This window comes from Triticum aestivum, chromosome 5D (assembly GCF_018294505.1).
Source record: "Triticum aestivum cultivar Chinese Spring chromosome 5D, IWGSC CS RefSeq v2.1, whole genome shotgun sequence".
Classification (NCBI taxonomy): Eukaryota; Viridiplantae; Streptophyta; class Magnoliopsida; order Poales; family Poaceae; genus Triticum; species Triticum aestivum.
Window position 1 is genome coordinate 10,129,693 of NC_057808.1, and position 71,867 is coordinate 10,201,559.

Here is a 71,867-nt window from a genome sequence, read left to right on the forward strand (position 1 = left end):
GGATTTTTTGAAATTACTGCGTTCCCCAACATTAATTGTGGATCCGGACGAGGTGAAGATACCCCGAACAAACCCCTCAAAGGATTTTTTTTCCATAGTAGCAAGTGACAATAAATTTCAGCACACTATATAAATGTTTCCTTACCGAATTCCGCTTACCAAAGTTGCTTCACTCCCCGGCAACGGTGCCAGAAAATAGCCTTGATGACCCACAAGTATAGGGGATCAACTATAGCTCTTTTCGAGAAGTAAGAGTGTCGAACCCAACGAGGAGCAGAAGGAAATGACAAGTAGTTTTCAGTAAGGTAATGTCTGCAAGTGCTGAAATTGTGAGTAGCGTAGTAGTTTGATAGCAAGATAATTTGTAACGAGCAAGTAACGATATTAGTAACAAAAGTGCAGCAAGGTAGCCCAATCCTTTTGAGGCAAAGGACAGGCCAAAACGGTCTCTTATGATAAGAAAAGCGTTCTTGAGGGTGCATGGGAATTTCATCTAGTCACTTTCATCATGTTGGTTTGATTTGTGTTCGCTACTTTGATAATTTGATATGTGGGTGGACCGGTGCTTAGGTGCTGTTCTTACTTGAACAAACCTCCTACTTATGATTAACCCTCCCGCAAGCATCCGCAACTACGAGAAAATTATTAAGAATAAATTCTAACCATAGCATTAAAGTCTAGGATCCAATCGGTCCCTTACAGAATAGTGCATAAACTGGGGTTTAAGTTTCTGTCACTCTCGCAACCCACCATCTATTTACTACTCCACAATGCATTCCCTTAGGCCCAGATATGGTGAAGTGTCATGTAGTCGACGTTCACATGACACCACTAAGGGAATCACAACATACATACTATCAAAATATCGAACACATATCAAATTCACATGATTACTTGCAACATGATTTATCCCGTGACATCAAGAACAAAGGTAACTACTCACAAATAATAAACATGCTCATGATCAAAGGGGTATTAAATAGCATCATGGATTTGAACATATAATCTTCCACCAAATAAACCATATAGTAATCAACTGCAAGATGTAATCAACACTACTAGTCACCCCCTAGCAACAATCTATAGTTCCGGTAAAAAGATTGAATACAAGAGATGAACTAGGGTTTGAGATGAGATGGTGCTGGTGAAGATGTTAATGGAGATTGCCCTCCCCAAGATGGGAGAGTTGTTGGTGATGATGATGACGACGATTTCCCCCTCCGTGAGGGAAGTTCCCCCGGCAGAATCGCTCCGCCGGAGGGCAAAAGTGTTCCTACCCAAGTTCTGCCTCGAGACGGCGGCGCTCCGTCCCGAAAGTATTCCTCTTATTTTTTCTAGGTTAAAATGACTTATATACCAGAAGATGGCCACCGGAGGTGGGCCGAGGAGGCCATAACCCACCAGGGCGCGCCAGGGGGGCCTAGCGCGCCCAGGTGGGTTGTGCCCACATGGTGGCCCCCTCTGGTGTTTATTGGTTCAGTATTTCTTAAATAATCCACAAAAAATCTCCGTGAAGTTTCAGCTCATTTGGAGTTGTGCAGAATAGGTGGCCTGGCGTAGCTTTTTCAGGTCCAGATTTCCAGCTACGAGAATTCTCCCTCTTGGTGTGTACCTTGCAAATTATGAGAGAAAAGGCATTAGAATTACTCCAAAAAGCATTATTATGGATAAAAACATCATAAATAACAGCAAGAAAACATGATGTAAAATGGACGTATCAATCACTTCACCATCACCGTCACCACGCCGGCGTGCTGACGGAACTCTCCCTTGACACTTTGCTGGATCAAGAGTTCGAGGGACGTCATCAAGCTGAACGTGTGCAGAACTCGGAGGTGCCGTGCGTTCGGTGCTTGATCGGTCGGAACGTGAAGAAGTTCGACTACATCAACCGCGTTAACAAACGCTTCCGCTTTCGGTCTACGAGGGTACGTGGGCACACTCTTCCCTTCTCGTTGCTATGCATCTCCTAGACAGATCTTGCGTGAGCGTAGGAATTTTTTGAAATTGCATGCTACGTTCCCCAACATCGATGCACTAGGAGATATGAACTCCTTCATCCAGACTCCTTCATGTGCTGCTTCCGAAGCAGCTATGTACTCCGCTTCACACGTAGATCCCGCCACGACGCTCTGCTTGGAGCTGCACCAACTAATAGATCCACCATTCGATATAAATACGTATTCGGTTTGTGACTTAGAGTCATTCGGATCAGTGTCGAAGCTAGCATCGACATAACCATTTACGATGAGCTCTTCGTCACCTCCATAAACGAGAAACATATCCTTTGTCCTCTTTAGGTACTTCAGGACGTTCTTGACCGCTGTCCAGTGACCCACTCCTGGATTACTTTGGTACCTCCCTGCCAGACTTATGGCAAGGCACACATCAGGTCTGGTACACAACATAGCATACATGATAGAACCTATGGCTGAGGCATAGGGAATGACTTTCATTTTCTCTCTATCTTCTGTAGTGGTCGGGCTTTGAGTCTGACTCAACTTCACACCTTGTAACACAGGCAAGAACACTTTCTTTGACTGGTCCATTTTGAACTTCTTCAAAACTTTATCAAGGTATGTGCTTTGTGAATGTCCTATTAAGCGTCTCAATCTATCTCTATAGATCTTGTTGCCCAATATATAAGCAGCTTCACCAAGGTCTTTCATTGAAAAATTCTTATTCAAGTATCCTTTTATGCTATCCAAAAATTCTATATTATTTCCAACCAACAATATGTCATCCACATATAATATCAGAAATGCTACAGAGCTCCCACTCACTTTCTTGTAAATACAGGCTTCACTGTAAGTCTGTATAAAACCATATGCTTTGATCACCTCATCAAAGCGTATATTCCAACTCCGAGATGCTTGTGCTACCTCTTGAGCACTACGTTGGTTTTCCCTTGAAGAGGAAAGGGTGATGCAGCAAAGTAGCGTAAATATTTCCCTCAGTTTTGAGAACCAAGGTATCAATCCAGTAGGAGGCCACACCAAGTCCCTCGTACCTACACAAACAAATAAGAACCTTGCAACCAACGCGATAAAGGGGTTGTCAATCCCTTCACGGCCACTTGCAAAAGTGAGATTTGGTAGAGATAATAAGATAAATATTTTTGGTATTTTTGTTTTATAGATTGGAAAGTAAAGATTGCAAAATAAAATAGATCGGAAACTTATATGATGGAAAATAGACCCGGGGGCCATAGGTTTCACTAGTGGCTTCTCTCAATATAGCATAAGTATTACGGTGGGTGAACAAATTACTGTCGAGCAATTGATAGAAAAGTGCATAATTATGAGAATATCTAGGCATGATCATGTATATAGGCATCACGTCCGCGACAAGTAGACCGAAACGATTCTGCATCTACTACTATTACTCCACACATCGACTGCTATCCAGCATGCATCTAGAGTATTAAGTTCATAAGAACAGAGTAACGCATTAGGCAAGATGACATGATGTAGAGGGATAAATTCAAGCAATATGATATAAACCCCATCTTTTTATCCTCGATGGCAACAATACAGTACGTATCGGTTCCCCCTTCTCTCACTGGGATCGAACACCACAAGATTGAACCCAAAGCTAAGCACTTCTCCCATTGCAAGAAAGATCAATCTAGTATAGGCCAAACCAAACTGATAATTCGAAGAGACTTGCAAAGATAACAAATCATACATAAAAGAATCCAGAGGAGATTCAAATATTGTTCATAGATAATCTTGATCATAAACCCACAATTCATCGGATCTCGACAAACACACCGCAAAAAGAGTTACATCAAATAGATCTCCAAGAGAATCGAGGAGAACTTTGAATTGAGATCCAAAGAGAGAGAAGAAGCCATCTAGCTAATAACTATGGACCCGAAGGTCTGAGGTAAACTACTCACACATCATCAGAGAGGCTATGGTGTTGATGTAGAAGCCCTCCATGATCGATTCCCCCTCCGGCGGAGCGCCTGAAAAGGCCCCAAGATGGGATCTTACGGGTATAGAAGGTTGCGGCGGTGGAAATAGGGTTTCGTCGTGCTCTCGGATGTTTTCGGGGTACGTGGGTATATATAGGAGGAAGAAGTAGGTCGGTGGAGCTGCGAGGGGCCCACGAGGGTGGGGCGCGCTCCCAGGGGGGTTGGCGTGCCTCCCTGCCTCGTGGCCTCCTCGCTTCTTTCTTGACGTCCACTCGAAGTCCCCTGGATTGCGTTTGTTCCAAAATAACTCTCCCGGAGGTTTCATTTCCGTTTGGATTCCGTTAGATATTCCTTTTGTGCGAAACACTGAAATAGGCAAAAAACAGCAATTTGGGCTGGGCCTCCGGTTAGTAGGTTACTCCCAAAAAATAATATAAAAGTGTATAATAAAGCCCATTAAACATCCAAAACAGAATATAATAGCATGGAACAATAAAAAAATTATAGATACGTTGGAGACGTATCAAGCATCCCCAAGCTTAATTCATGCTCGTCCTCGAGTAGGTAAATGATAAAAACAGAATTTTTGATGTGGAATGCTACCTAGCATATTCTTCAATGCAATTTTCTTTATTGTGGCAAGAATATTCAGATCCAAAATATTCAAGATAAAAGTTTAATATTGACATAAAAAATAATAATACTTCAAGCATACTAACTAAGCAATTATGTCTTCTCAAAATAACATGGCCAAAGTAAGTTTATCCCTACAAAATCATATAGTTTGGCTATGTTCCATCTTCGTCACACAAAATATTCAAATCATGCACAACCCCGGTTTCAGCCAAGGAATTGTTTCATACTTAAGAATTTTCAAACTTTTTCAACTTTCACGCAATACATGAGCGTGAGCCATGGACATAGTACTATAGGTGGAATAGAATATGATGATGGGGGTTGTGTGGAGAAGACAAAAAAGGAGAAAGTCTCACATTGACGTGGCTAATCAACGGGCTATGGAGATGCCCATCAATTGATGTCAACGTAAGGAGTAGGGATTGCCATGCAACGGCTGCACTAGAGCTATAAATGTATGAAAGCTCAACAAAAGAAACTAAGTGGGTGTGCATCCAACTTGCTTGCTCACGAAGACCTAGGGCATTTGAGGAAGCCCATTGTTGGAATATACAAGCCAAGTTCTATAATGAAAAATTCCCACTAGTATATGAAAGTGACAAAACAAGAGACTCTCTATCATAAAGATCATGGTGCTACTTTGAAGCACAAGTGTGGAAAAAGAGATAGTAGCATTGTCCCTTTTTTATTTCTTTTCTTGGGCCTTCTTTTTTTATTTGGCCTTTCTCTCTTTTTTTATTTGGGACAATGCTCTATGAATGATGATCATCACACTTCTATTTATTTACAACTCAATGATTACAACTCGATACTAGAACAAAATATGACTCTAAATGAATGCCTCCGGCGGTGTACCGGGATGGGCAATGAATCAAGAGTGACATGTATGAAAGTTATGCATGGTGGCTTTGCCACAAATACGATGTCAACTACATGATCATGCATGGCAATATGACAATGATGAAGCGTGTCATAATAAACGGAATGGTGGAAAGTTGCATGGCAATATATCTCGGAATGGCTATGGAAATGCCATAATAGGTAGGTATGGTGGCTATTTTGAGGAAGATATAAGGAGGTTTGTGTGTGATAGAGCGTATCATATCACGGGGTTTGGATGCACCGACGAAGTTTGCACCAACTCTCAAGGTGAGAAAGGGCAATGCACGGTACCGAAGAGGCTAGCAATGATGGAAGGATGAGAGTGCGTATAATCCGTGGACTCAACATTAGTCATAAAGAACTCACATACTTATTGCAAAAATCTACAAGTCATCAAAACCAAGCACTACACGCATGCTCCTAGGGGAAGGGTTGGTAGGAGTTAACCATCGCACTATCCCGACCTCCACACAAAGGATGACACTCAAAGAACACCTCATGTTTCAAATTTGTTACACAACGGTTACCATACGTGCATGCTACGGGACTTGCAAACTTCCACACAAGTATTTCACAAATTCACAATTACTCAACTAGCACAACTTTAATACCACCATATCCATATCTCAAAACAATCATCAAGTATCAAACTTCTCATAGTATTGAATGCGCTTTATATGATAGTTTTTATTATACCTATCTTGGATGCCTATTATATTAGGACTAATTTCAACCAAAGCAAATTACCATGCTGTTCTAAAAGACTCTCAAAATAATATAAGTGAAGCATGAGAGATCAATAATTTCTATAAAATAAAACCACCACCGTGCTCTAAAAAGATATAAGTGAAGCACTAGAGCAAAATTATCTAGCTCAAAAGATATAAGTGAAGCACTAGAGCAAAATTATCTAGCTCAAAAGATATAAGTGAAGCACATAGAGTATTCTAATAAATTTCGATTCATGTGTGTCTCTCCCAAAAGGTGTGTACAGCAAGGATGATTGTGGTAAACTAAAAAGCAAAGACTCAAATCATACAAGACGCTCCAAGCAAAACACATATCATGTGGTGAATAAAAATATAGCCTCAAGTAAAGTTACCGATGGACGAAGACGAAAGAGGGGATGCCTTCCGGGGCATCCCCAAGCTTAGGCTTTTGGTTGTCCTTGAATTTTACCTTGGGGTGCCTTGGGCATTCCCAATCTTAGGCTCTTGACACTCCTTATTCCATAATCCATCAAATCTTTACCCAAAAACTTGAAAACTTCACAACACAAAACTCAACAGAAAATCTCATGAGCTCTGTTAGCGAAATAAAATAAACCACCACTTTAAGGTACTGTAATGAACTAATTCTTTATTTATATTGGTGTTAAACCTACTGTATTCCAACTTCTCTATGGTTCATAACCTCCTATACTAGCCATAGATTCATCAAAATAAGCAAACAACACACGAAAAACAGAATCTGTCAAAAACAGAACAGTCTGTAGCAATCTGTATCAAACGCAAACTTCTGGAACTTAAAAAATTCTACCAAATTAGGAAGTCCTATATAATTTGTTTATTAATCTTCTGCAAAAAGAATCAACTGAAAATCATGTTTTTGTGATTTATGAAAACTAATCTCGTGCGTGCAAAGTTTCTGTTTTTTACAGCAAGATCAAATAACTATCACCGTAGGTTATCCTAATGGTTTTACTTGGCACAAACACTAATTGAAACACAAAACTACATCTAACCAGAGGCTAGATCAAATATTTATTACTGAACTGGAACAAAAAGCAAGTAATAAAAATAAAATTGGGTTGCCTCCCAACATGCGCTATCGTTTAACGCTCCTAGCTAGGCTTAAAAACAAGGATAGATCTAAGTATCATCATCTTTGGTATGCAATTCTTCAATAGAACACTTATATCCCTTAGGAGTTTCCTTCTTTTTATTAATGATCAAACTCTTAGGCAAGAAATCAAGAAATTCATTTGTAGCAAAAGGTTCCTTAATGATAGCGAAAAAGTTGGGATGAACACTTATTGATTTGAGATCCGCATTTTCCTTAGAAGATTCACCCTTATTTTTAGGAACATACATTAACTTGGCAACTTTGGTAGGAGGAGTATTTGGAGTATTTTTCACGGATGAAAAGGCAGACCCTAAGTTGGTAATAATATCCTCAAGTTTACCAATTCTTGTGGAATCTTGATCTATTCTATCGTTAACTATAGGGTATTTTTCTTTAAAAAAATCAGAGTAACTCCTACCTTAGATCCATATTGGATAATTTGGTTGTGGATCTTTTTATCCAAATTTTCAATCAACTCTACAGTGGCAACTTTATTTTCAATAATTTCAAGCCTTTGCATCACATGTTCCAAAGTTAAAATAGTTCCATTAACCAAAAGAGGTGGTGGGCCAAACAAATCTATCATAACATTGTGAGAATCAAAAGTATGGCTACCCAAGAAATTCCCTCCGGTAATGGTATCAAGAATATATCCGTTCCAAGGAGTGATGCCTACATAAAAATTGCGAAGAAGAACGGAAGTAGATTGCTTCCTAGTAGATCTATTCTGAGCATTGCAAATTCTATGCCAAGCATCTTTTAGATTTTCTCCCTCCCTTTGTTTAAAATTAAGAACTTCATGATCGGGAGTACTAATAATGATAGAAGGACTAGCCATGACAACGAACGGCAACACAAGAGGCAAGCGAAAAGAGGCGAACAGAAAAGAGGGCGAATAAAATGGCAAGGGTGAAGTGGGGGAGAGGAAAACGAGAGGCAAATGGCAAATAACGTAATAAGAGGGATAAGAGTTGTGATGGGTACTTGGTATGTCTTGACTTATGCGTAGACTACCCGGCAACGGCGCTAGAAATCCTTCTTGCTACCTCTTGAGCACTGCGTTGGTTTTCCCTTGAAGAGTAAAGGGTGATGCAGCAAACTAGTGTAAGTATTTCCCTCAGTTTTGAGAACCAAGGTATCAATCCAGTAGGAGGCCACACGCAAGTCCCTCGTACCTACACAAACAAATAAGAACCTTGCAACCAACGCGATAAAGGGGTTGTCAATCCCTTCACGGCCACTTGCAAAAGTGAGATCCGATAGAGATAATAAGATAAATATTTTTGATATTTTTGTTTTATAGATTGGAAAGTAAAGATTGCAAAATAAAATAGATCGAAAACTTATATGATGGAAAATAGACCCGGGGGCCATAGGTTTCACTAGTGGCTTCTCTCAAGATAGCATAAGTATTACGGTGGGTGAACAAATTACTGTCGAGCAATTGATAGAAAAGTGCATAATTATGAGAATATCTAGGCATGATCATGTATATAGGCATCACGTCCGCGACAAGTAGACCGAAACGATTCTGCATCTACTACTATTACTCCACACATCGACCGCTATCCAGCATGCATCTAGAGTATTAAGTTCATAAGAACAGAGTAACCCATTAGGCAAGATGACATGATGTAGAGGGATAAACTCAAGCAATATGATATAAACCCCATCTTTTTATCCTCGATGGCAACAATACAATACGTATCGGTTTCCCTTTCTGTCACTGGGATCGAACACCACAAGATTGAACCCAAAGCTAAGCACTTCTCCCATTGCAAGAAAGATCAATCTAGTAGGCCAAACCAAACTGATAATTCGAAGAGACTTGCAAAGATAACAAATCATACATAAAAGAATTCAGAGGAGATTCAAATATTGTTCATAAATAATCTTGATCATAAACCCACAATTTATCGGATCTCTACAAACACACCGCAAAAAGAGTTACATCGAATAGATCTCCAAGAGAATCGAGGAGAACTTTTTATTGAGATACAAAGAGAGAGAAGAAGCCATCTAGCTAATAACTATGGACCCAAAGGTCTGAGGTAAACTACTCACACATCATCGGAGAGGCTATGGTGTTGATGTAGAAGCCCTCCGTGATTGATTCCCCCTCCGGCGGAGCGCCGGAAAAGGCCCCAAGATGGGATCTTATGGGTATAGAAGGTTGTGGCAGTGGAAATAGGGTTTCGTCGTGCTCTCGGATGTTTTCGGGGTACGTGGGTATATATATAGGAGGAAGAAGTAGGTCGGTGGAGTTGCGAGGGGCCCACGAGGGTGGGGGCGTGCCCAGGGAGGGCAGGCGCGCCTCCCTGCCTCGTGGCCTCCTCACTTATTTCTTGACGTCCACTCCAAGTCCCCTGGATTGCGTTTGTTCCAAAAATAACTCTCCCGAAGGTTTCATTCCGTTTGGATTCCGTTAGATATTCCTTTTGTGCGAAACACTGAAATAGGCAAAAAAACAGCAATTTGGGCTGGGCCTCCGGTTAGTAGGTTAGTCCCAAAAACTAATATAAAAGTGTACAATGAAGCTCATTAAACATCTAAAACAGATAATATAATAGCATGGAACAATAAAAATTATAGATACGTTGGAGACGTATCAGCTTGCACCAGTCGCTGGAGCTTGCACACTTTGATAACACCTTTAGGATCGACAAAACCTTCTGGTTGCATCATATACAACTCTTCTTCAAGAAATCCATTAAGGATTGCAGTTTTGATGTCCATTTGCCAGATTTCGTAATCATAAAATGTGACAATTGCTAACATGATTCGGACAGACTTAAGCATCGCTACGGGTGAGAAAGTCTCATCGTAGTCAACTCCTTGAACTTGTCAAAAACCTCTCGCGACAAGTCGATCTATGTAGACAGTAACACTACCATCAGCGTCAGTCTTCTTCTTGAAGATCCATTTATTTTCTATGGCTTGCCGATCATCGGGCAAATCCATCAAAGTCCACACTTTGTTCTCATACATGGATCCTATCTCAGATTTCATGGCCTCAAGCCATTTATCGGAATCTGGGCTCATCATGGCTTCTTCATAGTTTGTAGGTTCGCCTTGGTCTAATAACATGACTTCCAGAACATGATTACCGTACCACTCTGGTGTGGATCATGCTCTGGTTGACCTACGAAGTTCAGTAGTAACTTGATCCGAAGTTTCATAATTATCATCATTAGCTTCCTCTCTACTTGGTGTAGGCATCACGGGAACAGTCTTCTCTGATGTACTACTTTCCAATTCAAGAGAAGGTACATTTACCTCATCAAGATCTACTTTCCTCCCACTCACTTCTTTCGAGAGAAACTCCTTCTCTAGAAAGGTTCCATTCTTGGCAACCGAGATCTTGCCTTCGGATCTGTGATAGAAGGTGTACCCAATTGTTTCCTTAGGGTATCGTATGAAGACACACTTCTCTGATTTGAGTTCGAGCTTACCAGGCTGAAGCCTTTTGACATAAGTGCCGCAACCCCAAACTTTAAGAAACGACAACTTAGGTTTCTTGCCAAACCACATTTCATACGGTGTCATCTCAACGGATTTAGACGGTGCCTTACTTAACATGAATGCGGCTGTCTCTAATGCATAACCCCAAAACGATAATGGTAAATCGGTAAGAGACATCATAGAACGCACCGTATCTAATAAAGTACGGCTACGACATTCGGACACACCATTACACTGTGGTGTTCCAGGTGGCGTGAGTTGTGAAACAATTTCACATTGTTTTAAATGAAGGCCAAACTCGTAACTCAAATATTCGCCTCCGCGATCAGATCGTAGAAACTTTATTTTCTTATTACGATGATTCTCCACTTCACTCTGAAATTCTTTGAACTTCTTAAATGTTTCAGACTTGTGTTTCATCAAGTAGATATACCCATACCTACTCAAATCATCTGTGAAGGTCAGAAAATAACGATACCCGCCGCGTGCTTCAACACTCATCGGACCGCATACATTAGTATGTATTATTTCCAATAAGTCATTAGCTCGCTCCATTGTTCCGGAGAACGAAGTTTTAGTCATCTTACCCATTAGGCATGGTTCGCAAGTATCAAATGATTTTGATTCCAAAAGTCCATCTGCATGGAGTTTCTTACGTTCTCCGCTAGATAGGAACTATGGAGTGATTGTTCATCGCACGTTGATGGATGGTTATATGATCCAATTATATTAGCATTTTTGAGAGATTGCACTAGCAAAAGTACTGACCCTAGGCCTCATTTTCAAGTATTGCAATGTCGTTTGTGCTCACTTTTGTTACTTGCTACCTTGTTGTTTTTTATTGTTCTTATTACCAAAAATCAATATCTACTATCATTACTACGCTTTTATTACCATCTCCTCGTCCAACTACTGCACCTATACAAATTACCATTGTATTTGGTGTGTTGAGGACACAAAAGACTCTTTGTTATTTGGTTGCAGAGTTGTTTGAGAGAGACCATCTTCATCCTACGCCTCCCACGGATTGATAAACCTTAGGTCATCCACTTGAGGGAAAATTGCTACTGTCCTACAAAACTCTGCGCTTAGGCCCTGTTCGGAGGTACTCCGCTCCCCAGCTCCACTCCCGGAGCAGGTGGAGTCGTAGTTGAAATTTGTGGAGCGGCTGTTTACCAGCTCCGCAACTCTCAGGATTTCTAGGAGCTGGGGGGTTTCCAAACAACCCCTTAGAGGCCCAACACGAGTCTATACAAGAATAAAGTTGCGTAATAGACATCAATGTCGTCATCGTATCGCTGGTACGCTATCCAGACCAGCGTCATGAAGTTTTGTAACATGGTTCGTCAGCTGGAGGCAAGGTGGCCATTGCACGCGACAGAAGACAAGATCGTAAATTTTGCTTCCTCTTGCTCAACTTTGTTGATTGCCGTTGGAGATGCCTTACAAACTACTACTCCCTCTATAAAAAAATATAAGAGCACTTAGACCATTGAAATAATAATCTAAACACTCTTATATTTATTTACCGAGGCATTACTTCCTATGAAAACTAATGTTTAAATATTTTTAGTTTTGGAAAACATTTTTCCAAAACTTAGTTAGCCACAACAGAATCAGCAAATAGTGGCAAACCATCATGTGGTTGAACGGTTAGAAGGACGGTGATATTCTGGGCCTATGAGGGGTTCAAGTCCTAGATTTGACATTGGTGCTTATATTATTTCTGAGTTTAATTCAACCTTCCGGCGATTTTTGTTCGGTGGGAGGAGACGTTCTCGTCGACTGCAAGGCCTATGGTGATTTCATAAAATATCAAGATGTTATGCCGACTCAGTCTCTCGAAGATGTTCATAGGGGTAGGTTGTGCGTGCGTGCGTTGATAGAGGTGGTGTACGCTGGTGTGTGAGCTACTTCGATCGTACCGTGTTAAAAAAATTCAACAAATTGTTTTTTTTTAGAATAAAAAAGTTGTCAATTCCCTCCCCTGTTTCAGCTCCAAACGATTGGGCCGGGCAGTCCTCCCCTCTGTCCTCGGCCGAGCGCGCTAGGGTTCCTCATCCCGCCGCCCGCTCCTCTCCTCCTCCCTCCGACGAGCGAGGGCCTCCTCCGACCCCTGCGGCAGCCGACGAGCGCGGCCCCGACGCGCCCACCCCGCCGGCCCCTGCCGTCCTCCGCCCCCGGTCACCCCAGCAGCAGCCGGCGAACCAAGGACGGTGCCGTGACCCATTAGGCATGGTTCGCAAGTATCAAATGATTTTGATTCCAAAAGTCCATCTGCATGGAGTTTCTTACGTTCTCCGCTAGATAGGAACTATGGAGTGATTGTTCATCGCACGTTGATGGATGGTTATATGATCCAATTATATTAGCATTTTTGAGAGATTGCACTAGCAAAAGTACTGACCCTAGGCCTCATTTTCAAGTATTGCAATGTCGTTTGTGCTCACTTTTGTTACTTGCTACCTTGTTGTTTTTTATTGTTCTTATTACCAAAAATCAATATCTACTATCATTACTACGCTTTTATTACCATCTCCTCGTCCAACTACTGCACCTATACAAATTACCATTGTATTTGGTGTGTTGAGGACACAAAAGACTCTTTGTTATTTGGTTGCAGAGTTGTTTGAGAGAGACCATCTTCATCCTACGCCTCCCACGGATTGATAAACCTTAGGTCATCCACTTGAGGGAAAATTGCTACTGTCCTACAAAACTCTGCGCTTAGGCCCTGTTCGGAGGTACTCCGCTCCCCAGCTCCACTCCCGGAGCAGGTGGAGTCGTAGTTGAAATTTGTGGAGCGGCTGTTTACCAGCTCCGCAACTCTCAGGATTTCTAGGAGCTGGGGGGTTTCCAAACAACCCCTTAGAGGCCCAACACGAGTCTATACAAGAATAAAGTTGCGTAATAGACATCAATGTCGTCATCGTATCGCTGGTACGCTATCCAGACCAGCGTCATGAAGTTTTGTAACATGGTTCGTCAGCTGGAGGCAAGGTGGCCATTGCACGCGACAGAAGACAAGATCGTAAATTTTGCTTCCTCTTGCTCAACTTTGTTGATTGCCGTTGGAGATGCCTTACAAACTACTACTCCCTCTATAAAAAAATATAAGAGCACTTAGACCATTGAAATAATAATCTAAACACTCTTATATTTATTTACCGAGGCATTACTTCCTATGAAAACTAATGTTTAAATATTTTTAGTTTTGGAAAACATTTTTCCAAAACTTAGTTAGCCACAACAGAATCAGCAAATAGTGGCAAACCATCATGTGGTTGAACGGTTAGAAGGATGGTGATATTCTGGGCCTATGAGGGGTTCAAGTCCTAGATTTGACATTGGTGCTTATATTATTTCTGAGTTTAATTCAACCTTCCGGCGATTTTTGTTCGGTGGGAGGAGACGTTCTCGTCGACTGCAAGGCCTATGGTGATTTCATAAAATATCAAGATGTTATGCCGACTCAGTCTCTCGAAGATGTTCATAGGGGTAGGTTGTGCGTGCGTGCGTTGATAGAGGTGGTGTACGCTGGTGTGTGAGCTACTTCGATCGTACCGTGTTAAAAAATTCAACAAATTGTTTTTTTTTTAGAATAAAAAAGTTGTCAATTCCCTCCCCTGTTTCAGCTCCTTGGGCCGGGCAGTCCTCCCCTCTGTCCTCGGCCGAGCGCGCTAGGGTTCCTCATCCCGCCGCCCGCTCCTCTCCTCCTCCCTCCGACGAGCGAGGGCCTCCTCCGACCCCTGCGGCAGCCGACGAGCGCGGCCCCGACGCGCCCACCCCGCCGGCCCCTGCCGTCCTCCGCCCCCGGTCACCCCAGCAGCAGCCGGCGAACCAAGGACGCTGCCGTGACCCTCGTCGCCACCCCCCCCCCCCCCCCCCCCCCCCCCCCCGCCGTCTCTTCCTGCGCGTGGCCGACCGCTGCTCTCCTTCGACCGCGGCCTGGGGTGAGCCTCTCTCCCTTACCTCTATGTTTCTTGTTCGTCTCTCTGTCCCCTGTTCCTCTCTTGTTCATGTTGCTAGTTACATGGATCAATGGATCTTGGGTAGATGGATGTATGTTGATGTTAGGCACTAGATGGTTTACTTGATGGATGGTTGAATTGTGCTAGTTGCTTGCTAGATCGACGGATGAATGGTGCGAGTATGTAGACATCTTTTGCTACTGTGAAGGGTCAATGCTACTGTAAAGGGTAGTAGTAACTTGTTCTCTTTTTGCGGCCGCTTGGTGCTAATTTGCTACTGTCAAGGGTAGTAACTGGTTCCCTTTTGCTGCTGCTCGGTGCTAATTTGCTACTGAAAAATAGATGGATATATGTATGTACGTGCTAATGGAATGTCCTTGGGGGTGCTGCTCGCTGTCGGCGATAATACCCATTAGCTTCTAACTTGGAAGGATCGGAGTGCTGATTGACCATAATGTTGTAATATTACTTTGCATTCTGGAATAAATTAGATAGTCTTAGTCGATTTGATAAATTGGAAGCTCCACCATCCCACTGTGCTCTAGATAAAAGGCAATCCTTTGTATAATCAGGCATCGAAGAAATAAACAGAGAAAAAGGGGAGGTTAACCTCCAGAACAGATCTATCCCAAAACGTCATGGCGCCCAAGCCTAAGCCCTCGCCCTCTTACCACTCACAACTATCCCCTCCGTAACCTAGCTCGTGACATCTTAGTAGCAGAGCCAGGTTTTGATCCTGGAACCTATGGGGATAGTTTGCATTCAGAAGAAATTAGGTACCTATGGACGCGAGGATGGTTGGGCGGCATGGCTTATGGGATCGGGGACTGGAACTTAGGATGGTTGGGAGGACGAGGGGGGAGATAAAAGATTGATAAAAGACGTTGTGATTATTTGGCACAATTTTGTTTGAACTTCAAAAACATGGACCTTTATTTGCAGTTGTTGACTGGGATTCTCTAGTTGTTGTTTTATGCACTGCTCGATATCTGTATCGTCTTGTGTCATTCCTCAAAAAGAAAAGTTATCTTATGTCATTCCTCAAAAAGAGAAATTATCTTGTGTCAGACTGTCTTTTCTTTGGTACTTGATTCGGTCAAAACTGCTGGTGCAGCATTGCAGCAACACTCTAGAGGTCAGAGTGTTATATCGTACCTTCACCTCTTATCCCATTTTCTTTTTAAGCTGAATTGACCATCATTAAAAATAGTCATTACATTTCCACAGTTCTTTCCTTTATGGAGTAATTGGGGAAGGGAAATTTGTACTATGACATTTTAGGAGCTGATGCCAGTATTTGAAGTGTGTAGACATGCAGTTAGTCCTGATTTAATAGATTATGTAGTTATACATGATGAAGACAATAGAGTTTCCATCTGAAAAAACATTAGTTTCTAAATTTTGGTCAAACAAAATAGTTGGGCTCGCAAGTCAGTGAGCATTGTTAGTGGCATTTTAAACCTTGACTATAGGTCGAAATGTGTTTTCCCATGATTGTGATGCTATACTAGGGGGGGGGGGGGGGGAATTGGGTTGTTGCACTTTCCCCAGAATGATCTAGGTGCTCTAAGCTTGACAAATGAGTATGCATGGTTTCATGAGCTTTTGTCAGATTTCATTTCTTAGAATAATTGGTTGTTCAATTTTCAAATGAAATCGTTGGATGATTGGATCATGAATTCGGTTTTTGGTGGCCTTGCAAGATGGATGTTACTAGCAGATCTGATAGATTCTTTCATTACATTCGCCCAATCCTATATTTGGAATCTCATTGGGGTCAGTAATATCAGAGGTGGTGCTGGGGATGGAGCGGTAGCTCAGTAGAGGACGGGGCCTGTGGTAACAAGTGGTCGTGGTTGCTTGCTTGATATATAACACAGCTAGGCTTAAATACTCTGATTAGGGACTCTGGCTCACTGGACTGGGCTAGGACTCAGAAGACTATTGGATTAGGAGTTTAGGAGGCTGTTTGGATTGCAGCCTACAGCAGCCCAACCAAAAAATTGGTAGTTGACCAGGCGTGGGCGCATGTTTGGATCAGGGCCAATAATTTGGCTCGCCCTGTTCACACTAGCACCGGTAGTTCAGTTTCACGCCAATTTTTGGGAGAGTCACGGGCGAAAGAATCCCGCGCCAATATTTTGGCAGCCCACGGATTGGCAGGGCTAGCAGGGGCACCATCCAAACACACCCTAGGACTCATTCAGTCATCGGCCATTCCTTCACTTGTAAACCGACTCAACTTTTCCTCTGCTTAATCTGCCTTGGCAGCCACCGCCACCTCTCCTGGCACGTGTCTTTTATTCTTTCTGTGGTAGAGTCCTACTGGACTAGAATCTATGAAGCAACTGAACGGCAACATTCTGATTCTATCTATATTAACCAAACATATGAGGGTGGAATCTGAAGACATGAATCACTGTTACACAATGGCTGTAAACGTAGCTTCTGTACTTTCTTTCCTGGGAAGTACTTCAATACTAAATATGTGTCATTTAGCTTTGTGTTTGGATATAGTAGTGTGTTTCTGCCACATGACAGCAATCATTTGTGCTGTATCATTTTTTTTCGTCTTACCATGTTTTTTTTTACAAACATCCTGTGTCGAAATGCATGTACATAACCCCCCTTATATCATCGGCTCCAGGTTTTCTTGCAATGGTTTTCGGTGGCGGCTTCAAATTTTTAGTGGGAGTGGGATGTGGTGTCTATGTAGCTCAGAACTACAACGTTCCAAATGTCAAGAAGCTGTTCAACACGTATGTTTTCCTGGCAAAGCACGTTGAGGAAACTTACCGTAAGCCGCCGAAGAAAGACGACGACTGATTATCATACCCATGGCGAAAAGAAGTATATACTCTGACATTACAGAAACATGATCTGCGTGAATATTAAAGTTGTTATGATCTTTTCAAGAGCTGAGAACACCAGCTGTGAAGTTTGTCATGGCAAGGTTTGTGGATCTTTATGATAAAACCTTAGTGTTTTTTAACGTCCGATTCAAATATTATGGCACTGGTAGAAATTTCATAATAAGTGGGTGTCTGGCAACTTACCAAAAGTGCCCCGATTTGCTCTCTCTTTACTGGTTATTACGTACTCCCTCTGTCCCATAATATAAGTGTTTTTTATACAACACTAGTGTCAAAAACACTCTTATATTATATAGGACGAAGGGAGTAGTTTATTTCTTAGTTCATGGTTTCAGCAAAAATTCTTACCGGTTGCAGCTCTTTGCGGTCGCGAGGTGTCCGCCTCGCCTGTTTGGGTATTTATTCATTGAAGAGAGCCAAGCTTATTTACATATTTTCAGGCACTATAAAAAAAGAAGGAAATGTATATGAGCAGGTGCGGCGGGGGCCAGGCTCGAGGCGCACCGGCTTGTCCGGGTTGACGATGACGTCGGCGCTTTGAGGCCCGTATTACCTCCGTCTACATCATGTATGCAGAACTTAAAGAAAGTAATATGTATCTAGACAAATACTCCCTCGGTCCTAAGATTCTGGTTTTAGATTCGTTTAGATACAGATGTATCTAATACTAAAATGTGATTTGATACATCCGTATTTAGGAAAATCTAATACAACAATTTTGAGACGGAGGGAGTATGAAACAAGTTATTTGGGACATAGAAAGCCGATTGACGGCGCTTCGGCCCTTGGGGAAAGTTTCTGAAACTCGTGTTGCCGTCAAATCAAAAAAGTGGGTACATGACTGTTTTAGTACTTCTTACCAGTCTCTAAATATCTGGGGCGGTCTGGCGGACACGTACACGTACACGCGTGCGTCGCCACGTATGTGCGCTTCTCCGGAGGTCGGCTGAGAGCGAGACGACAGACAGAAACATCAAGCCAAGACAAGAGAGGCACCTGCCAACCTCTGAATGATTAAAGTTGTAGTATATGCCGACGTCCGGATATGTATCGCCCATCGCATGCAATCCTTGAACTTTCATACTCCTGGCTAGTGGAAGCGGTCGACCAGCCGCTGAGCCGCACGTACGTGCTACGTGTCCGCTCAATCTCATTCTTTCTCTCTGGAAACGTACGTGAGTCACGAAATCGAGATAAGTTGCTATCCACTTTATATTTTGTGTCGGGGTCGGCGATATATAGTGGATGGACTCGGGAGACAAATAGAACCTGGAATCCATTCGCTCGCGGACCCTTCCCTTCCCCCACGACCAGTCCAAAATCGTACTACTGCTCCGGCGAGGTTTCCGTCCCAATCTCCGGCGAGGTTTGGTTCCTCCCGACCCCTGGCCATTGTGTATTGCCGCGCTTCGTCCAGGTAAGGATTCCTCTGCTCCTCCATCTACTCCTCTTTCTTTGCTAGCTAGTTCATTGCTCCCGGAGACTGATTTCAGTCCATACCGAAACCAACATTCGGTGAAAACCACACAAAAACGATGCTTTAAAGTTTGAAAAAAATCTTACAAATATATAAGATGCTGGTAGGGTGATGTTCTATTGCCATGCAAATTTCAAATTCAAGCACGTGGTGTGAGCTATAAAAAAGACAAAATTAGCATTGAATAGTATCAAATAGAAAAATAACTATTTATTGCTGAATTTGTCTTTTCATAGCTCGCATCTCATAATATGCTTTAACTTGAAATTTCACATGACAATAGAACATCATCCTCTCAACACCCCATATTTTCTAGATTTTTTGGAAACTTCTAAATATGATTTCCCAAAGTTTTCTTTAAATGAAGGTTTCCGTTTCCGTTTCTGTGTGATATTCTCCACTTCCCGGCCACCCGCCAACTGTGGCCTGTGTTGTGTCGTTTCCGTATGATATTCTTAACTTCCCGGCCACCCGCCAATTGTGACCTGTGTTGATTCTAAGAAAAAAAACATAGAAAAACTGTGGCCTGTGTTGTGTGGGTCGGCGATGACGACGATGCTTTGAGCACGTCCATAATTTCTATTTCTCTGTTCCTAAATATTAGTTTTTTTAAAGATTCCGCCGATTCTAAAAAAACACAAAAAAACTGTGGCCTGTGTTGTGTGGGTCGGCGATGACGACGACGCTTTGAGCACGTCCATAATTTCTATTCCTCTGTTTCTAAATATTAGTTTTTTTAAAGATTCCACTACAAAGTACATACGGATGTATATAGACATATTTTAGTGTAGATTCACTCATTTTGCTTCGAATGTAGTTCATACTGAAATTTCTAAAAAGACTTATATTTAAAAACGGAAGGAGTATTTTTCGTACTCTCCTATGGGTGTCCAACTCGGCTTCTGCCCTTTTATTGGGGCAAAAGAAAGTGAATCTCGTGTTTCCGTCGACATCAACTTTTTGGTGTGCTGCTGTGGTGTGGCACACCAGCGCATGTCGACCGCGCCCGTCGACGTTGATGGGTGAACCGACGGTCCCTACACGCGTGCTTGTCTCCGGTTGTCGGCTCACACCAGGGCCAAAATCTGTCATGTGCTAGTGTGGATCCTGCATCACATGCATGAAAATCTGTCACGGACAAGTAAGGCCCTCTCACTCCTCTCCTGTCCATCAAAAGGTTTGGTTCCCGTTCCACTCCCCACCCCGGCGAGGTTGCCTCCTCCAACTAACCTCCCTCGCCATTGCCGCGCTTCGTTGGTTCCTCTTCCCTTCCCTCCCGGCGCGCTCGTGCTCACGGTAACTCTCGGCCGTGTTTATCCTTCCTCTGATTTTGTTGGTCGCTTCATGGTGTAGGCTTCAACGGTCGCTTAACTTGGAGCTATAACGTAAAGATTCCTCTGCTCCTCCTCTGTTTTTGCTAGTTTAGTTTTTTTTAGGGGATTTCTGCTAGTTTAGTGCCCCGGGAGATTGGTTGTAGTCTATTTATCACCGCATTGTGTTAGTTCGCGGTGCCTCTATCTTGATGATTATTTGCTGATTTTAGTGTGGGTTTTTTCCTAGCCACGACCCCGCTCGTTTTCGCCGTTCTTTTTTTTTTCATCAAAGAGGCTACACAACCCCCATTTTCATTAGTAAAATGGAGTCACGATACAAGCACGGCAAGTACCCATCAGATCATACATCCCTAGATATTTAACTACATCTAAGGGATGCCAGCGACTACATACTCCAGACTACCACATGAACCAACCAAACACAGCTATCATCTTCACACAACGGTACGCTATCAAAATCAATAGAGTCGTCGGACAGCAGAGCCACATCCATGCGAACGTTTGGAGACTTCTCCCGCCACAGGGCAGTCTTTTAGAAATCTCACTAAGCAAACCTTGTAGTCCTCTTTTCTGCAGCACGATCCATGATTACAGCAACGAACAAAGAATAAATATCACATTAGTAGGATCAGTACGCAATACACTTTGAAATCCTTGTTTTCCAAATAATCCAAAGGAAAGCGGCAGGACCACTAGAAACAACGGTACGGTCTTTGCCCATATAGGCCGGCAACAAAGACACCACTCCACAGAACTCAAAAGTTTTCGTCGTGCTTGGTGGGGTGGGAATTCTTGACACTGCTCCACTCGGAGTCGCGTAAATCCTCGACAGATTTTTGGCTACATGCAACTTAATCACATATATTTTAGGAAGTTCAACTAATTAAGTTATACATTTACCAACTTAATATAGCTTACAAGAAATGGAGCAATGCGGGTGACAATCTTCATGCAAGAGGTAGCCCGTCCTCGGGTAACCTTATTCGGCTGACGTTGCATACTTGCATTCATGCACTTGTTCATCTCTGTCTATCTATATGCGTGTGGCAATGCACTATTTAACTCACCTGCTCCGATCAGTAGTGAGATCATCCATGGGGAACAGATGTCTCATGGTGGTGACCAGCATCCTCGCTGTGATGACGATCGTGTTCGGAATAATCAGCGCGGTTCTCTTGGCGATGGTATGCACACATCACACGAGATATTATGTCTTCCTCATTGTAACCTGCTAGATGCTATCTCTTTCTCACCCTAACCTTCGGCCAAGATGTAACAAAAAAAACCTTCGGCCAAGCATAATCTAGTTGATAATATATTGTTGATTCTTCTTAACGTGTGCATTCATTCATGCAGAAACATCATCAAGATGACCATGGCGAGTTCTCTACATACCGGCGATCGCCGGCGATGCCATGCGGCGTGGTAGCAGCCGTTTTGGCGTCCATGACGCAGATTCTTGCCAGCGTGACCATCTGCTGCTTTGGGGCGTGGCGGCTAACTAAGGGGGCCAAGCGCATCGCCGCGATGGTCTTCTTCATCACCTCATGGTACATAAATAATTTTGTATTCGCAACTCGATATACCACCTGCTTTCTGTCGCTAAGCAAGGAAAATACCGTCATTAAAATTAATGCTATCCTATGTGGCATGGTGCCCTAAGTGGTGAAGCGGCCCGAGAATTTTATAATTCATTGTTCTTTTATCATTTCTCTTGGAATTTGAAAACTGAACTTTAATACAGAATCTACATTTACTTGGTGGCTTGTTCATTTAAGTTGTATAATTAATATGGCCTCTACCGCGTGTGTGTGTGTATACTTGCAGGGTCCTTGCGATCATAGCAGTGCTGCTATTTCTGGCAGGTGCCATGTTAGGATTTGAAGGCTCTGCAAAGAAAACAGTTGGGAATGCTAGGATTGTCGGAGGTGTCGCAATTTTTGTGATCGCGACGTTTTTGTTTCTTGTAGTCGCCGCCCTTGAGGTTGCCTCATACCGCCTAGTTCGGAAGAAGGACCACTACCAAGCATATGTTGGCAGTAATCCTCCTTTTGTGCCATCTAAAGACGCTCCCTACGGTTCTGCTCCTCCACCGCCAAATCAAGTCTAAGGTTAGCACTGCCTCCATGGCATGGTTGTCTTTCCCTTCCAAAGGAGGAACACGTTGTATGAACTGCGGTAGGTGAAAGGCGTAGGCTACGACCCATGCAACCATCTTGCGTGTTTTGTGTGTTTGTTATGGCTCCACTCAAGTCGTGAGAAAGAATTCAAAAGTTTATCTGCATTGCTTGAAACATATGTGCTTGTGAAGCTTTTTTATATGTTACGAAAGCCATTATACGTGGCTGCCATCTGGACTATCGAAATCATTGATGGGAATAAGTGTCGTCACTCATGTGCGTCTCTTATCGCCATCAGAGAGTTTAGTTGGGTTTGTTCTCACGGGAGAAGGATGGTTTGTGTGTTCGTGTTTTTTCTTAATGTATCCGATTATAAAATGGAATATCTATTGAACCGAGTGTCCAAATTATGGACCATTTACACCGTTGCATCCCTCTTGCTAAAATCTTCAAAACTAGATCCATCTTTATAGGTTTCAATGAACTTTTTCGAGTGTAACTTGTACCCCGTCGAGAACTAACTTGTACCCTCCGAAACAACATATGTGTACTTTACATGGTTGTTTGGTGTACCCATGTGCAGCACAAGATTGGCAGATTGACATCCATGTAAAAAAGGGACTTAGTTTATTTTAGAATTCCACAATGAAATACTCAATTTTCTAGCAATTATACTACTCTGATCCGAAATAAAAAGGAAACCTCCAACTAATTTTAGAAATGAAACTAAAAGTAAAGTCAAACTTTCTAGTGTATTATATTGTGGCTTGCTCTCCCAATGTGCCTTTTTCTGATGGCACCGCCTTTAAGTACTTGGTTCACCGCGTACACAGTTTTATTCCTTCGTGACGACTCGTTCACGATCGAGGGCTCTGGACACTTCAAGTGGTGCCTTAGGTTCCTACGTGTAGATTGCTTGGAGAGGTATGGGGTCATGTAGACCCTGCATGTATTGTGGTGTCAAGTTGTATGGGTTCAACTGGATGTTTGTTGGTGCTTTATCTATAAGCGGGTGCGTGCCTTTTGGTCATTTCCAATACTCTCTCATTCTTTGTTATAAATACTACTCTCTCAGTTTCTAAATATAAGTCCATTTAGAGAATTCAATATGAACTACATACGGATGTATATAGACATATTTTAAAGTTAGATTCACTCATTTGTTTCGTATGTACCTTAGAAAATGAAAATATATGCAGCAACAACGAGTGCATTGTCTACCAATTTGTGCAAAAACTCCAGACATATTCCCACTGGGGATACATTTCCTATATGCGACACGGAGGCAAAAACTACATATCACGCCCTAGTTAGATGCGATCATGCACACATACTGTGGGAGGTTATGCGGTCAGTTTGGGTATTGCCACAAAATACCCAACTACGTAATTAATACTAGCAAGGAGTGTGTAGACAATTAAGATGCAACTCTCAATATTCATTAGTACAAGGGGTAGCCGTATCCTCAACTATAAACAAGGAGAAAGGCTTGTGGTACAACAAATACACATATAAAATACATATACTCAACGCACCCCCATGGTCGAAGCGGCGCCATTGCTTACGCAAAGATTGGACCGAAACTCCTCGAAGGACGCCGTAAGCAAGCCCCTGGTCATGATATCTGCAAATTGTTGGGAGGTGGGTACGTGTAGAACACATATATGGCCAAGAGCCACCTGTTCCCGAACAAAATGAATATCAAGCTCGATGTGCTTGGTACGGCGATGATGGACCGGGTTGGCGGAGAGTTATACGGCACATACGTCATCGCAGTACACCATCGAGGCCTTGTCGACAGGGCACAAGAGCTCAAGAAGAAGCCGGCGAAGCTAGGACCACTCGATGACGACATTAGCCACTGCATGATACTCAGGCTCAGCACAGGAACGAGAGACCGTGGGCTGCCGCTTGGACGACCACGAAATAAGTGATGGACCAAGGAAGACACAATATCCAGAAGTGAAACGTTGTGTATCGGGGCAGCCGGCCCAGTCAGTGTCGGAGTAGGCAGTGATTTTAGTGGCGGTGGAGGCGCGTAACATGATGCTGAGATCCATGGTGCCACAGATATACTGAAGAATCCACTTCACCGAAGTCCAGTGAGTGTCGCGTGGAACATGCATATAAAGACACACCTGCTGAACAACATACTGCAGCGCCGGTTGTGTAATTAAGTGTAAGGTATTGAAGAGCACCAACAGTAGACCGATTCAATGAAGCATCCGTTGCAAGGGGCCCATCAATGGCAGAGAGCTTGGCCTTTGTATCGATAGGCGTGGTCGCAGGTTTGCAATTAAGCATCCCACCACGGTCAAGAAGCTCATGAACATGCTTCCACTAGTGAAGAAAGAAGCCATCCGAACGACACACCTGTTGGGGAACGTAGTAATTTCAAAAAATTTCGTACGAATACGCAAGATCATGATGATGCATAGTAACGAGAGGGGAGAGTGTGTCCACGTACCCTCGTAGACCGAAAGCGGAAGCGTTAGCACAACGCGGTTGATGTAGTCGTACGTCTTCATGATCCGACCGATGAAGTACCGAACGTACGGCACCTCCGAGTTTAGCACACGTTCAGCTGATGACGTCCCACGAACTCTGATCCAGCAGAGCTTCACGGGAGAGTTCCGTCAGCACGACGGCGTGATGACGGTGATGATGTTGCTACCGACGCAGGGCTTCGCCTAAGCACCGCTACGATATGACCGAGGTGGAATATGGTGGAGGGGGGCACCGCACACGGCTGGGAGAGATCAACAGATCAACTTGTGTGTCTAGAGGTGCCCCCTGCCCCCGTATATAAAGGAGCAAGGGGGAAGAGGCGGCCGGCCAAGGAGGGCGCACCAAGGGGGGAGTCCTACTCCCACCGGGAGTAGGACTCCTCCTTTCCTTGTTGGAGTAGGAGAAGGGAAGGAAGGGAGAGAGGAGGAGAAGGAAAAAGGGGGCGCCGCCTGATGAGGACATGTACCTAGGGTAGGGTCACAGGCCTGACCTAATTACTTTCCCCAAGGACATCACTCTAAAGCCAGAAGCATTCGAGGGGTACCATCACCCACTCGACCAGAAACATTTCCACTCAGAGGAATCAAGATCACTCGACCGTAACAAGAAGCACTCGACGGACAGAAGACCTAAAGTCACTCTACACAGCAACGGTCGAGCATTAACTCCTAGACTTAATAGCCATTTATAACACTTTATTACGGACGTTACCAGTAATGCCCCCCTCTTGATGTACCTTAAATCCCTTGTAACGTGGGCTGGTTGGGGTGCTGGCGCACTCTATATAAGCCACCCCCTCCACATGCACAAGGGTTCGCACCCCCTGTAACACACACGCATATAATCCAGTCGACCGCCTCCGGGCTCCGAGACGTAGTGCTATTACTTCCTCCGAGAAGGGCCTGAACTCGTAAAACTCGTGCGTACAGCTTCTCCATAGCTAGGATCTTGCCTCTACATCCCTACCCCCATTCTACTGTCACACTTTGAACCACAACAGTTGACGCCCACCGTGGGGCAGGTGTCTGAGCGACTTGTTGGAGAAGTTGCAATTTTTTCGATCCCCATCAGCATGGTTTTAGGCGGAGGATTGGCCGAGGGCCGCGAGATCCGTCTCGGCGCGCTCGTGTTCGTCGCCGACGACTCCGCTTGGCTCCAAGAAGCTCCACTCGACGTCGAGGCGCTCCCCATCCGCGGGGCAATGCACTTTCGCGCGTGCGTCCGCGACGTCCTCCTGCGGCAGCCGTCGACCCAGTATCGGTCGGCTCCGGTGGCGTCTTCACTCCCTGCTGCCCGCCGGCACAAGCGTTCCGGCCGGTCGAGGCTCCAGCGGTGGGTGAGGCACGCGGTGGCTCGCCAGTTAGCCACCCCCCAAGTCGCGGCAATCGAGCCTGACGAAACTCTCTACGACCTGTTCGACTGGCTCTGTTGAGACCGCATCCGAGTGCGACAGCAGTGACCCCGCGGCGGAAGCCCTGATGGTCAACGGACCGCGCAGTCCTCCTGGCTTCCCCCGCGACGACGGTGGTGATGGCGGAGGCGATCCGTCGCGTGTCCACGAGGAGTACCGCCCCGAGCCCCTCTCTTCGCAGCAGAGGGAATAGCTTCGCGGCCCTAACAGGGATGCACTTCACACTCCTATCGTTGGAGAAACCCCCGAGGCCCGGGCCTTGGAGGAGGTGCGCCTGGCCAACTTGGCTGAGCGCACTCGACTGGAGAATCTCCAGCACGCACTCGATGAGCGTGCTTAGCGAGTTCCTGAATCCAGTCGACGACAACTTTTTCCGCCTCCAACCCAGGTATATCGAACTCCGATCCAGAATCTCACAGCTACTGCCCGAATAGCAGAGTCGATTTAGCCTTCCCAGTCGGAGGCTGGTAGGGGTTTGATGCAGATCCGGGCTTTGCTCCGGACAGCGGGGAGCAGAACACAGCAGTGTCACAGTCTCGGAATAGGATTCATAGTAGATCTGTAATGGCAGACACAGTCTAGTCGGCTCACAGCCCAAGATCACCTCCAAGGCTTGAGGGACGTGGAGATCGACAGGATCAGTACAGAAACCGTGAGCAGTATGATCGTCGTCGAGTACCCATGCCTCCTCCAAGGAGTGGGTCATACGCGCCTCGGCAACACGATGACAGGCGCCCTCACAGTGGTGGGCGAAGGATTCCAGTCGACCCCCGGGAGCCGGGCTTTGACGCGAGATCCATTCTCGTTCAAGGTCTGGTTGACAGGAACAGAGCACACAGAGATGGCCACGATAGAGATTACCCGACCGACAGTAGGGTGCATGTTTCAGGTCCCGAGTGTTGCAGCAGAGCCATCAGAGCAGCAGTGATTACTCCCAACTTTAGGTTGGCGACTGGAGTCAGCAAGTTCACTGGTGAGTCCAAGCCTGACACTTGGCTTGAGGACTACCGAGTGGCTGTGCAGATTGGTGGTGGCAATGATGAAGTGGCCATGAAGCACCTTCCTCTGATGTTGGAGGGCTCGGCCAGAGCGTGGTTGAATCAGTTAGCACCTGGCAGTATTTATAGCTGGGAAGAGCTTGCCCGAGTGTTTGTCAGAACATTTGAAGGTACATGCAAACGGCCAGTAGGGCTAATAGAGCTACAGTCTTGTGTGCAGAAGTCGAATGAAACTTTGAGAGATTATATCCAGAGATGGATCACGTTGCACCACGTGGTGGAGAATGTGTCTGATCACCAAGCAGTTTGTGCCTTCAAGGAAGGCGTCAAGTATCGAGAATTGAATCTGAAGTTCGGTCAGACCGGAGATATGTCTCTGAGTCGAATGATGGAAATTTCCACCAAGTATGCTAATGGTGAAGAGGAGGATCGGCTCCGGAGTGGCAATCACAAAACAGTCGCCCACGAAACCGGGGGAGGGAACTCCAGTCGGAAGCAGAAGCGTAAACCCGAGCCAGCTGCTCCTGGAGAAGCCTTAGCCGTGACTCAAGGAAAGTTCAAGGGGAAGCCCAAAGGGCCATGGAACCCCAAGAAAGTAAAAGATCAAGATGGAAATGATGTGTTGGATTTACCATGCCACATTCACACCAAAAAGGATGAGGAGGGTAATCTCATTTATCCGAAACATACCACTCGACAATGTCGACTCCTAATCCAGCAGTTCCGAGAGAAACAACCCAAAGAAAAGGAGAAAGAATCGGACAAAGTTGAGGATAAGGAAGAGGACGATGATGGTTACCCCCACGTCAATTCCACTCTGATGATTTTTGCTGATGTTGAGAGCAAGAGTCGACTGAAAGTCATCAACAGAGAAGTGAACATGGTCGCTCCGGCGACGCCCAGTTATTTGAAGTGGTCCCAGACTGCCATTACATTCGACCAGTCTGATCACCCGACACACATAGCCACCCCTGGGAGGCAAGCGTTGGTGGTCGACCCAGTCGTCGAAGGCACTCGGTTGACTAAGGTTCTGATGGATGGTGGCAGTGGCCTGAATATACTGTATGCGGAGACCTTGAAAGGAATGGGCATTCCGATGTCCAGACTCAGTGAAAGCAATATGAGTTTCCATGGGGTTATTCCTGGCAAGAAGGCTGAGTCACTCGGCCAGATCGCCCTCGATGTGGTTTTCGGTGATTCCAAGAATTACCGCAAAGAAAAGTTGACGTTTGAAGTCGTCGATTTCCAGAGTGCTTATCATGCTATTCTGGGCAGGCCGGCTTATGCACGTTTCATGGCTCGACCATGTTACGTTTACCTCAAATTGAAGATGCCTGGTCCTAAAGGAGTGATCACTATCACTGGCAATCGGAAGAAGGCAGAAGAGTGCTTCCAGAAGGGCTCAAAGATCGCCGATGCGCAAATGGCAGTAGTGGAATTGCAGGAGTATCAAAAAAATGCAGATCCGAGTGATTTGTTGCGAGCTAAGAAGCCTGCCACGGATTCAGCATTTCAGTCGTCTGGTGAAACGAAGCCGATTCATATTCACCCGACCGATCCCAATGCTGCTCCGACTCACATTTCGACAACACTCGACTCCAAATAGGAAGAAGCGCTCATCCAGTTCCTCCGTGAGAACTGGGACATCTTTGCATGGAAACCTTCTGACATGCCGGGTGTTCCCAGGGGGCTGGCTGAGCACCGTTTGCGAGTCGACCCAAAAGTGAAACCAGTCAAAGAACATCTTCGACGGTCCGCCGTACAGAAGAGAAAAGCAATCGGTGAAGAAGTGGCTCGGCTCCTAGCAGCTGAGTTTATCCGAGAGATTTACCACTCCGAGTGGCTAGCCAATGTTGTCATGGTCCCCAAGAAGGACGACTCACTTCGCATGTGCATTGACTTCAAGCATATCAATCGGGCCTGCCCGAAAGATCACTTTCCTCTCCCCCGCATCGATCAAATAGTCGACTCGACTGCAGGGTGTGAGCGCTTGTCCTTTTTGGACGCTTATTCCGGGTATCATCAGATCCGACTGTATGGACCCGATGAGATAAAAATAGCTTTCATCACTCCATTTGGGTGCTTCTGTTATGTCACCATGCCATTCGGCCTGAAGAATGCTGGAGCCACATTCATGAGGATGATTCAGAAGTGTTTACTCACTCAAATCAGTCGGAATGTGGAAGCATACATGGATGACATTGTGGTCAAGTCACGTAAAGGTTCCGACCTGTTGGCTGACCTTGCTGAAACTTTTGCCAACCTCAGAAGGTATGATATCAAGCTTAATCCATCAAAGTGCACATTCGGAGTTCCGGGCAGAAAATTACTCGGCTTCCTCGTTTCCGAACGGGGGATCGACGCTAACCCAGAGAAAGTTGGTGCCATTCTCCGAATGAAACGCCCTGTGCGTGTGCACGATGTCCAGAAGCTTACAGGTTGTTTGGCCGCCTTAAGTCGATTCATTTCTCGCCTCGGTGAAAAGGCATTGCCTCTTTACCGACTGATGAAGAAGTCTGATAAGTTCGAGTGGACTCCTGAAGCTGATGCAGCATTTGCAGAGCTCAAAGCCCTGCTTTCCACCCAGCCGGTGCTTGCTGCCCCAATCAGCAAAGAGCCTTTACTGCTTTACATTGCAGCCACTGGACAAGTTGTCAGTACAGTACTTACGGTCGAGCGGGAAGAAGAAGGAAAAGCCTGTAAAGTTCAGCGCCCAGTATACTATGTTTCTGAAGTTTTGACTCCATCAAAGCAAAGATATCCACATTATCAAAAGCTTGTTTATGGGATTTATATGACCACGAAGAAGGTTGCACATTATTTCTCTGACCACTCCATTACTGTCGTCAGCGACGTTCCATTATCAGAGATTCTGAACAACAGAGATGCAACCGGTCGAGTGGCAAAGTGGGCGATTGAACTCCTTCCCTTGGATATTAAGTTTGAGGCAAAGAAAGCTATCAAGTCCCAAGCAATAGCAGATTTCCTCGCCGAGTGGATCGAACAGCAATTGCCGACTCAAGTCCACTCGGAACACTGGACCATGTTCTTTGATGGTTCCAAGATGCTGAATGGTTCCGGTGCTGGGGTGGTACTAGTATCCCCGAGGACACAAGCTCATATATGTTCTCCAGATTCACTTTGATTCCTCCAATAGCGAAGCGGAATATGAAGCACTCTTATATGGGTTACGTATGGCCATCTCGCTCGGCGTCCGTCGCCTCATGGTCTACGGTGACTCAGATTTGGTAGTCAAGCAAGTGATGAAGGAGTGGGATGTCAGAAGCCCAGCTATGACTGGTTACTGCAATGCGGTGAGGAAGTTGGAAAAGAAGTTTGAGGGGTTAGAGCTCCATCATATACCCCGACTGAAAAATCAAGCAGCCGATGATTTGGCAAAGATAGGCTCCAAGAGGGAAGCCATTCCCAGCAACGTGTTTTTGGAACACATTCATACACCTTCAGTTCAAGAAGATCCTTTCACTGAAGAGCCCCCGCAGCCTAAGAGTGCCACAGATCCGACTGAAGTCGAAGTCCCAGCCGTGGTCGACCTGATCACGGAGGTTTTGGTCATCACTCCCGACTGGACAGTGCCATACATTGCGTATATCCTTAGGAAGGAACTCCCAGAGGATGAAGAAGAGGCTCGACAGATCGTCCGTCGATCCAAAGCCTTTACTGTGATAAGAGGACAACTGTTCAGGGAAAGCGTAACCGGAGTCAGCCAGAAATGCATAACACCAGAAGAAGGTCGAGTGATCCTCAACGACATCCACTCGGGGACCTGTGGTCACCATGCGTCCTCTCGGACCATTGTGGCCAAAGCATACCGAGCTGGATTTTATTGGCCACGAGCAAATGAAATGGCGAAAGATATAGTCGACAAATGTGAAGGCTGCCAGTTTTACTCCAATATGTCCCACAAGCCTGCGTCAGCCCTGAAGACTATTCCACTCGTCTGGCCCTTTGCTGTTTGGGGATTGGATATGGTTGGACCCCTGAGGACTGGTAGGAGCAGCTTCACTCATGTGCTTGTAGCAGTCGACAAGTTTACCTAATGGATTGAAGCCAAGCCTATCAAGAATCTTGAAGCCAGTACTGCCGTCAGCTTCATCAGAGAATTGACATTCAGATATGGAGTTCCGCACAGCATCATCACTGACAATGGGTCAAACTTTGATTCTGATGAGTTCAGAGCCTTCTGTGCTTCCCAAGGCACACGAGTCGACTATGCTTCAGTCGCCCACCCCCAGTCGAATGGACAAGCAGAAAGAGAAAATGGCTTGATTCTCAAAGGACTGAAACCCCGACTGATGCGTGATCTCAAGCACGCAGCAGGCGCCTGGGTCGATGAACTTCCATCAGTTCTTTGGGGATTGAGGACAACTCCCAATCGGCCGACTGGCCGAACTCCATTCTTCTTGGTTTATGGAGCTGAAGCTGTTCTACCAAGTGACTTGCTTCACAATGCACCCCGAGTCGAGCTCTTCTCTGAAGATGAAGTAGAACAGGCCCGGCAGGACGCAGTCGATCTCCTAGAGGAGGAAAGAGAGATGGCCTTAATCCGGTCGACCATTTATCAGCAAGACTTGCGTCGATTCCACGCCAGAAACGTGAGGGGCCGAGCCTTTCAAGAGGGAGACTTGGTTCTTCGAGTGGATCAACAGAAACCACACAAGCTCGCCCCTGCTTGGGAAGGTCCCTTCATTGTCACCAGAGTTCTCCACAATGGAGCATACCATCTTTACAATGTCGAGCATCAGAAAGACGAGCCACGGTCTTGGAACGCGGAGCTGCTCCGCCCCTTTTATACTTAAGTACTCATTCGGATGAGATGTAATAAGAAATACCTTTGTAGTTTGTTTATCAAAGACAAGAGCTTTACAGTCTTCCTAAATGGTTGTTGTTGCTTTTGTTTGCGTCTGAAATCCCCCAGTGGGTGACTTTGCCGCGAATCCGTTTCGCCTAAAGTTTGAAAAATCCTACCGAGTGATGAGCAAGCCTCTCACTCGGGGGCTTAGCCGCGAATCCGTTTCGCCTAAGTTTGAAAAATCCTACCAAGTGATGAGCAAGCCTCTCACTCGGGGGCTTAGCTGCAGTCCAGTACTCGCCTAAGTTTGTAAAATCCTACCGAGTGGTGAGCAACCCTCCCACTCGGGGGCTTAGCTGCAGTCCAGTACTCGCCTAAGTTTGTAAAATCCTACCGAGTGGTGAGCAACCCTCCCACTCGGGGGCTTAGCTGCAGTCCAGTACTCGCCTAAGTTTGAAAAATCCTACCGAGTGGTGAGCAACCCTCCCACTCGGGGGCTTAGCTGCAGTCCAGTACTCGCCTAAGTTTGAAAAATCCTACCGAGTGGTGAGCAACCCTCCCACTCGGGGGCTTAGCTGCAGTCCAGTACTCGCCTAAGTTTGTAAAATCCTACCGAGTGGTGAGCAACCCTCCCACTCGGGGGCTTAGCTGCAGTCCAGTACTCGCCTAAGTTTGAAAAATCCTACCGAGTGGTGAGCAACCCTCCCACTCGGGGGCTTAGCTGCAGTCCAGTACTCGCCTAAGTTTGAAAAATCCTACCGAGTGGTGAGCAACCCTCCCACTCGGGGGCTTAGCTGCAGTCCAGTGCTCGCCTAAGTTTGAAAAATCCTATCGAGTGGTGAGCAACCCTCCCACTCGGGGGCTTAGCTGCAGTCTAGTACTCGCCTAAGTTCGAAGTCCATCCCCATCCGCAAGGACGACGAGGTGCAGGTCGACTGCAACTTTCTCCTTCGGAGCTGCGCCACAAGTACAACGTGCGCTCCACCCTTATCCGCAAGGACGACGAGGTGCGGGTCGACTGGAGCATCAACCTCAGAGCTGCATCTCAAGCACAAAGATTATTCCGTGTGAAGAACAAATTCCACTCGAAGACAAATACAAGCATATTCAGAGATAAATCAAGTTCAGATAAATCCTAAAGTTCAAGACCACGGATCAAAGTACTCGGGCATTCAGCCCGAAGGAGTTTAACGGTTACAAAATCACTCGGCATTCCGAGGCAAATTTAAGGCAGAGCATAAAAGTTTGTTCACTCCACAGGAGGAGGGCTTGCAGGCTCGACGAATTCGTCCAGGTCGATCCCATCAGCAATCCGAGTGGCGGCAGCAATGAAAGTCTCCATGAAGGACTGGAAGTCGTGCCTCTTGGTGTTAGCAATTTTAATCGCCGCCAGCTTCTCTTCCCGAGCTTCTCGACAGTGGACGCGAACCAGAGATAGAGCCACATCAGCGCCGCACCGGGCAGAAGACTTCTTCCATTCTTGAATTCGACTGGGAGCTTCATTGAGCCGAGCCATCATAGACTCGAGGTTATTCTGAAGTGTTGCCATGGGCCAGAGAGCTGTGTCAATCCGCGACATCGCGACTTTCAGTCGGGCGAGATAATCGACAACACCAGTGATGCGGGATTCCAGTCGGAGCACGTTCATGGCAGCTTCATCCTTCACTGGAGAGTTGATGGGGTCCAAGCTTGGTTCAATTCGCCCGGTCTCTTCCTCGAAGTCCCGGCAAAACTCTGCATACACAATTCAAGGGTAAGCCAATGATCATATGTCGAGTCGACAAGAACAAACCAGTCGGATCAAAGGAAACACCTTCAAGCATGACGAACAACTTCTTAGCAAGGCTTCCCAGATAATTCTCCAGATCGTTCCTCCTGCGGGCAATACCTTCCATCTTCTCGTTCAGATTTTCCTTGTCCTTCTTCAGGCGAGTCGCTTCCTTATTGGCTTCGTCAAGGGCAGTTTTCATCCTGGAGTTTTCTTCCTCCAATTTGCCGACTGAAGCCAACTTCTGTTCAGCGAGCGCAGTTTTCTCATCAGCTTTTTTCTGCGCGGCCGCCAGATCTTGATCCTTTTTCGCCAGAGCTTGGTTCAGTTTCTCTGAAAGAAATAATGTTGGATTCAGAAAAAGCGGAATGAAATCTGGTTCAGGGAAAACCCAGTCGACAGGTCTTCTTTACCAGCGGCGTGATCCTTGGCCTTCTGCAGTTCTGTCTTGGCCAGCTCCAGATCAAGGTTGAGCTGAATCTGCTGCTTCTCCAGGTCAGCAAAACGAGCTCCAAGATCACAAGATTCCTACAACCAAAGAATAGGTCAGTCGACTGGTGAAAAGATTGGTTATTTCGGAGAGGTAAAAGGATAAAGCCAACAAATTCTAAGACTACTGCCGAATCAAACATCCAACAGTAGTCTCGGGGACTACACCCAGTGGGTGCACTTAGCGTGCCCCCACTGGTTCAGTTTACACTCGACAAGGCCTGTCCAGCACGAGTGCAAAAAAAAACAGAGTCTTCAGACCATAGTCGACTGCCAGCAGTCGACCACGGTCTCGAGGACTACACCCAGTGGGTGCACTCAGCGTGCCCCCACTGGTTCAAAGTTCCACTCGACATGGCCCGACCAGACCGAGTGAAGAAATTCAAATTCTGATGCTCAGACCATAGTCGACTGCCCACAGTCAATTATGGTCTCGGGGACTACACCCAATGGGTGCACTCAGCGTGCCCCCACTGGTCAAAAGATTCAATCGACAACAACATTATCAGCTCAAAGTGCGAATCTGTTCAGTGACAAATCAAAACACCCAGTGGGTGTACAGATGCAAGGCGCAGACAGATGCAAAGATTCTTGGAAAGAAAGTTTTCAGGTACCATATCCTAACAGAACAAGCCAGAAGAGTCAGTCGACGATCTACTAACCTGGACGTTGCTCTGGAGAGCGGAGCTGGCATCATAAGCAGCTTGGCTGGCTTCCCGCACCATCTTCATCTTCTCCATCATAATGCCCGCCTGGCGTATAGCCTCTTTTGCAGCACCCACTTGGTCCTCTGGGACGTGATGTGTAGCAAAAAGTGAAGGTGGATCGGTGGGAGTCTGTGCAGCTGACGAGGAAGGCCGAGCACTCGACAGCGGTATGGCGAAGGAGACGGAAGTCCGATTGGCATCGCCGGCGTCCTGAATTACCGGTTCCGCCACCGGTATCGATTGAAGCGTCTTGCCAGCGGACGTTTTCCTGTTTCTTCTCCCCAAGGGCCTCTATGGCTCGTCCTCATCGTCGTCGGGGAGGTCAATGACGTTGAGGGCTGTAAAAAGATCAGTCGCCAAAGTTTCATCACCCGATTGGATATATTGCAGTTCAATCGACAAATCGAAGACAAAATCACGAGGATTGTACCCGGATTGGAGGTCACCGCATCTTCCATTTCCTCATCCTCGTTCTTATAAGCAGAGGTCCCAGAGGTAGCGGCACTGCCAGTTTCAAGATTCATTCAGTCAAACCAAGGGAAAAATAAACAGCACAGAACGTTGAGCGAAAGAAGAACAATCACGCAAAAGCAACAAGAGCGTCAATTTTGATTCTCGGCAGCGCCTTCCGAGTCTCCTGCACTACAACCTTGGACTACTTTGGAGCTTTTTCAGTTGGTGCCGGAGAGGACGTCCGAGGACGCTTTGACGACTGCCCGGTCTGAACGGTCGCCTTGTCACGGGCGCTCGCCGGGTCGTGAGTAAGTTTGGATCGCCTTTCCCTGCGGGGAGGAGAGTCGACCTCTTCTTCATCACTCGGGTCGTCGCTCTCCTCGTCCCCCTCTCCGTCGGAATGCCACTCGCCGCTTTCACCTCCGCTTGCCTCCCCCTCCGGGTCCTGCTCCTGCTCTCCGTTGGGCATCGAATACATTTCAGTAAGGGCCTAGAAGAAAACAAGCAAGACAAAGTCAGTCGGTGAAGCATAAACAGTTGCATGTTAAATCAAGATGACACTCGGTAATTCAGAATCGGACCTTGTCTGGTTCGTAGGATTGGTCAAGTGGAGGGATTCTCCTGGCTCCTCTGGGGTTATCCTTGTTGCCAGTGATACTCCTCAACCACTTCTCCACCGTATCCTCGTCGACTTCTTCAGGGTGCACCCGAGTGGAATCTTCAATGCCCGAATACATCCACATCGGATGGTCGCGGGCTTGAAGTGGCTGAATGCGTCGTCTGAGGAAGACTTCCAGCAGATCCATTCCAGTTACACCCTCACGGATGAGATAGACCACTCGCTCAACCAGCACTTTCACCTCCGCTTTCTCCCCTGAAGTCACTTTCAAGGCGGAGGGCTTCTCTACGCGAGCCATAGAAAAAGGAGGAAGTCCAGTCGACTGACCTGGAGTCGGCTGGTCTTTGCAGTAAAACCAGGTCGACTGCCACCCTCGTACTGACTCAGGAAGAATTATGGTTGGGAAAGAGCTCTTACCCCTCATCTGAATCCCAAGACCCCCACACATCTGGATCACTTGCGTCCTCTCGTCACTCGGGTTGGCCTTTTTGACCGACTGGGAGCGACACGTGAAAATGTGCTTGAAGGGACCCCAGTGTGGTCGATAACCCAAAAAGTTTTCGCACAGAGACACGAAAGCAGTGACATATATGATGGTGTTGGGGGAAAAGTGATGAAGTTGTGCCCCAAAGAAATTCAAGAAAGCCCGGAGAAAAGGATGCGGAGGCAGAGAAAATCCACGGTCGACGTGAGTGGCGAGGAGGACGCACTCACCCTCCCGCGGTTGAGGTTCGGTCTCATCCTCCGGGAGCCGCGCCGATCCGTGAGGAATCAGCCCCTCCTCCGCCAGATCGTCGAGGTCATCCTGACTGATCATCGACCGGATCCAGTCGCCCTGGATCCAGCCACGCGGCAAACCGGACCGCGATGAGGATCCGCCCCGGCTGGACTTTTTCCCCTTCGCCTTCACCGTCGCCTTCTTCGCGCGCTCCAGAGCCACCGTCTTTTCTTTCCCCATCGCCGCGGACGGAGCTTGAGCGGAGCGGCGGCGCTGGAGGAGGAGCAGGCGCAGTGGGGAAAACTGAGAAGAGAGAAGAAGAATGAGGACACACTGTTCAAAAACCCCGGTCCGGCGCCTTATATGGGGTTGCTTCCGAGTGACTGACCTGTAGGCCCGGGCAATCTTATCAAATCCCGCAACAGTCGCGCACGCGATACGTGGCAAAAAAGGCGATGCAGGAATCGAGGCGGCCTTGCCTTATCCAGCCCGATTACTGCGGCCTCCTCCGCCCCGCGCGCTTCCTGAAATTCGAATCCTGCGAGATCCGCGGACAGCAGAACAACTTGTCAGACGGAAGATCTCCACCACATTAGCACTCGGACCTCTTCCAGCAAAAGTTCACTCGACAAAACCAGGAATGGATCAAGGCGACTGAAAAAGAAGTTGGTGTCACCACCTCGGTTCGTTGATCCAAACAAAGATACACCCGAAGCGCGAAAAATGAGTCGGAAGTATTTTCAACTCCTTCTCCACTCAAACCCTGATCCATTCGGGGGCTAATGATGAGGACATGTGCCTAGGGTAGGGTCACAGGCCTGACCTAAATACTTTCCCCAAGGACATCACTCTAAAGCCAGAAGCATTCGAGGGGTACCATCACCCACTCGACCAGAAACATTTCCACTCGGAGGAATCAAGATCACTCGACCGTAACAAGAAACACTCGACGGACAGAAGACCTAAAGTCACTCTACACAGCAACGGTCGAGCATTAACTCCTAGACTTAATAGCCATTTATAACACTTTATTACAGACGTTACCAGTAACGCCCCCTCTTGATGTACCTTAAATCCCTTGTAACGTGGTCTGGCCGGGGTGCTGGCGCACTCTATATAAGCCACCCCCCTCCACATGCACAAGGGTTCGCACCCCCTGTAACACACACGCATATAATCCAGTCGACCGCCTCCGGGCTCCGAGATGTTGGCTGTTACTTCCTCCGAGAAGGGCCTGAACTCCTAAAACTCGTGCGTACAGCTTCTCCATAGCTAGGATCTTGCCTCTACATCCCTACCCCCCATTCTACTGTCAGACTTAGAACCACGACACCGCCCCCTCCTTGTCCAATTCGGACTAGAGGGGGAGGGGGCGCGCGGCTGCCCTGGCCGCCCCTCCTCTTCTCCCACTAAGGCCCATTAGGCCCAATATACTCCCCGGGGGGTTCCAGTAACCCCCCGGTACTCCGGTAAATGTCTGAAACCTCCCGAAACACTTCCGGTGTCCGAACATAGTCATCCAATATATCGATCTTTACGTCTCGACCATTTCGAGACTCCTCGTCATGTCCATGATCATATTCGGGACTCCGAACTACCTTCGGTACATCAAAACACAAAAACTCATAATACCGATCGTCACCAAACCTTAAGCGTGCGGACCCTACGGGTTCGAGAACTATGTAGACATGACCGAGACACGTCTCCGGTAAATAACCAATAGCGGAACCTGGATGCTCATATTGGCTCCCACATATTCTACGAAGATCTTTATCGGTCAAACCGCATAACAACATACGTTGTTCCCTTTGTCATCGGTATGTTACTTGCCCGAGATTCGATCGTCGGTATCTCAATACCTAGTTCAATCTCGTTACCGGCAAGTCTCTTTACTCGTTTTGTAATACATCATCCCGCAACTAACTCATTAGTTACAACGCTTGCAAGGCTTATAGTGATGTGTATTACCGAGAGGGCCCAGAGATACCTCTCCAACAATCGGAGTGACAAATCCTAATCTTGATATATGCCAACTCAACAAGTACCATCGGAGACACCTGTAGAGCACCTTTATAATCACCCAGTTACGTTGTGACGTTTGGTAGCACACAAAGTGTTCCCCCGGTATTCGGGAGTTGCATAATCTCATAGTCATAGGAACATGTATAAGTCATGAAGAAAGCAATAGCAATATACTAAGCGATCAAATTCTAAGCTAATGGAATGGGTCAAGTCAATCACATCATTCTCTAATGATGTGATCCCGTTAATCAAATGACAACTCATGTCTATGGCTAGGAAACTTAACCATCCTTGATTCAACGAGCTAGTCAAGTAGAGGCATACTAGTGACACTCTGTTTGTCTATGTATTCACACATGTACTAAGTTTCCGGTTAATACAATTCTAGCATGAATAATAAACATTTATCATCAAATATGTAAATAAATAATAACTTTATTATTGCCTCTAGGGCATATTTCCTTCAACACCACCTTGACCCCGAGGAAGTAGTGCAAATGACCCAAGTCCTTGATGGAAAATTCGGCCCAAAGATTATCAGTGAGCCGTCGAAGAAGACCAGATAAGCTGTGTCATGCCCTAGCGATAGACAAACAACAAAGCATCAGAGCTTGTAGAGCGGAAGCCGGGTCAGTGAAGAAAGTTGCGATGCGCTGGTACCAGGCGCGTGGAACCTTCTTGAGCCCATATAAGGAGCACGAAAGCAGGTACTACCGTATCAACGAACCTCGTGGGCTGCTGACAGAAATCCTGCTCCTCGAGATGACCATGAAGAAAGGCGTTGGAGACGTCCATCTGGTGCACTGGTCAGGCGTGAGACACCGCAAGCTGCAGAACAGTGCGGATCGTCCCTGGTTTGACAACCGAGGCAAAAGTGTTGGTGAAGTCGATGCTTGCACGCTGTCGGAAGCCATGAACCACCCAACACGCCTTATAGCGGTCAATTGTACCATCTAGTCGGAGCTTTACCCACTTTCCGGTAATGACGTTAGTGTGCCGGGGTCGTGGGACAAGCTGCCAAGTCCGATTTCTCTCCAATGCATCAAACTCCTCCTGCATTGCGGCGAACCAAAGAGGGTTGCAAAGTGCCGCCTGGGCAGAGGCCGGCAAGAGCAAAGGCACGGAAGTGGACGCCGTGCAGACATAATCATATGAAGCGTACAGCGAACTCGGACGAAAGACCCCCGCGCGTGCGCATGTGAGAGGACCCATGTAACCAGCCGCAGGTGGTGGTGACACCGAGTCAAGACCCGCGAGAGCAGCCGCAAGTAGCGGTAACGCCGTAGCAGGGGTGACGGACCCGGGAGGGGGGGGGGTCATCCGAAGAAGCAAATAGCGAGGCCTACCGGACTGACGGTGTCCTGGACTAGGAGGTCCCCACCAAGGTGATCCACAATCCTTGGGTCGAGCCTATGGCCCCACCTATCTCAGGGAGGACTCCAGAGGCCTCAAATCTAGTCGTGATCAAGAAGGACACTACCAAAGACTTGACGTAGACTTCAAGGATAGTTCCATATATCGGCATGTTTATTCCTAGGGGGCAACCGACCGTGTGTAACCCTAAATACCCCTAGAGCCTATATAAACTAGAGGGTTTAGTCCGTAGAAGACAAAATCACAATTACTAGCCTTAGGTTTAACACAACATACAATCTCGAGGTAGATCAACATGTACTTGATACTCCGTCATCTATATAATCAAGGAGAAAGTAGGGTTTTACCTCTTCGAGAGGAACCGAACCTGGGTAAACACTGTCTCCCTTGTCTTCTGTTCACCATTGTTCCCAGATCCACAGCTCGGGACCCCCTACCCGAGATCTGCTTGTTTTAGTACCAACGTTGGTGGCCCATACAGTTCTAGTTGTGTGGTAAAAAAGGATCGATGGCTCATCTCCAGATCAACATCAACATCGGTTGCGGTGACATCCTGGTCCCCGGTCAGTCTTTCGCGTTCAACAACATCGTGCTTCATGCCGACTGGACCGGCCATCTCGGCCGCATAAAAAGTTCGCCCCGAATCAAGTCATTACGTGGATCTTAGGATAGCAGTCTTGATGGGGGTACTATGGTGTCCTGGACTAGGGGGTCCCTAGCGAGGTGACCCACAATCCTTGGTAGACACCCCTAAGAAGGATGGGGAGGAGAAACCCGATCCTCCCAAGTGCGGACGTGGCCGGAAGCGGTCCAAGAGTGCTAGTAGAGGCAGGGCAAGCCGGAACAACAAGATAGATGCCACTGATAATAGCGCTACGCAAGAAGCCGCTGAGGACTAGGGTAATGTCGGTCACGCAACGCCCGATCATGTCAATGACCCCGCAGGGATATCCAATGAGGAGAATCTTGAAGACCTCGAGGATGAGGAGTATAACAATTACCTCCCCCAATCCGAGGACAATATCAGTCTCGGACCCGACGATTTCATCGTCCCCGAGGACCCATACGAGCAAGAATGATTTCAGTGGCGGCTTGCCACCGCTCGAAGTATGAAAATGAAACATCAATAGCTCCAAGCTGATTAGAATACGCTCAATGATAAGTGGGTCGAGGTCCTCGCAGCCGAGTAATACTTTGGGTTACGGCGCGAGGACAAAGTCAAAACCTACCCATGTCGGTGCTTACTTCCCGCGTTCAACGACAAAGTCGCCAACAACGTGCTATCAAAGCAAGCACGACTAGGTTGAAGAGCCTAATCGTCCTCCTCGCAGATGAGATAGTCCCATCAGAGGGAATCAAAATCCCCCCATAGATCGCTGTCCAGGGAAAGAACCAATACTACTAGCTGAGCCTGACGATTTATGAAGAAAGTTAAATGCAAATCCCGTCCCAACAAGGTCCATTTACGGATCAAGTGAACACGCTCCAGCTGGATGGGCTGGCTATGAAGCATGGCTTGATAGGAATGCAAGGGCTCGGGAAAAAACACGTGCTCAGACGGCATTCGACCTCCAACACGACATCACTCGTTTTCGAGGGCAACCCATCCGATATGTTTTACAAATAAGGTCATGGTGCATAAGTTCCCGGAGGGGTTTAAACCCGTTAATATTGAATCATACGAGGGAACCACTGACCCGGTTATCTGGATCGATGATTTCCTTCTCTACATCCACATGGCTCAAGTAAATACCTGCCGCTCAAGCTTAATGGGCGGGCAAGGCATTGACTTAACTGCCTGCACGAGAATTCTATTGGAAGCTGGGAGGAGCTAGAAGAGGCCTTCAGGGCAAACTTTCAGGGCACATACGTTCGTCCCCCGGATGCCGATGACCTCAGCCATAACATCCAACAGCCTGGCGAATCGGCCAAGAAGTTCTGGAATCGGTTCATAACTAAAAAGAACCAGATAGTCGACTGTCCGGATGCAGGAGCGATCCCGACTTTCCGTCACTGTATCCGCGACGAGTGGTTAGCGCGGCAGCTAGCGAGTGGATTTTATGCATACTTTGTAGAGTATATTCTAGTGCCAAAATTCCTCAGATTATACTCATCTAGCGCTTATTCATGTCTCTAATGAATAGTTTTCAGTATTTACTTGTTTTACCAAGTTCGTTGCACACTTTATTTTTATTTGTTTTTTATTAGTTTTGCTTTGATTTGTGGTCTTTTGTAGGTGCCTTGATGTGTTTATGGACTTGGACATCAAAAGAATCAAGCTAGGGGTCAAACCGGAGATGTTCCAGGCACCAAATCAAGGCAAATCCTATTTGGCGCATATGTGCCGGTTGGCCAACTGGCGCCTGCAGGCGCTTCAAATTGGGCCGACCCGTTTCCTTTTTGGGCCGACCCGTTCCGTTCTTTTTTCCTGGTTTCCAAAATCCTATTTGGCGCATATGCGCCGGTTGGCCAACTGACGCTTGCAGGCGCTTCAAATTGGGCTGACCCGTTTCGTTCTTTTTGGGCCGACCTGTTCCGTTCTTTTTTCTTGGTTTTCAAACGCAAAAAGTGTGAGGCGATGGGGAATCGAATCGGCGACCTCTTCGTCGCAAGCGCACGGCTGTAGCCACCAGGGCATTCGACCGGAATGCACTAGTTGGTTCTTTCTTTTCTTTTTAGTCGTTCTTCAGTTCGCTTTCTTTTTTTTATTCTTTTTCTTTTTTCTCATCTTTCTTTGTTTTCTTCAGTGCGCTGTTTTTTTAATTCGTGAACCTATTTTTCAAATTCGATGAACTTTTTTTAAATTCGATGATTTTTTTTTCAAATTTGTGAACAATTTTTCAAGTGTGTGAACCTTTTTTCAAATGCGATGAACTTTTTTTTAAAAATGGGATGAACTCTTCAAAATTGATGAACTTTTTCCAAATTCGATGAACTTTTTTCAATTCTGATGATTTTTTTTCAAATTTGTGAACATTTTTTCAAGTTTGTGAACTTTTTTTCAAATGCGATGAACTTAGAAAAAAGGGATGAACTCTTTTCAAAATTGATGAACTTTTTTCAAAATCTATGAACTCAAACGCATCAGGCTTTTCGCTAGTAATCCAACGAGCTCAAAAACATAAAAATCGGAGTTCGCATAAAGAAATTGCGACCAACCATACAATGTGCACCTCATGCAATCCTTGAACTTTCTACTGGCTAGTGGAAGCGGTCGACAGGCCGCACGTACGTGTCCGCTTCTGATTCTTTCGCTCCGAAAACGTACGTGAGTCACGAAATCGAGATAAGTTGCTATCCACTTATTTTTGTGTCGGCCGGGGATATATAGTGGATGGACTCCGAGGCAAATAAAACTTGGAATCCATTCGCCCGCGGACCCTGCTTCCCCCACAACCAATCCAAGACCGTACTGCTCCGGTGAGGTTTCTGTCCCAATCTCCGGCGAGTTTTGGTTCCTCCCGAGTAACCGATCCCTTAGCCATTATATTGCTGCGCTTCGTCCAGGTAAGATTCCTCTGTTCATCCATCGACTCCTCTTTTTCTGCTAGTTTAGTTCTCCCGACGGGATTAGGAGCCACTTTCCGGCCGGGAAAATATCGTTCAGAAACCAACATTTAGTGAAAACAGATAAAAATCAGCATGCGAAAATGATGTTTTGAAGTTTTGGCAAAATCTAAAAAAAAGAGGTTAACATAGATGATGTTCTATCGCCGTGCAAAATTTTAAATTCAATCACATTACGTGATGTCATCTATGAAAAAGACAAAATTAACATTGAATAGTGCCAACAGTAATGACACTATTCACTATCCCAATTTGTCTTTTCCATGGCTTGCATCCCGTAATATGTTCTTACTTGAAACTTCACATGACAATAGAACATCATCCTCTTACCATCCCTTTTTTTTTTGAAAATTTCAAATGCGTTTTTATAGAAAATTTGCTTCGCATGTTGGTTTCCGTATGATGTTCTTCACTTCCCAGCTACCCTCGAACTGTGGTTTGTGTTGTGTGGATCAGCAAGAGCGACGACGCTTTGAGCACGTCCGTAATTTCTATTTTTCGTACTCTCCTATGAGTGTCCAACTCGGCTTCTGCCCTTTAATTTGGCGGAAAAATAAGTGAATCTCGTGTTTTCCAGTCGACATCAACTTTTGGTGTGTGTGGCCACATCAAGGCATGTCGACCGCGCGCGTCGACGTTGATGGTGAACCGGACGACGGTCCCTACACGCGTGCAGTGCATCATCACGTCTGTATGCACAAATGTGCTTGTCTCCGGTGGTCGGCTCAGAGTGCGAAGCCAGCCAAAATCTGTCATGTGGTACTTTGTACGCATCTTCATGTGGTAGTATGGACCCTGCATCACATACACTACTAGATGAAAATCTGTCACGGACAAGTAAGGCCCTCTCACTCCTCTCATATCCATCACCCCTCTCGCTCTGGCTCCCTGCACCCAAAACGTTTGGTTTCCGTTCAAATCCCCGGCGAGTTTGCTTCCTCCAACGCTTCATTGGTCGAGATGGGCTGTCCGCCTCTTCCCTTCTCTCCCCGTGCGCTCGTGCTTCCAGGCATTTAGGCCGTGTTTTCCCTCCCTCTTATTTTGCTGGACGCTTCATTGTGTAGGGTTCGGCGGTCACTTTCTTGATTTCGGCCGGTTCCCGTCGACTTGGAGCTATAACGTAAAGATTCCTCTGCTCCTCCTCTTGTTCAGCTAATCCTTCCATTCCGAGTTACTTACCACAGAAATAGATAGACTCACTCCGTCCTGAATTACTTGTCGCATAAATATATAGAATGTGACAACTAATTCGGAGCGGAGGGAGTAGCTTAGTACCCGGGGAGATTGGTTTCAGTCCTATTTATACCCAAAATGTGTTAGTTCGTGATGCCTCTATGTTGATCACTATTTGCTGATTTAAGTGTGGTTTTTTGCGAGCTGCAACCTCACTTGTCTCCGCCATGCTTTTTTCCTTTATCGAAGGGGCTACACAGCTCCATTTTCATTACGACAATGGAGTCACAATACAAGCACATCAAGTACCCATTGCGACCATACTTCCCTAGATACTTAACCACATCTACAGGATGGGATGTGAGTGACTACATAATCCAAACTACCACATGAAGCAACCAAACACAACAATCATCTTGACACAATGTTATCCTATCAAAATCAACAGAGTCGGACAGCAGGGCCACATCCATGCCAACGTTTGGAGACTTCTCCCACCACAGGGCAGAGTCTTTTAGAAATCTCACTAAGCAAGCCTTGTAGTCTTCTTTTCTGCAGCACGACCCATGATTACAGCAAACACAGAACAAACATCACATTAGGTTGGTCGTAATGGGAGTATTATAGGTAGTATCATCCATGTCAACTAAACAATTTTGATGAGGTGGTATAGAATTAAATGAAGAAAAAGAGCTTGAGTATCATATCATGATACCATATCATATTAAATGATGTATTACTTTGTGTCATGCATGACAATAAATATAGTCCTATATGATACCAACATATGATACTATGCATTACGGATGTAGTATCATACACTAGTATCATATGCATGATACTAATATATGATACTCCCCATTACAACCAGCCTTAGTAGGATCAGTAGGCAATACACTAATCCTTGTTTTCTGACCAATAAAAACAGAAGCACGGTCTTTGCCCATAAAGGCCGGCAACAAAGACACCACTACACAGAACTCAGAGTTTTCGCCATGCTTGGTGGGGTGGGAATTCTTGACACCGCTCCACTCGGAGTCGCGTGAATCCTCGACAGATTTTTGGCTACATGCAACTGAATCACATATATCTTAGGAAGTTTAATTAATTAAATTACACATTTACCGACTTTATACTTTTTTTTGTTTTTGCGAATACTTGCATTCATGCACTTGTTCATCTCTGTCTATCTATATGCGTGTGGCAATGCACTATTTAACTCATCTGCTCCGATTAGTAGTGAGATCATCGATGGGGAAGAAAGGTATCATGGTGGTGACCAGCATCCTCGCTGTGATGACGATCGTGTTTGGAGTCATCAGCGCGATTCTCTTGGCGCTGGTATACACACATCGCATGCTAGATATTATGTCTTTGTCATTGTAACCTGCCAGATGCTATCTCTTTCTCACTCTAACCTACGGCCAAGATTTCAAAATAAAAAACTTTGGCCAAGCATAATCTAGTTGATAATAATATTGTTGATCCTTCTTAACGGTGTGTTCATTCATGCAGAAACATCATCAAGATGACCGTGGTGAGTTCTCTACGTACCGGCGATCGCCGGCGATGACATGCGGCGTGGTAGCGGCCGTGTTGGCGTCGATGACGCAGATTCTTGCCAGCGTGGCCATCTGCTGCTGTGGGGCGTGGAGGAGAACTAAGGGGGCCAAGCGCATCGCCGCGGCGGTCTTCTTCATCATCTCATGGTATATAAATAATTTGGTTATTCACAACTCGATATCCGGCTGCTTTTTGTCGCTAATCAAGGAAAATATCGTCATTAAATTTAATGCTACAATTAATACTAGTCTAATGGCGTGGTGCGCTATGTGGTGGCGTGGCCCAAGAGCTTTAGAATTCATTGTTCTTTTATCATTTCTCTTGGAATTTGAAAAATGAACTTTAATACATAATCTATATCTACTTGGTTGGTTGTTCATTTAACTTGTATAATTAATATGGGCTCTACGCCATGCGTCTATACTTTCAGGGTCCTTGCGATCATAGCAGTGCTACTATTTCTGGCAGGCGCCATGTTAGGGTTTGAAGGCTCTGCAAAGAAAACTGTTGGGAATGCTAGGATTGTCGGAGGTGTCGGAATTTTCGTGATCGCGACGTTTTTGTTTCTTGTAGTTGCCGCCCTTGAGGTTGCCTCATACCGCCTAGTTCGGAAGAAGGACCACTACTAAGCATACGTTGGCAATAATCCTCCTCTGGTGCCAAGAACATCTAAAGACGGCCGCAACGCTATTGCTCCTGCACCGCCAAATCAAGTCTAAGGTTAGCTCTGCCACCATGGCATGGTTGTCTTTGCCTTCCAAAGGAGGAGCGCTCTGTATGGACCGTGGTAGGTGGAAGGCGTATGCTTTGACCCATGCTACCATTTTGCGTGTTTTGTGTGTTTGTTACGGTTTCATTCAAATCATGAGAAAGAATTTGAAAGTTTATCTGCATTGCTTGAAACATATGTGCTTGTGAAGCTTTTTTTGTATGTTACGAAAGCCATTATAGGTGGTTGCCATCTGGACTATCAAAATCATTAATGGGAATAAATGTCGCTACTCATGTGCGTCTCTTATCGCCATCAGAGTTTAGTTGGTTTCTTCTCACAGGAGGAGAAGTGTGGTTTGTGTGTTCTTCATGTACCCGATTTTAAAATGGAATATCTGCTGAACCGAGTGTGGACCATTTACACCATTACATGCCTCGCGTTAAAATCTTCAAAACTAGATCCATTTTTATAGGCTTCAGTGAACTTCTTCAAGCGCAACTAGTACTCCCGTCCAGAACTAACTTGTGCTCCTCGAAACAACATATGTGTACTTCACATGGTTGTTTAGTGTACTCCTGTGCAGCGCAAGAATGGCAGATTGACATGTACTTAAAAAGGGTCTTAGTTTATTTTAGAATTCCACAATGAAATACTCATTTTCTAGCAATTATACTACTCCGAACCAAAATAAAAAATAAACCTCAAATTATTTTTAGAAATAAAAGTAAGCATGCTATTCTAAATCAAAGTAAAATAAAATTTTCTATTGTAGTATATTATGGCTTGTCCTCCCAACGTGGCAATGTGCTCCACACATGAAGCACACTATGTTGCACATGTAACATATATCTGGCCATATATCGGGCCGGGCTGGGCCAACCCGATGTCTGTGGGACAGGCCCGAGTTTGGCCCGGCTCAACAAATTCTTTCTACGCCCAAGTCCAGGCCCGAGTTAAAGCCCGAAAGCCCGAAGCCTAGCCCGACGACCCGACGTAAGGAAAAACTGCATGAAAACAACAGGAAAATCTGTCCAGCAAAAAGCAGAAGGAAAAGAACAGCATTACGGCACAAGTTTTGACAGTAAACACTAGCAAACAGCGGTACTAAACTACAGCAAAACAGCAGCAGTTTTAACAGCAAAACATCACTAGTTTTGACAGTAAAACAGCAGGAAAACATCTCTAGTTTTGACAGCACAACAGCAGCAAAACATCACTAGTTTTGACAGCAAAACAGCATGAAAACATCACTAGTTTCAACAACACAACGGCAGCAAAACATCACTAGTTTTGACAGCAAAACAACACTAGTTTTGACAGCAGGACAACACAGTTTTATAGCAAAACAATAGCAGTCTAGCATCTAAATGTTCCAGTTTCGACAACATCATCTAAACGTTCCACTTTCCACAATAGCATCTAAAGTTCTAAACGTTTCAGTTTCGACAAACACAAGCGCATGAATATCATTACAGTCTGGAACCAAAATAAAGACTAGTAGATGGCTGGCTGCCATCTCGCCATGCGTTCTCTGAATCTTCTCTTCTCATTCTAGCACTCTAGCAAGGACTATACAAGATGCAATGAGCAGAAAGTTAGCGGTTGTATAAAGTACAACTTGACAATTGACATGAACAAAGAATAGAGATGTTACACTCTTCATCCGAAGATGAATCTTCATCATTATCTAGCGCAATCACTTCTTCTATCTTTCTCTTATTATCTACAACAATAGATTGGGTTAATAATCATTTGCAAGCAAAACATACAAATAAGAATGTGAAACAGACAAGGTTACAACACATACCTTCTTTTTCTGCATGCAACAATACCAATCTTGCAAACACATTAAGGCCTCAACCGTCTTTGGTTTAATTAAGTGAGCTTCGGTTCGGGGTTATAACCTTCTTACTCAAGCTGAAAGTAGATTTTGAAGCAACACCTGACACAAGAACTGCAAGGATATCACATGCCATTCTTGCTAGCTGCGGATAGCTAGCTGCAGGCTTACTCCAAAAATCCAAGATATTGACATTTTCATTCAACCTCTTCGCAGATTCAGCTAAATACAATTCCAATTCAGATTTCTCTTCATGTGAGATCATGCTTTCCACGTACCGATCATAGTCAGAAAAGGCACCAAGTCCACAAGTGCTTGATGATCCACTTGTTGCCAAGTTTTCATTGACATGTACACCACTACCATACTCATTAAATAAAGAAGTCGTCGGACGTGATGTATCTGCACACGAGCACATATGTGCTCTTAATCTGGGCCGCCGAGTAGAGCATCCGGATAGGTTGCATTTAATTCACGGGCCATGGACTGATGCGTCGGTAAATGGGAAAATACTGATATACGAACGCCGATGTGGACCAGGACCATGACGGATAAACGTCCGCCGTCGACGGATAAAACCAGAGCCGTGGCTCATGACGTCATGTCCCTTTCCGATCCGTGGATCAGGAACCATGCTTTCGGTTATTGCGGCAGATCCAGAGTAAATGCGGGGATGCCGGTCTGGGACTCTGGGTGGACTCGTCCCCTACCTCAGTCTGCTCGATTTTTTCATTAGCGATAGAGTTCATCTGGGAAGAGGCCCTCACAAGTCTGTCCGCCGTCGGTGAAGATGGAGGGAGTTCTTGATGCAGCTAATTGTGCGGTATGAATCTGAGGCACTTGTATCGGCTCTCATTTGATTTTTGTTTCTTCCCCGCTAGCAGATTGACCGTGTTGGAATAGGTTAATGCATTATACGGTGAGCAAACCACCATTTGTTGAGCAAACGTTGTCGCCGATGCAGGAGCTGAAGGCCGACGGGCAGATCTGTGAGGCGCAGGGGGTGGCGGCCGCGGATGGTGTGTGTGTGTGTCTGAGCAGTCGACTGGCGAGATGAATCCTAAAGACCATGGCTGGACCTGAAGGTACGACAGTATGTAGTTTTACAGATTTCTGAAATTTCATGATGGTAGCTGTACATGGAGGTAGCACACTTCTTAGTCAGAACTAGGTCTGCTACCCCGCAAAAAAGGAAAAGAAAAAAGAACTAGGTAGCTGCAAGAATAGATGATTCTGTCAGGAACTTTGATACTGAAAAGGGTTAAGCAACTTGGTTGTGATACTAGCATTTTCTGACCACGAACACTGCAGCCACTTTGTGACAGTACGAAGGACCAGAGCGCGAATTGGAATGCTTCTGTTACCTTGAAAACAAGTGCTACAACATAGTTAACAAAATATAATCAGAGTGTGAATTTCAATGCTTGTGTTACCTTGAAAAGAATTGGTACGGCATAGTTAAGAAAATGTAATCTGAGTGAGGATTAATCAACTTGCCTTTAGTTGATTATTAAACAAATGTACTGAAAAGGGTTAAGCAATCTGCCTTATGTGTTTGTATACTCAATTGATGCAGAGTGAGGATTGGTGCACCTGCACCAGGCTGGAGACCCTATCCTAATCGAGCAACTGCCCTAGGGGGGGACTAGTATAGGATCTGACCTTTAGGTGAGATCATAGGATCAATCCCAAAATTTCATATTTAGACAATTCAATTTTTTTTTCAACATACCTACGAGGAATGTCTACAACTCCAGAAAAAATCACGGCTCCCCTCAGGGGGTGGGTCGGCACGTTTGAGTCCGCAAGTGACAGTTGTGTGGGTCTGAGCGAATGCTTTGTGCTCCGACACCGACAACAGTGGCACTTATGGGTGTCGCTTCCCTCTTGGGGGCGTTGTTGTGGGTCCCAAGCGAAAGCCCTAGGGCTCCCGAGCGAAAGCCCTAGTCCGTCCTCTCGGACTCGATGACAGTGGCGTTTGGCGCCATTACCCTCTTGAGGGCGTCGTCGTGGAGCCTCGGTCCCTCTCGGTTGCAGATGGCCTACGACGTGATGGATAGGTCTGTGTACTAGGGTCGTTGTGGGGCTGCAGCACATGGTCCTTGTGGCAGTTAGGATAGAGTTCCTGACCATCAAGGACTGGCAGTTAGGATAGCATCTTAGAGTAGCATCTTAGCAGTATCTCAGCATATGCTTGGCTGGCTAGCAGCTTATAAGTATGTATCCCCAACCCCTCAGGTTGGCATGGCATTGTGTGAGAAATAAACCAACGAAAATTGTCCCAACTCTCCTAGTGTCATCCACAACTATCAATGCTCAGGTTCAAAGGTCTAACACGACGTAGGGTTTGCATTTCCCTGCCATGTCGCGTTCTCGACTCTGCTTTCTCCTATCCTATAGACGTGTTAATGTGGCCTCCGTTCTCGGTCCCTACTTTCTCTTGGCAGGAGCGGCACTCCATGGCCCGGAGCGAGGGGGTTGCCTCTACGGTGAGGCGGTCCTTTTCGGAGTTGGCTCGGTCTGTTTGGTACCCTGGTGACCGGTGGTTTCTTCAGGCGGCTCGGCTCCGGTCTTGTCCAGTAGTATTGGGTGTTATGTGTTAGGGATGGTGTCTCTTGGTTTAATGCTCGGTGTTGGTTTAGTGGTACCTGTGCCACTAGACCATTGCCGTTTTATTTTTCTTTGGACCTGCTTGTATGAGGGTTTCCTTACCACTTTGTATCAGTTCGGCCATTGGTGCCTTTATTTATAAAGGGGAGCGAAAGCCTGTTTCGAGAGAGAAACAACCATTTCCCAAGCATAATATTGGCGGGGGTATTGGTTTGCGATGAGAAAGTGGAGAGCTTTGAATGGGTGTTCGATGAATTTACCAGGATGATGGGGGCTATTGAACCAAAAGAAAAACTGACAGGTGAGTTCATATGAATTACATAAAAAAATAGTGGCTTCACTGTATTGCAATACTTGTTAGGACATAAGCAACATTAACCTTTTGATCTTGCTGTGCAGACCAAAATCGTGCAATGGAGGTTGCATCAAGAATGTCATGCCTAGTACCGCACACTGATGGTGCAAGGGCATGTCCTGAAGAAGGCAAAGGAATCGTTGGGATCCTTGTACACCAAGAAGAGCGAGTTCCAGGAAGAATTTTACAAAGTTGTTAGATCACATGCTAACAATAGATGAGTTTGAGGAAGCTTGGAAACTCCTGATGGAGAAGTACAACTTGCTGACTCACCCATACATGACACAGCTGTATGAGATCAGGCACAAGTGGACTAAGCATTATTTCAAGGGGGATTTCTGTGAAAAAATGACGAGCGCAAACCATATGCTTAAGAATATGTGCCACCAGGCTTCCCTATGCATCTGTTTGTGAGGAAGTACAGGAGGCTGCAATTCAACTGGGAGTCAAGATGAAAATTATGAGAAGAGGACCGTATTGATTGATTATGCACATAACAGGGTAGACCGCTTATGAGGGATAACTTGGCCATCAAAAGGCATGCCGGCAAGTTATACACATGGCAAGTGTTCAAACAGTTTGGTCATTTCTTTTAAGAATGCAGAGCATACCAGGTGAGGGAGATCGAGGAAGGGAAGATGTATGCCGCCATACACACAGAAGCAGAACAGAGAGAGAAGTGCTGCTCATAAAAGCATTGTCGCTTCCGTTTTCAGGTGTTGGACTTCATAGGGGTGAAGGGAATTCCGCAAAAGCACATAGTGAAATGATGAACTCGGGATGCACGGGAGATCCTCAACACCTTGTGCATTACCAAAAAAGACCATGCACACAAAAATCCATTTAGCTTCAGGCATTTCAATATGTATATTCATTCCATGGAACTGGTTCGTCTGGGTGTCACAAGTGTGGAAGCTTATGATCGTCTAATATCTCTTTTCAAAAGCTGTATGGTTGAAATGCAGCCATCTGCTAAAATAACGGATGACCTAGGATTGGAGGACGGGCTTGCTGAAAATGGTGATGTTAATAACCACCTGTGTCGGAGGGGGCTATTGTCATTGCAGATAAGAGAGGGCAGAGTGGGGGGCTATTGTCATTGCAGATAAGAGAGGGCAGAGTGACGGTGCTAATGGGCATAACAATTTAGCTAATCAGTCTAGGAATAAATTAGTAGGATTATTGCCACTGGCTAAGAGGAAGGAGATGGGCCGGCCTACAACTAGTAGAGAAAAGGTGTTGTAGGAAGGTTTGAGCAAGCAGACAAGATTCTTTACCATTTGTCGGCGGCAGGGATATAACATGACAACCTTCCCTGACAGAGATGTCCCGAAGCAGCCTCCACGACCATCTCGGTGCAAGAATTGTGGCGTAGAGGGACATTGACGGAGCAACTGCAACAAAGCTGCAGAGCTACCGCTACAAGGCGGTGGCTGCTGAAAAATTGTTGTTGCGATGGGATGAGTTAAACTCTTCATTTCAATGAATGTTCTAGGAAATTATGTCCTGTTATCCTGTAGTGAATTATTTGGGTTGGTCTTGTGCTCCTAAGAAAAAGTTGTCTGCTTGATTTCATTTACAGTTTTCTAGCCTATTGTACTGATAGCGGAAGCTGATGATGTGAAACTAAACATTGGGGTTTTCATAGTGACCATCAAAGTGTACTGCTTTATATGTGGATTGATGCCAAAATTGGTATGTACTCCAACATTAGTTTGGAGGTTGCACACGTTATGTGTTACACAAAATTATGAAAGTACTGATTCAATATTGCTTGTTGCATGGTACAAAGTTTAATGGTGCTGGCATCCGAATCTAGCATATATAGACAGGTGTAAGTAAATGTCTGCTTATGCGAGGATAGCAAATGAATGAATTCAAAATTTAAACTGGCTGGGTGGGAGACCACCACTATATATATATATAAGCAGGGGGTTGAGGGCCAGAGCTGAAGATTTATGAGCTGCACTGAAGGACTGTTCCGTCGAGCGAGAAAGCAAAGCCATCTCTGTAGTGGTGGGGGGAAATACAGTGGGGCACCGTCAGAGTTCTTAGAGCCGGCTCGGCAATCATGGATTCAGTTGCCTTCGCCACAAATAATGTGGGTTTAGCAGAGGTACGTTTGCTGCATTAGTTATGCATGTGTGTGTGTCAGTTTAGTATGTTCTTTCCCCTGAAGTATCAGGAAGCATGCAGGAGGCGGCAGATTCGGAATCATCTGTTAACCAAGCGATAGGATCAGACATGGCGATTAGTTTGGCTTCCGGCGTTTCTGTTGGGGCAAATTATGCGAGGCTCTGAGCTTGTGTATTTGTTGCTCCTCGTCCATGACAATCACGAGTTTACAACGATCGATAAAGGAAGCGTGTGCTGGCTTTGAATAGATAGGAAGGGGATGCCTCGTGAAGGGGAAGCTCGGTAGGTGTAACGGTAGGATAGAATAAATGGGCTCGGTGGACTCCGTTAGTCCAGACTCTCATGTATAACGGCCCATGTCGTTTATGCCCATCTGAGCCGGCGAACGAGTGCCTAACGACGTAAGTCAAGTCAGTAGTCAGATATGGGCCATCAGTCCTGCATAAAAGATTGAATACAGATAAAATACATGGGCTGACCCGTGCTGTGTTGGGAATCTCATAGCGCCTGGACGAAAGGGATAACCAGCGCAACTGCGCTCGAGCACAGAAGAGGACTTTCGGAAGTCATTGTACTTTTAACAAGATTAATTCACTGAAGGGCATCATCACCATCATATAGCTTGGAGTACGCATATCCTAAAAACTTGAACTTAATGCTAGGATCAAGAACGGCAGCACAAGACAGAAATACGCTATAGTCAGACCAATATTTCATGAATTTCTCCCTCATAACTCCCAACATTGGAGCCATGTAACTATTTATTCTAGCACTAGCCTCAATAATAGCAGAATGAACAAGATAAACATTCATGAAGTACAACTTGGCTGTTGGATACTTTGTTCCTGAGAAAGTTGTAGTTACCTTGAAGAACACACACACACACACACACACACACACAGACACACACACACACAAACACTATTCTGATCACGGGATCAAAATAATATTCTGATCACAACCTGAACTGCCTCAGTAACGCATCTGAACTTCCCTATGTACGAACCCGACCTTCGGGCTATCTTCGCAACCGTGTCTCCCCGCATGAATTATTCTGTTTATTTGTGTTCTATATGATGTTAGTGTAATCTAGAAGGGTTTTTTAGAAACTAAATACCCGTTTTTAATAGGAATCTCGCGCGTTGGCGGATTTTGCTCTCGGGTTGTGATAAAATTGCGTTTTTTGCAATTTTACTGCCTGAGTTGTTCGACCTGAACTTCTCCCAGTGCTAGGTTGAACTTCCGCCAACATTGCCCAAATGGGGATTGCGATATACCGTTGGAAAGCTATGGACACCAGCATCATGACCCAAGTTAAAATTTTGGCAAAATGTAAGCGGTTTAAGAGCAGTTTTGAAAACCGTTTTTTCTTCACAAAAAACGTGAATCGTATTTTCGATCGCATTTCTAAACCATTTATCAAAATGAGGCAAATAATATGGCATTGGAAAGCTGCTGCAAAACCGCTCCTTCCACATGTTGAAAGTTTTATCTAATTCCTTATGGAAAAAGAGTAATTTGGAAAATCGTAGAATTTTGCGGACCGAATAGCCGAGTTCGTATTTTCGATGACATTTCTGAACGGTTAATCCAATTGAGGAAAATGATATGGCGTTGGAAAGCTTATGAAAATGCGCTATTTTTCATGTTAAAAGTTTTTTTTCTAAATTTAAACGGTTTCAAAGTAATTTATGAAACAATACAAGTTCCACCGAGTTTGCATTTTCGAGTTAACTTTTTAACCATACGCCCGAATGCAGCAAATGGTATGGTGTTGGAAAGCTTGAGGAAATGCAAAACTTTTTGGTACATATTATTTCTTCCAATTCATTACTGTTTTATGTTAATTTGGAAAATGGCTAAAGACGTATTTTTGCCGTAATTTCTACAAATTTGATCGGAATGGGGCAAATAATATACCGTTGAAAAGCTATGGAAAATGCGAAACTTTTTCATGTTGATGGTTTTATCTGATTCCTAGCCGTTTTCAAGTAATTTCGAAAACGACAGGATCGTTCGTTCTGCCTTTATCGCAAAACAGATTCTTCAAAAATGCACCGCGTGAAGAACTTGAACTTCTCAGCATGTTTACTTGAACTTCACTCTGTTTTTTCACGTGCTTTTTTTACTCGTAGCTCTCCATCCACTCACCGGAACACTTACCGGAATTGAGCAAATGATATACCGGTGGAAAGCTGTTATAAACACGCAACTTTCCCGTGTTGATCGTTTTTTCATAATCGCGATGATTTTAAAAGTTTTTCATCTGAAATCCTGCTATTTTCACGTTGAACTTTGGTGACATATTTTCGTTTGTAATTTTCTCATCCACAAATGATATTCTTTTTGTACAAACCTCTGTTACAATATTTTTTTTAACTTTCTCCGACCGAGGACTTGAACTTACACAAATGATATTCTTGCCGTTTTGAAGTAAATTAGAAAATGACAATATCATGATTTCTGCGCTCATCGCGAATGGAAATGCACTGCGTGAAGTAGTTGAACTTCTCGGGCATGTCTGTTTGAACTTCACTCTATTTTTTGATGTGCTATTTTTTGCACTGCGTGATGTAGTTGGACTTCACTCTGTTTCACTTTATTATATTTTTCTTATATGAAATACACATCATGTAGTACGTGAACTTCCGGCTGTTATCACTTTAAACTTCTCTCTGGTTTGAGAGAATTATTTTAAAACACGGAAAACAACATATTTTTTTATGTATTTTGGACATCTAAATACATGGCGAACCTCTCTTACAAGAATTTTTTGAACTTTTCCTCGCCAAGCACATGAACTTCTAGCAACCATTTTTGTTTATGAGTTGTTTTTAAAAGTGCAAAAAATGGCGTTGTGTTTTTTATTTTTTGGACAGGTAAATCCTATGTTTTAATAAATGCCGAACTTCTTTGTTATTTCAATTGAACTTCACTTTTTATATTTTTGAGTAAAGAATTGTATTCGATTTTTATACGAAAAAATCAAACATGGAAATACAAGGTGAACCTCTCTCGCAACAATTTTTGAACTTCTCCGGACAGAGCACTTGAACTTCTGTCAACAAACCTTTTAAGATTTTATTTTCCTACACTTTAATTTCTCACCTGAAATGCATTCCTTGCAGTAGTTGAACTTCTCGTTGTTTTCACTATGAACTTCTGTCACATTTTTGTGTATACGTCGAATTACACGCAATTGAAGGTCGGATGTCATGTTTTGCCATTTTTAAAACATGTAATTGGAGGTCGGACGTCCCGCAATATAAATTCTGAAACGTGCACGGAGGTGCATGTGAACTTCTTGCAACAAATCTAATTTTTTATATACTTCGAATACCTCTGTTATTTTAATTTCAACTTCCTAGTCACATTCTTAGAAAGGAAATATGTTTTTAAATGAGCATCAAATATTTTTTTTGTAAGTTGAACTTCATAGTTTTATTTTTCTTAGAAACGGTAATAATTTGAGTTTCCCGTATACATCGAACTACTCCTCTATTTTAATTTGAACTTCATCATTTTTATTCTTTAGTAACAAGGAAAATCTGAGTTTTTTATAAATATCAAACTTCTCTATTTTATAATTTGGACTTCTTGGTTTATTTTTTTAGCATCAAAATAACCTAGTTTTGTCATAAATATTGGACCTCCTCCATATTTTATTTAAATTTAGATTTATTTGTAAAAACGTAGACACAAACGGGAGAGAGAATTATCTGAGCATAAAGTGGGTAGCAATTTCGAACTTTCCTCGTCGAGCACTTGAACTTCTAGCAAGAAATGTTTTTCATTTTATGAGTTGGTTTTAAAAATGCCAAAATGGCATTCGTTTTTGTTTTTGTTTTTCGAACATGTAAATCCTAAGTTTTCATAAACTCCAAACTTTTGTGTTATTTTAATTTGAACCTCATGTTGATTTTATTTTCTATTAGCGGTGAGAATCCGAGTGTTTAATAAATCTTCTTAAACCGCTCCATTACTTTAGTTTGAACTTCTAGGTTTCTTTTAGAAACTGGGAAATCCATTTACTAATTAAATTTTCTAAACTATTTTGTCATTTTTAATTTAAAATTCCGTTGTGGATATTTTGATGGGGTGTTCCTTTTTTTATTCGAACTTGTTGCAATGAACATTTTTAGGTTTCATTTTATTACTTTTTTGTCATCCGAACTTGTAGTGTTGGCACACACCCACACACAAAACAGATTTTTGACATGCGAATTTTGCATACAAACATTTCTTTTATAAGATATTTTGAACTTCTGTTTTTTGTATGTATGAACTTCCTATTTATTCAAGAAATAAAGGAAAAAACATACTCATAGCACGAGCACACCGAACACACGCACACATGACCACCAGACGCACGCATGGGTGCTGCCGTCAACGGTGGTTGGGCGCGGGGCGGCGGCGACGGTTAGGCGCGGTGATGCGACATTGTCGCAATTTGGCCGGGGGTGGCTAGTGTGGGAGGTGGGGTTCATCGAACTTCCTGGGTTTGCTCGGTTGAATTTACAAAAAAAAGAATTTTTAATCCAAAATCACTATTTTGTTTTACAAGTTGTCTACTTTTAAAGTTGGAAATATATCGAGCAAAGGTGAATATTTATGTTCAGAGGGAAGCAAATGTCCCTTAGTATTTATGCCAGAGGAAATAATTTTCTTTTTCTTTTGGGGCATAAACAGAAGCAGCTTTAGAGAGCATACTTTTTTGTTCTTACTAGATAAGATTTTTGAACTTCTGCTATTGGCGTATTTTAAAACCAAATGAGATTTCCCGCGCCCTGGATCTCACAGCATAGATCCACCGCACGAGTTGCTCGTCGTCGGCCGGTGAAGGAGATGAGGCCGGTGAGGTGTTAGTTTTCTGAACTCTCTAGTTTTTTGTTTCTGGATTTCCTGGGTAGTAATATATGAGCTTCTCGAGATGAGATTTTTTTTGTGAAATATCTAAGGCGTAAAACATACACAAAAAGGTGAAGAGGAGAATATGTAAAACGTGTGTGCAAAAACTATGGAAATTTGGGAATCATCTGAGCATAACGATCAGCAACAAAAACACGGTGCACACTTGACAACAAATATTCTAAAATGACCAAGCCACATCGGGCCCTTTTCTATATAAGAAAAAGCACTAACTAGTGGCCCACACATTTCTTCAGTATTTTCTCTCACCTTTATCCATTCGGTGTTGCTATGCGTTATCCCCTCTGTGCTTTTCTTCTTCTTCCGTCTACTCTCAAATGCATAGCAGAACATTTTGATTTCTGAGAAAACTACCGCAATGGACCACCTGACATTGGGCGCCCTGGAAAGCAACTTGCATGATCTTCAATGCTCGTTGTACCCTTTTTCTTCAGATCAAGTCTAATTTGTTCTTAGCTTCAGTGTGTTCTTCGACATATTTCTACCTGCAAAAGGGAATCAGTTTGTGCAACTTGCTGCTGTTTAGTTGGTCTGCTTGGGGGAAGACCACTGTCACGGTATTGACATGAAGGTTGGGAATTTTGGGAGCGCATGGTGCCTGCCCACTCGGTTCCCGGCAGCAAGCGCAGGACGACAGTGATGCGAGAGGCACTGCAGTTCAAGTTCAGACGCCCCAGCGGACCTGCGCTCGGCGTGGCTCGCGCAAGGTGGCGGAGTGTCAACGAGCTATGGACTGCGGCCGAGGGACTATGTGAACGGCAGCCAGCTGGTGTCGTGTGTGCGGCAGCAGAGAGATAAACTGCGGAAGTTCCATTAGAGACACAAGGGCAGGCCGCACGCGATGGATGGAGACCAGGCGTACCGCGCGACAAGGCGAAAGCTACGCCATGGGGCAAAGGTGCTTGTGGAGACAGGGGCACTGCAGGTGCAGATGCAGGCCGCTCGCCACGGCGGCACACTCGGATAGGCGGAGGCGCGTGCGTGAGGGTGCCGCTCCTTCTGCCGGCGGTGGCTCGCCGGCTACTTAGCTATCGAGGCGTGCCAGCGGGTTGGGGGTGTCGCCACGCCGGGCCGGAGAGATGCAGGGCGGTGGCGCGCCTTAGGGTGGAGGTGCGGGGGCGGCGAGATGCAGGAGGCGGTGGGAGGCGATCCGGGGATGGATGGAGGCGCGACGGCTGTTGGGTAACGTAGTAATTTCAAAAAATTTCCTACGCACACGCAAGATCATGGTGATGCATAGCAACGAGAGGGGAGAGTGTTGTCCACGTACCCTCGTAGACCGAAAGCGGAAGCGTTAGCACGACGCGGTTGATGTAGTCGTACGTCTTCACGATCCGACCGATCAAGTACCGAACGCACGGCACCTCCGAGTTCAGCACACGTGCAGCCCGATGACGTCCCTCGAACTCCGATCCAGCCGAGTGTTGAGGGAGAGTTTCGTCAGCACGACGGCGTGGTGACGATGATGATGTTCTACCGACGCAGGGCTTCGCCTAAGCACCGCTATAGTATTATCGAGGTGGACTATGGTGGAGGGGGGCACCGCACACGGCTAAAAGATTAAACGATCAATTGTTGTGCTCTAGGGTGCCCCCTGCCCCCGTATATAAAGGAGCAAGGGGGAGAGGTGCGGCCGGCCAGAAGGGGCGCGCCAGGAGAAGTCCTACTCCCACCGGGAGTAGGACTCCCTCCCTTTCCTTGTTGGACTAGGAGTGAAGGGGGAAAGAGGAGGGAGAGAGGAAGGAAAGGGGGGACGCCGCCCCCCTCTCCTTGTCCTATTCAGACTAGGGGGGAGGGGCGCGCGGCCCTGCCCTGGCCGCCTCTCCTCTCTTCCACTAAGGCCCACTATGGCCCATTAAGCCCCCGGGGGGTTCCGGTAACCTCCCGGTACTTCGGTAAAATTCCGATTTCACCCGGAACACTTCCGATATCCAAACATAGGCTTCCAATATATCAATCTTCATGTCTCGACCATTTCGAGACTCCTCGTCACATCCGTGATCACATCCGGGACTCCGAACAACCTTCGGTACATCAAAACATATAAACTCATAATATAACTGTCATCGAAACTTTAAGCGTGCGGACCCTACGGCTTCGAGAACTATGTAGACATGACCGAGACACATCTCCGGTCAATAACCAATAGCGGAACCTGGATGCTCATATTAGCTCCCACATATTCTACGAAGATCTTTATCGGTCAGACCGCATAACAACATACGTTGTTCCCTTTGTCATCGGTATGTTACTTGCCCGAGATTCGATCGTCGGTATCTCAATACCTAGTTCAATCTCGTTACCGGCAAGTCTCTTTACTCGTTCCGTAATACATCATCCCGCAACAAACTCATTAGTTGCAATGCTTGCAAGGCTTAAGTGATGTGCATTACCGAGAGGGCCAATCCGACAATCGGAGTGACAAATTTTAATCTCGAAATACGCCAACCCAACAAGTACCTTCGGAGACACCTGTAGAGCACCTTTATAATCACCCAGTTACGTTGTGACGTTTGGTAGCACACAAAGTGTTCCTTCGGTAAACGGGAGTTGCATAATCTCATAGTCATAGGAACATGTATAAGTCATGAAGAAAGCAATAGCAACATACTAAACGATCGAGTGCTAAGCTAACGGAATGGGTCAAGTCAATCACATCATTCTCCTAATGATGTGATCCCATTAATCAAATGACAACTCATGTATATGGCTAGGAAACATAACCATCTTTGATCAACGAGCTAGTCAAGTAGAGGCATACTAGTGACACTTCGTTTGTCTATGTATTCACACATGTATTATGTTTCCGGTTAATACAATTCTAGCATGAATAATAAACATTTATCATGATATAAGGAAATAAACAATAACTTTATTATTGCCTCTAGGGCATATTTCCTTCAACGGCGGCGAGAGGCGCGTCGAGGGATTGGGGCCGGCGGTGGGAGGCACGCTGGTGCCGGGGCGACGGCGGCGGGAGGCGCCGGATCCAGGGGGAGGGACGTGGCATCGCGGTGGATCCAGGGGCAGGGGATCGGGGGAGGTTGGGGACGAGCGGCCGTGGGGTGGTGGGTGGGATATTTTTTCACATCGGGTTCAGGAGTTCGGGAACGTCCCATCGGGTCTATATAGGGCGCGTCGTGATCCAAATAGTTATTCTAATCCCGGCATTAGAATAGCGCTACTATATATATATATATATATATATATATATATATATATATATATATATATATATATATAGGACAAAATCTTTACTACAAGCCGTGGTAGTTACCACCACTTGCGTTTTGTATGTTGTATGTATTATTTATCGAAACCAAGAGTTTGTACGTGTAGTATATAATATCTATCAATGATTACGTAGTATATATACTAATTTTTGGGTAGTACCTACCATGTTTTGAGAATGCTCTTTTTTATGTATAATTATGTATGTATTTCATAAATATAACAAAAACTATGGACTCATATGCAATTTTTTCATATAACTTGCTTTGAAATATCTTAGATATAGTATATGAATATAATTAAAATAATAAAATAGTATATATAGTACCACATGGTACTATATGAGATATGTGGGGTAACTAGCACGGGATGGTAGGATGGATTTTTCATATATATATATATATATATATATATATATATATATATATATATATATATATATATATATCGCGTAACAGAATATTATTCTGTTACCCTACTTGAACTGACGGTTTCAAGCGGTTGTACTGATGATTTTTATCTCGTTGAACTGATCGTCCTATTTAGCTAAAAAAGAAATTGTGAATTTTTTCGTCGGAATAGGGCGTGTAATATATCGTTGGAAAGCTCTTGACAGCTATATTACAGTCATATAGAAATGTTTTGCAAAATCATCACGATTTAAGAGCAGTTTTGATTTTTTTTTTCAAAACCGAAAACGTGAATCGTATTTTGGACTTAATTTTCAAACGGTTTGTCGGAATTGAGCAAATAAGATGGCGTTGGAAATCTGGTAAAAATCGGCATCTTCCATATATCTATTGTTTTTTCAAATTCTATATGATTTAAAAGTAATTTGAAAATGGTGAAATTCTGGGCGAAACGTATTTTCGCGTATTTTTGCAAACGGTTTGTCGGATTGATGCAAATGATATGGCGTTGGAAAGCTATGGAAAATGTGCAACTTTTTCATATATAAATGTTTTTCTAATTCCTTATGGTTTAAACTCGAATTCGAATATGGTCAAATTTGATTTCAAACGTAATGTTTTTTATAGTTTGTCGAAATGGGGCAAATGATATACATTTGGAAAGATATCGAAAGTTTGAAACTTAGTCATGTTGAAAGTTTTATCAAATTCGCAACTAGTGAAGAGTAATTGGAAATACGGTGAGACCCTTCATGTTGTTTTCCATCGGAAAAAATAGAGTACTCGTACTGATCTCTGTGTGTGTTTGTACTGAGAAGGTATTTTTCATAGAGTAATTTTGAATGGTTCCGAAAAAACATACTTGAACTGATGTTCGTATGGGTTTGTATTGAACGGTTTCGCAGACTAGGCTTTACTCTCTTTTTTTGGTTCAGCTTTTCCTGTTAACATTTCAATGGTTTATGGTATCATAGTCCTTGAACTTGCATGGCTGATATCATTGAACTCAATGATATTTTCTCAAAAAGAAAATGTTTTGTGTGTTTCTTCTTTTGAACTCAAATATTTGTTGCAACGATGTTTTGGACTTCTCGCGTTTTGCGACTTGAACTTTTACCATTTGAATTTTCGTGTGTTTTTCTTTTGTTTGAGCTTCTTTCCCAAACTTATCTGAGACGTCATGTTTGAACATACAACTTTTGTAGATGTGAACTTGTCGTTTTTTCCATTCATTAAGTTGCTCTTTTCCTCCAAACTTTTACTGCTACAATTTTTTTTTGCAAATTTATTGTCCCTCGAGTCAGAATTGATGCAATTTTGAATTTTCAATTTATGGTACTTATGGTACTAGAGAGTTTGTACTTCTCAAAAAAAATCACTCGATGTTCTTTTTGTTTTAGTTTTAAATTTTCTTTCTCATCCTTATCCTTACTGACGGTGTCATCACCATCGTACCTTTATGGTTTATATAGTTGAACGGACGTACATTTTTACCATTCCCTTCTTTTAAAAACTTATGTTTTTTCTCCAAAATTCCTACCTGACAAGAAGCAGAACTTATTTTTTTACAGTTGTACTTCCAAGTGTCTTTAATGACATTTTCACTATTTTACTTTGTTTTACCTCATCAAACAGGCGCACAACACATTTGAAGAAACAAAATACGAGTCTTTGAAGCACTAGGGGGATAACCATTGCACAAGAGTTCATGTGTGCCTTCATCATAGAAAACTAGACTGAATATTGCCAAGTTCTAAGGTTGAACAAATGAATCATACCGAATATTGTCAAAACCCCGCATTTTTCTCACTGAAACAAACTTTTGTACTTGCATACAACCCTCTTTGAACTTGGACGGCACCTAAGGCTCAACTTGGACGATGACCAGTGCTCAACTCGAATGGAGGATGTTGTCGTTGCTTTTTGACCATGAATGCTTCTAAAGACACTGGGAATTGCTTCAGAACTGCTTAACACTTTTTGACATGAGGATTCTCTCAGCTGGGCCAAGAAGCAATGTATACATTTTTTTATTCTGCAAGAATGAAACACTCCAATAATTAACAACTAATCTATCAGTACATGCAAAACAATTTCAGTTTTGAGAACCAACATGCATCGATGTGTTAAACTCTGAATCTGTATAGAGGACACGATGGGTCTCAGGCTACTTAGAAAGTCTTGACACGCTTTGTAACGCCCGGATAATCATGCTACAGTAATTCCACGTTAACGATGCCACGTCACCTCCGTTACTGTTGCTAATCTATCGTTAGATCAAAAACCGGTCCAAAATTCAAATTCAAAATTTGGCAAATAATAAAAGTTTTCAAAATATTAAACTAAAATGTACGGAGTGTGCAAAAAATTGCATAGGGGTTTATGGTGAAGGAACCGTGCTTTTATAAAAGGCCTAAATATTTAAAATGAAATAAAACAGAAGAGAAAATAAATAAAAGAAAAGGAAAAAGGAAAAAAGGAAAAACAAAACTAACAAAAGAAAAGAAAAGAACCCCCCGACTGGGCCAGCCAGCCCAGCTGCTGGCCAGCCCACTGGCCCCTCAGGCCCAACCGGCCATCCCCATAACCCCCACGCCCCCGAAACCCTAACCCCCACGCACCACTCCCCCGTCGCCCCACTCCCCCCACTTTCCCCCCTCCCGATCCAGATTGGATCGGGATCGATCCCACCGCGCCGTCCGCCGCCCCGCGCCAGGACGTCGCCGCCCGGAGCCCGCGCCACCTCGCCGGCCTGCCTCCTCCTCCTCGCCGGCCTGCACCTCGTCACCGCGTCGCCGTCGTCTCCGTCTCCTCCCCGCGCCCCACTGCCCCTGACCCTACGACCCCGGTGAGGCCACAGCCTCCACTCCCTCCTCTCTGCCTTCCTCGGTGCGCCACCGCGCGCACACGGGCCCGCGCTCGGCTGCGCTTGCCCGCGCCCGACCGCCTGCCGCCTCCCGCTACGCGCTCACCGCTCGCCCCGCGCTCCCGCTGCCCGCCGCGTATCTGGCCACGGTGCCGCGTCGCGCCTGTGGCTGTGCCCTGCATGCACCCCCGGGCCGTGCCCGCCGTGCCTCACCTCGCTGCCTCTGCGTGGCCGCGCCCCGTCGCGGTTCACCGCACGCCCGCGCGCGCCCGGGGCGCGCCTTGCCCCGCTCCGCCCGCGGCCTTCCGCTCTCCCAACTCCTGTTGAGCTCCGGCCGGCCCCGAGCCCCTCGCAGCTTGCCCCTCCCTGCGGCCGTCGGCGCCCGCCACTCCCTCTGGCCATTACTGTCGCGCCACCCAGCCTCCACCGCTGCTCATCGCGCGGCCCCGCTGCTCACCCGTCGCCCCGCCATGGCCACGACCTCGTCCGCCTCAACTGCCCCCACTAGCCGCTCGTCAGCGGCCCTGCTGCGCCGCGCCGGCACGTGGCCCCGGCCCCTGCACCGCTGCGGCTGCTCGTCGCTGAGGCCGTCGGCGCCCAGCGCCGTTTTCCTCCCTGTCGACCAGGGGCGCACGCCCAGCGCCCGCTAACCGACCCGTTAAGGCCTATGGGCCAATGACATAGGGGCCCAGCCCCTGGAACGTTTTAAAAGAAAAAAAGAATTAAAAAGAATTTGAAATAATTAATTAATTAACTAAATCAATTGTGTTTAATTAATCTAATATCTAATTAACCTAATTAGCTACTGTTAATTAACTTAACTAATCTGTTAACTAAACTAATTAACCTGATTAGTTAGTTAACAGTCATTGACATGCGGGACCCACACGCCAGTTTGACCCAGTCAACGTCCTGTTGACTACCGACGTCATGCTGACGTCAGCATACACTATTCTGAATAATGTTGAATTAAATTAATTAAATAATTTCTAAAAATGTTTTAATCTTTAAAATAAATATAAATTAAACATAGCTCGATTGGAAATACTTTCTACATGAAAGTTGCTCAGAACGACGAGACGAATCCGGATACGCAGCCCGTTCATCCGCCACACATCCCTAACCTATCGAACTCGCAACTTCCCCCTCCGGTTCATCTGTCCAGAAACGCGAAACACCTGGAATATTTTCCCGGATGTTTCCCCCCTTCGCCGGTATCACCTACTACCACGATTGGGCACCCCTAGCAACACTCATTGCCATGTCATGCATCATCATGCATTTGTTCGCATTATATTTATTGTTTCTTCCCCCTCTTCTCTCGCTAGACTCCGAGACTGACGCCGCTGCTACCCAGTACGACTATGGTGTTGACGACCCCTCCTTCTCGGCTGAGCTTCCAGGCAAGCCCCCCCTTGATCACCAGATATCGCCTATTCCTTCTCTCTACTGCTTGCATTAGAGTAGTGTAGTATGTTACTACTTTCGGTTAATCCTATTCTGCTGCATAGCCTGTCATTGTTGCTACAGTTGTTACCCTTACCTGCAATCCTAAATGCTTAGGATAGGATGCTAGTATTCCATCAGTGGCCCTACACTCTTGTCCGTCTGCCATGCTATACTACTAGGCCGTGATCACTTCGGGAGGTGATCACGGGCATATGCTATATACTTTATACTGTTACATTACTTATGATACTGTTTGGAGATGGGAGCTGAAGGGGCAGGTGGCTCCATCCCGGTAGAGGTGGGCCTGGGTTCCCGACGGCCCCCGACTGTTACTTTGTGGTGGAGCGACAGGGCAGGTTGAGACCACCTAGGCGAGAGGTGGGCCTGGCCCCTGTCGGCGTTCGCGGTTACTTCATAATAACACGCTTAACGAGATCTTGGTATTTGATCTGAGTCTGGCCACTGGCCTATGCACACTAACCAACTACGCGGGAACAGTTATGGGCAGTCGGCGTCGTGGTATCAGCCGAAGCCTTCGTGATGTCAGCGACTGAGCGGCGCGCGCCGGATTGGACTGGAACGCCTGCTAGGCTAGGTCTGCTTCCGGCCGCCCACGCAACATGCAGGTGTGCAATGGGCGATGGGCCCAGACCCATGCGCCATAGGATTTAGACCGGCGTGCTGACCTCTCTGTTGAGCCTAGGTGGGGCTGCGACGTGTTGATCTTCCGAGGCCGGGCATGACCCAGGAAAGTGTGTCCGGCCAAATGGGATTGAGCGTGTTGGGTTATGTGGTACACCCCTGCAGGGAAGTTTATCTATTCGAATTGCCGTGATCTTCGGTAACTGGACGAGTTGGAGTTGTACCTTGACCTTATGACAACTAGAACCGAATTCTTGATAAAACACACCCTTCCAAGTGCCAGATATAACCCGGTGATCGCTCTCTAACAGGGCAACGAGGAGAGGATCGTCGGGTAGGATTATGCTATGCGATGCTACTTGGTGAACTTACCATCTACTCTCTTCTACATGCTGCAAGATGGAGGTGGCCAGAAGCGTAGTCTCCGACAGGATTAGCTATCCCCCTCTTATTCTGGCATTCTGCAGTTCAGTCCACCAATATGGCCCTTTACACATATACCCATGCATATGTAGTGTAGCTCCTTGCTTGCGAGTACTTTGGATGAGTACTCACGGTTGCTTTTCTCCCTCTTTTCCCCCTTTCCCTTCTACCTGGTTGTCGCAACCAGATGCTGGAGCCCAGGAGCCAGACGCCATCGTGGACGACGACTCCTACTACACCGGAGGTGCCTACTACTACGTGCAGGCCGCTGACAACGACCAAGAGTAGTTTAGGAGGATCCCAGGCAGGAGGCCTGCGCCTCTTTCGATCTGTATCCCAGTTTGTGCTAGCCTTCTTAAGGGAAACTTGTTTAACTCATGTCTGTACTAAGATATTGTTACTTCCGCTGACTCGTCTATGATCGAGCACTTGTATTCGAGCCCTCGAGGCCCCTGGCTTGTATTATGATGCTTGTATGACTTATTTTATTTTTAGAGTCATGTTGTGATATCTTCCCGTGAGTCCCTGATCTTGATCGTACACGTTTGCGTGTATGATTAGTGTATGATTGAATCGGGGGCGTCACAAGTTGGTATCAGAGCCGACTGCCTGTAGGAATCCCCCTTCTACACTCCTTGGCCGAAGTTGAGTCTAGTTGATGAAAACTGTTTTACTAACATGGCTGTGCGGCCCATGGGCCCACATCGCCATTGGGTGGTATTAGGATCTTTTACTCCTCGTCTATACTCTGGGACTCTGATCTCTCTTCTATTCGGGTTAAAAGGAATTTGCTAACTCTAACTCTAGGTTCTCGTAAATACTTTCTCCTGGAGAGCCCCTCGGACTGAATGATCACTTGCTTCACCAAAAGATTCCGAAGACACCCTATGATGTTCTCTCGAGACTATGTGGCATCGCTTTTACAATTCCCTACCACCGATGTATCCTTATGGATAACTACCTACATTTATCGTTCATACATTCATCCCCAGTTGATCTTGTTATTACAAGATGCACCGAAATTCTCTCTATTGTTCCGAGAATACTTTATGCATACTGCCTTGCAGTTCCTTTGCACTTGAATACCCCTACGGATAATTCCTCGCTCTTATCGAGTATCTACTCATTCCCAGTTGTTCATGTGTTTCGCAAAAGACTTCAAAATACCATTCGATCTTTCGAAAATCCTGAGCAGCCTGTTGCTCTAGAAATTCTTGCTTGCTTGCATTATGGTTAGTCCCATAAGTCTCGTAATCTTATTGGCATCCATTTTCTTTATCATTTTAGGTCCGTTGATTCAATATGTTGAGGATGCTCGCATTCCTCAGTCGAATCCTAGAATTCACCCTTCCGGCTCAAATGTCATTTTGAACAGGAGCTGGTTCTCGACTAATCAATTGCTGTCGATTGTATCCCTAAGCCTACTCAACTTATCCATCCTTGATTAGAGTGTTTGCTTCTGGTCCCTTGATTTGGAACTCATAATTCCTTTGCATTTGAGCTTTGAATTAGTCAGTTGTTTGATATTCTGATCGCCTTGCTTTCTTTCTTCTTCTGGTTGAGTACCGATGCTCACAACCGATCCCTTGAGGACCACAAGAACCATTATTGGATTTTATCCGACGACGTCCTTCATATTCAATAACTTTGTGAGTCTTTTCTCGGATACATAATGCTTTTGGTAAATTGTATCCTCTGCTTTGTCAACCATGCGCTGCTATTGAGCTTGTGTTATTTACTTCTGAAGTTTGTGGTATATGTTCCTAAGAGGCCCCAACGGGTTGGACATATGCCTTCTCTAATCTGTGTGAACCCGGAAACTACTACGGGTCATACTCTACTGGTGTTATGTCAGATAAAATTTCAACACACAACTTCGTTGAAGGCGAGAAGTGAATGAAAGGTTATGCATTAAAGAAGTGGGAGTCAACCTTGAACTTTGTGTTCATGCCCATGGACACGATGTATATCCTATCATGGAAGCTTCTTGTAATAATAACTATTTCCTTGATAACTATCATATGGTATCCGTGAATTGATCCTTTGCAACCGTGGTTCCGACCATGATTGTTCTTCTTTGATCCCATTTCTCGGACAAGTTAAAACATTTGTCTTCTACAGATCAATGCGGCAGCCCGACCTCTATTATGATCTACCGTCGAGTATTACCCCTTGGTATCTCGAGATTATCATGGAACTGCATAACTTCTTATGAGCTCTTCATCAAGTACTACATTCTCACTGATTCAAATTTTTCACGGCTTTGAGTTATTAAACTCTCAAAGACATCGATAACTGAACCGAGTTCGCACTACGGTTCAAAAACTCTTAGTAATCTTCTTTACGTACGAGTTTGTACCCGATCACATCATTCCTAGCCTGTTTGGCTATGTCATTGTAGTGGTGATTTTAACTGTGCTACCTGGCCCTTATTCCCGGTGCACCACATTCGACGATGAGCTAAGCTTACGTCGATTTTCCTCGTCATATCATTTCGCCTTGAACAACAAACTTGATTTCGAGTTTGTGTCGTACTCGTGGTTCCAATAACCTTTCGCTTCATCATTCCTTTGACTTGATGTCATCGCCGATCGATTACATCTTCATGAAATCTTCCGACAATTGTGTCGTGATCATCATCAACATTCTGAGCTCTTCCATGATATCAACTGAATTCATGATGAGAAATACCATCCTTGCCCTCGATGAATTGTGTTATCATCGACCACTTTATTGCCTTCCGTTCAACACAAACTTGTTCGTGTTTTGTGTATACCTTGAGATCCTTGCTATCCAACATTTGTTCTCCTTTACCTTGGAGTATTACCTTCTTTTATGCCAAGGATGTCGTGAGAATTTCACCACCTCTTAAGAATTCTTGGTATGGTGATACCTTTCACCATCACCATTCTTTCTTGGGTCCTCGTGTTGGTTCCAACCGGGGTACCAACAAGTGAGCGGTGCTGTTTGGATTCTGCCCTTCTACACTACTGGAATCAGCTAATTTGCCATCTGCCAGCTCTTTGCCGTCTGCTAGCTGACGACAAAGAAGCTCTTTGCCATCAGCTACACGTAAGCAGACGGCAAAGAAAAGGCTGACGGCAAAGAAGCTCTTTGCCATCAGCCACCTCTTTGCCGTCCGCCAGCAGACGGCAAAGAATCTTTGCCGTCCGCTGGCAGACGGCAAAGAATCTTTGCCGTCCACTGGCAGACGGCAAAGAGTGTGGTGGCCCCCACCCCCCGCTCGTTTGAAAAAATCTTAACGGCCCACCTCTTTGCCGTCCGCTAGCAGACGGCAAAGAGGCAAAAAGGCGGACGGCAAAGGCTGGCTGACGGCAAAGAGGGCACTTGCCTAACGGCAGGTACCCCCCGCCCGTTACTCACTTCGTCCTCGCGCGCCCTTCTCCTCCGACCCCGCCGCCGCTGCCGCAGCCCGCCGCCCCGTCGCCCCCGTCGCCCCGCCGCCCCATCGCCCCGTCGCCCCGTCGCCCCCGCCCCGGCCCCCCGCCGCCCTGCGCCCCACCGCTGCCCCGGCCCACAGCCGCCCCGGCCCCCCGCCGCCCCG

General features: G+C 45.4%; 3 protein-coding genes across 9 annotated transcripts; all 3 read left to right on the forward strand.

Moving 5' to 3' along the window:
• Window positions 1-13,664: 13,664 nt before the first annotated feature.
• Window positions 13,665-17,770, forward strand: LOC123120131 (inverted formin-2). Its single transcript, XM_044540150.1, has 3 exons — window positions 13,665-13,744; window positions 14,345-14,697; window positions 17,363-17,770. The coding sequence occupies exons 1-3, from the start codon at window positions 13,665-13,667 to the stop codon at window positions 17,539-17,541; spliced, it is 612 nt and encodes a 203-aa protein (XP_044396085.1). The 3' UTR covers window positions 17,542-17,770.
• A 933-nt stretch (window positions 17,771-18,703) lies between these two features.
• Window positions 18,704-22,720, forward strand: LOC123119106 (uncharacterized). Of its 7 annotated transcripts, none has more exons than XM_044538784.1 (5): window positions 18,751-19,005; window positions 21,313-21,357; window positions 21,483-21,583; window positions 21,756-21,949; window positions 22,227-22,720. In XM_044538784.1, exons 3-5 carry the CDS (start codon window positions 21,494-21,496, stop codon window positions 22,507-22,509), a joined length of 567 nt encoding a protein of 188 aa, XP_044394719.1. In that variant the 5' UTR covers window positions 18,751-19,005; window positions 21,313-21,357; window positions 21,483-21,493; the 3' UTR covers window positions 22,510-22,720. The 7 variants fall into 7 exon arrangements, with proteins under 7 accessions (XP_044394717.1, XP_044394719.1, XP_044394718.1 ...); XM_044538788.1 differs by lacking the exon at window positions 18,751-19,005 and adding an exon at window positions 19,051-20,361; XM_044538782.1 differs by lacking the exon at window positions 21,313-21,357 and having other exon boundaries at window positions 18,704-19,005; window positions 21,480-21,583.
• Window positions 22,721-43,764: 21,044 nt separating this feature from the next.
• LOC123119107 (uncharacterized) lies at window positions 43,765-47,662 on the forward strand. The gene is made up of 4 exons (XM_044538790.1): window positions 43,765-43,903; window positions 46,377-46,477; window positions 46,652-46,845; window positions 47,130-47,662. Exons 2-4 carry the CDS (start codon window positions 46,388-46,390, stop codon window positions 47,326-47,328), a joined length of 483 nt encoding a protein of 160 aa, XP_044394725.1. The 5' UTR covers window positions 43,765-43,903; window positions 46,377-46,387; the 3' UTR covers window positions 47,329-47,662.
• The last annotated feature ends 24,205 nt before the right edge of the window (window positions 47,663-71,867 follow it).

Excerpts from the sequence above, each read along its gene's own strand:
- LOC123120131 (XM_044540150.1), top strand. The coding sequence starts at position 13,665 with ATGTCGTCATCGTATCGCTGGTACGCTATCCAGACCAGCGTCATGAAG. Across the intron at positions 13,745-14,344 it reads GTTCGTCAGCTGGAGGCAAG|AATAAAAAAGTTGTCAATTC; the intron begins GTGGCCATTGCA and ends TTTTTTTTTTAG. Across the intron at positions 14,698-17,362 it reads TCCTTCGACCGCGGCCTGGG|GTTTTCTTGCAATGGTTTTC; the intron begins GTGAGCCTCTCT and ends CATCGGCTCCAG.
- LOC123119106 (XM_044538782.1), top strand. The coding sequence starts at position 21,494 with ATGGGGAACAGATGTCTCATGGTGGTGACCAGCATCCTCGCTGTGATG. Across the intron at positions 21,584-21,755 it reads GCGCGGTTCTCTTGGCGATG|AAACATCATCAAGATGACCA; the intron begins GTATGCACACAT and ends TCATTCATGCAG. Across the intron at positions 21,950-22,226 it reads GTCTTCTTCATCACCTCATG|GGTCCTTGCGATCATAGCAG; the intron begins GTACATAAATAA and ends GTATACTTGCAG.
- LOC123119107 (XM_044538790.1), top strand. The coding sequence starts at position 46,388 with ATGGGGAAGAAAGGTATCATGGTGGTGACCAGCATCCTCGCTGTGATG. Across the intron at positions 46,478-46,651 it reads GCGCGATTCTCTTGGCGCTG|AAACATCATCAAGATGACCG; the intron begins GTATACACACAT and ends TCATTCATGCAG. Across the intron at positions 46,846-47,129 it reads GTCTTCTTCATCATCTCATG|GGTCCTTGCGATCATAGCAG; the intron begins GTATATAAATAA and ends CTATACTTTCAG.